The sequence below is a fragment of the Malus sylvestris genome, chromosome 3, assembly GCF_916048215.2.
Source record: "Malus sylvestris chromosome 3, drMalSylv7.2, whole genome shotgun sequence".
Lineage (NCBI taxonomy): Eukaryota > Viridiplantae > Streptophyta > Magnoliopsida > Rosales > Rosaceae > Malus > Malus sylvestris.
This window is the reverse complement of record NC_062262.1, coordinates 4,648,551-4,703,499: the sequence shown is the minus strand read 5'-3', so window position 1 is coordinate 4,703,499 and position 54,949 is coordinate 4,648,551. Positions and strand designations below refer to the sequence as shown.

Here is a 54,949-nt window from a genome sequence, read left to right as displayed (position 1 = left end):
GTGCACAAGGCTCCTGCTTTACGCAGGGTCTGGGAGAGGTGAATGTCGGCTAGCCTTTCCCCCATTTATGGAGAGGCTGCTCCCAAGTCTCGAACCCGAGACCTACCGCTCATGGGCGAAGGCACTTGTCATCGCACCAAGTGCGACCTCTTAAATAGTGGGATATGTGTGTTAAAAAATTAATAATATTAAATTTTCCACCACTTATATAATAACACGTGGTATACCACTCATGTTCTCGTCACAATGAAAAATTTATTACAAATTTAGTTTACAAATTTAATCTCTAACATTAACATTACCTAATCTAAAATATGGGTGGTAACCCCATACGTTTTTCTATTGGTGGTTTGCAAATCGGTGTTATTGGGTAAGACCGAACCGACCGGCTGTCCCTTGTGTGTTGTGTTATTCTTTGGCTGTTTGAAATTCGATCCGCCACAAAACCAAAGACAGAAAAATGTGGGTGAATTTTGTCAGACATTAGGGTTAGCTAGCTAGTGAGCAACCAATTCAAGATTAGTTAGCAATTTGTGGAAAGATTCAATATCCTTCTAACATTTACACTAAATTTCATCATTCTATGTGAGATTTTCTTAACATTTAGGAATTTCTAATCAATGCATTAGTTGTGGGAGGTCCTGGGTTCGATACTTCAAACTGGTGGATCTGCTTAACTGTGGCCAGAGGTAAGGTGAAATTTCTCATAGCCTCTCGGGACTTGAAAATGGTGGATAACTAAGACTTGCCACCAGTTGCCTTTCTTTAAAAAAAAAAAAAATCAATGCATTAGCTAGTTATATTCTAATATTTTGTCCAACAAAAGAAAACTAAAGGAATCTAATGATTTTCGTTCTTTTCTTTCAACAAATATTACCGTACTATGAAAATTCAAGTAATTCTCTTAAATGAGAACCTTCTCGTGCATCCACTTAAATCATCTGAGCCAAATATTTATATTGAACTGAATATTTGCACTTTTTCCTTTTGATACATCAGAGATTTAAACTTAAGATTCCAGACAGCGCTATGAACCAATTGAACTATAAATTTAAATAAACTATTAAAAAGAAAACACTAGTAAGATATATTTTAAGGAGAGCCGCTTTGTAAGCATAAGATACACTTTTGTATTGGTTTCTTAAATAAAAAAAGTTATATATGTGGGATGCCAATCATCCGCCTCTTATAAAATAAATAAATATAATAAAAGTTTAAAAGTTTAAAGTTAAGAATTAAAAAAGTTAATATAACAAGGCTCTTTTGTTTTTTTGTTTTTTTTTTTTGTACTTTCAGTGGACACTTTCTTTCACACAACTTTTTATCTTGATCCTATTGCTATTTTTTTTTCTGACTAATCCTATTGGTATTTTGTTTGTAACTTGTAATTAACACGGCAATGATTTCCACTAACACATGTTTAAATAGGTTTTATAGACTCTTCTGGTATATTATTGTATTATACTAAGACTCTTTGTATATTTTACGAGAAAAAATCAATTATATCCCTTGAATATTTTTATTTTTTAATACAATATAAAAAGGGTATGATTGGTATGATAATTTGTTTCTGTCCCATCTTCTTCGTTCTCCTCCGTCTCCTAGCTGCAGATGGATATGCCAAGTGCCCGGCTGCAGTTCCTGCCTTGTAAAATACTATCCAACTACCTTTCCATATTTCAGAAATTGAATAAAATTTGTTTTCATGTTCAGAAACTGCTGCTACGTGTTGTTCGTGCATGGCCAGCATGCTTTCATACATGTTATGCATGCAACTACGTGCTGCAAAAATATGCTTCCCATATGTTTCACATTTTTCCTCTTCTGCTCCCCATATGTTTGCTTTGATTTTCGGTCGGTTCCCATATGTTTCATGGGTATGGATGTGATTAAATATTGTTCACTGCTACGAAAATGAGCAGGAACCGCACATTTCTTGGATACAACGAAAAATATACACGCAGCTCCCATATGTTTCTTTTCTTTATGTGGTGTGGAATTAAACTGGTAAGTACATTCATCGTGCGCCAAGAAACAATTGTCTGGGAGAGCTGATTTAATTTATGGCGAACCGAAAAGAGAAAAACGATAATCATTTTCTTCAAAATCATGATAACAAATCCACTCATTCACATTATTGTGGCTCGTGAAACATATGGGAGAATGAAATGATGAACTAAATGTATACTAGGTTCATTGACTCACCATTCATCAAATTTAATATAATTGTTTTTTAATCAAGTATAACTTATTATATTCTACTCCGCGCCCTCAAGCAACTCCTAAGTCAGTGTAAACCAGAGAAGAAGGCCAACGCATATCATACAGATTGTCCACACAACTAATGCAATAATTAAATCAAGATTCACAGGTAGTCGTCCTATTAATGTAACCAAACTCCACTAGGCCATGTTGCCAAACAATCTAAACCCTTGGATTCACTTCAACAGAACACATTGTCTAGCTCAAGTATTAATTAAAGCTTCACAGATACACCCACAATGTGTCAAAACTGACCAAATTTACTGATAGTAGCAGAAGGGAATATGTTAATTTTACTGACTGGTTTAGAAACTTCAACTAATAATCTGATTAGAATGGTTGGTACCACAGACGGTTTACAAAATTTATGATAGCAATAATTCCACTGATATTCCCTCCTTTTTTTCCTTACTATATATCTTTAAATTTTCCCAGATTCAAGTAGCGAAGAATCATATATAATGCAGCCCGAGACACATGAGGCCAATAATCATAGCGTACCCGTGACACTACAATGGCCCATATGAAAGTCATGCAACGCTCAATTTCTACTAGTGTATGCATGTTCGTATACAAGTTGAAAATGGTTCTTTTATATTCCTTATCTTTCTCTTAATCCTCCACATACTTATTTGTGCGTAGCAAAGTTTTGAAAAATTTAAGATTTTATCGTAAAACCAATTGGCAATATAGGGAATAGTCTAACTTATTTATAAGTCCATACAAGGTCCCTCTTCCAATTATTGTGAGATTCATTCTTAACATGCTCCCTCACATATGTCGAATTTTAAGCATAACACGTGGACAACATAACGGGGTGACGTGGAGCCCATGTGGCCGTTTGACTTCACACGTGGGACAAATTGTTTTGATACCATGAATAAGTTGAGGTTTCATCATAAAACCAATTGGCAATATAGGAAATAACCGAACTTACTTATAAGTCCATATAAAGTCTATCTTCCTTTTAATGTGAGATTTATTCTTAACAAGTTTGACTCAACTAAATATTGAGAGTTTTTTTTTTTTTTCTAAGAGTAAGTTGTCAAAATATAGAGACAAGAAATCGTCACCCTACTGTACTAAGGGGCAACGACGGTTTTAAAACAATAAATTACCCTACATCGGCCAATTGATACACATTTTTTATGATCATTTTGGTTTCGGTCCCTAATTAAATTATTCTATCTACTTACCATGCATCAGCGAATTGATACACATTTTTTTTGTGGGTAATTTTGATTCCAGTCTCTTGTCATTTTAGGATAGGTTTTTTTTTTTGGTCAAACGATAGATTTTGTTAAATTAGTCACGAATGAGGTTTGAACCTACGTCGTCATGCACTGACTCAACACATTTCTACCACTTTGGTAAAAGGTCACTTGCTTTAGGGTAATTTTTTTAGGGTCCTTTCAGTATCAAATTTAAAAGAAAACATGGACAAACACAAATTTGAGGACAGTATATCCATGGGCTTGTAAAATTCCCACTGCAGAATTTCCAGCAGTTTTTAACTTATTTTCATTGCACTTTTTTTTTTTAACAAACGATATTATTTATACCAAGGGAGGTGGGGAGTGGGTTAAGCCTCGCGATGATCTAGCAATAATATGGTTCGAAATCGTCTTTGACGAGAATCGAACCTAAGACATCTCACTTACAAGTGAAGAGAAATACCATTAGACCGTACTAGTACTAAGTGGCTATTTTCATTGCACTTTGAAAACACTATATAATAGAAATTACTAACACGACTAAATGACATCTGATCAAAATGTGTCCGTATGTGACTCGTGATATCTTTCTCTACTTAAGAACGGGGATGCTTCAGATCGGATTTCAAAATACATATTATTGATCTCACATTTCCAAGCATTCACTTCGTTAAGGATAATAACAATCATCGATCGTTTCACATCACTTACATGTGGTACGGCTCTTCAAACCTCTCTGTCTACACAATCAATGTAGCGCTCACCGCAATTGGCTGCTGGCATGCAGTAAAGTCATTAGCTGGGTTGATAAATTATATATATAGTTAATCTTTGTGTGTGTGATGATGATGATGATATATAGCGTTGTATCTCCTCTCTCACAATTTAACAAATGCAGGAGAATTATATACTCTTCACTTCTCTATGTTTTTTCTAGTCCAATAGCTCGGTCTATGATCACGTACTATATATATTTATATCATTCTCTTAGCGTTTTCTATATCTGAGTCACTTCATGAGATACATGCAAATCCATGCATATATGATGTTCAGAAATATCATGATTGATACGGCGTCGATGATCTACTATTGTGCAGAAATGTGTTAGTAGTAATCAAAAGGTTTCATATAGAAACAGATATTAAACAAAAAAGTTTATTTGTGACTTTCTGAAGCTAAAGCAGGAAAGGATATTTTGTTTGCAGATGAACTCAGTCGCTGTACAACAATATTGCTACGTCAAATTTTATGCAACTGTCATAAATTTTTCTTCTGACAGTAATCTTCCTTTCTTCTCCTATTTTCTTCCCTTAATTAGATCCTTAGGAATATCAGATGCCTACATTGAAAAAAATTGCTTGCGGAAGTGCTTGTTATCCGGGATTTCAAATCGAAGTTTGCAGATGTAAGAGGTTGTGAAACAACCGTGAAAGAGGGGCTGGTTCTGAAGGTGAAGACTATACGTTTTTTCCACCACCATCATCAAATTCTTTATTCATATCATTTTCAGTGTTAGGTAACGATACTTGAAATTCGAGGATGCCGTGTGTCTCAACATTGGTGTTTTTCAGCCATTGGTAGCTAGGGCATGTCGGCAACTAGAAGTTCTGGGCTACTTTTGGAATCCATATTATGCAAGGAGAGACGTTGCATTTGCTTATAAAAATGAAGGGTGATAGAATGGGACTATTTCCGGCATTTCATAGTCAGCACATTTGTCCTGCTCCGTATCAAAATCAGTGCCACCACTACATGGAAGAATTGAAATCTTATATCAAAACAGTATGAAATACCTAAAATACAAGAATTCTTGAATAATGAACGACGAGAGCTATTACTCACTACATCCAAAAAGTCTCCTTTAATGAAAGACGTCAGTATTTGAGGCCATAAATACCTGGGTTTCAGTTCTTGTTGTTGCTATTGTTCAGTTACAGATAAGCTATCTCTTGCCAGTACTTAAGGAAATGGCCTTGTGCTGCTGCCCTATTGGCATGTGAAGGCGTAACAAAGTCAAGGTTCACACATTCTTGAAACCATTACTTCCGAAATATATTGTTGAGTGCATGGAAGCCCGTGATAGTGTGTTTCACTGGAGGGACAAAGCATTCCAGGTATTTTAATTATTTCTGTTCTAATATTGTAGCTCAATCCTGTTAAGCTATAATACTTCAGTTATTATATATGAGATCCATAAATTTCATCGACTGCCCTAATTTATATTCCCCCCACCATGTCCTTTTTCTTTCCTTTAAGTACATAAGAACAATGGAAGCCAAAATAACACCAGTCACGATTCTAGAAATTGTTCCACTAGCCCTCATATCAAACTCCGACTTTCCTCGTTATAAGTGAAGAAGAAGCAAAAGCTGATGATGAAGTTGAACTTGAGAATTCTCTAGAAGATGAAGAACAAGCTTTGTCTCAAAGAATCTATTTGAAAAAACAGATTTATGAGGAATATAATCAAGCCAACTAGGTGCAGTGACTATATCGCCTTTTCTATTTCTATGCTCACCGTTCAAATTTCATCTAAATTCTAGGAAGCCATGGAGAGTGAATAAAAAGAGAAGTGGGGAGTTAGCTCAATTGCACAACGGTACGTAAGAGAGCTATTGGTTGCAACTAGGATATATACCAAGAAGGAAAGTGTTGATGGGAAAATAATGTACGATTTAAAGCAAGATTAGTTGCTAAAGGGTACGCACAACAAGAGGGTATTAAATATTTTTCACTTCTAGTACTCATCAGTTTGTGTTGTGTTAACTTTTGTGACAGTTTGAACTTGAGCTTCTCCAACATGATGTTAAGACGTCTTTTCTACATAGTGATTTAGATGAAGAGATATACATGTCTCAGCTAGATGGATATAAGGTAAAGAGGAAAGAGAATTTGGTCTGCAATTTGAAGAACTATCTTCATGGCTTAAATTAACTCCAAGACAATTGTATTTGAGATTTGATGACTTTATGAAATGTCAAAATGAAGAAAGAGTGTGAGATGAAAGATCTTGGTGAAGCAAAGAACATCCTTGGCATGGAGATCAATTGAGAGAGAGGAAAGGGTATGGTGTCCTTTACTCATCATAAGCAATACCTGTAAAATTGCTGTTGAAATTAACAGTTAATGATTCAACCAAATTGGTAAGTACCTCTTTAGCTCATCATTTTAAATTTAGTTCTTTATTATATCCTAAAACTAGTGAAGAGGGGCCGCATATGGAAAATATGTCATATGCTAATTTGGTTGGTGTTTAATGTATGCAATACTATGCTCTAGACCATATATTTCTCATGATGATGTTGGTTCGGTGAGTTGTTATATGCATAATTCTGGTAAATAACATGGACAAATATTAAGGTATCTTCATTGTAGAGATGTTTGTTTGTGTTTGTGGAGTGTTAATTCTGACATTGAAATGTCTATGTCGATTTTGGTTATATCCGTTTTTTTTTTTTTAAATTAGGAGGTATTCTACAACCTATTGGGTAGACTAATCTCTCTTCCCATGCAGTGGCAATACAAGATGCGACAATGTACTTAATTTTGGCCTCAGGGTGAAACAATATACCAAAGCAGAGTTGGTGCCTTCAACGAGTGAATCCGTGAAAGTTCAAACTCGAGTTGAAAGTTCTAAACCTTTGTTCGTTTCCCACTATGTAAATATCTTAGAATTATTAGCTAGATAATTTAGATAAAAAGGAAGTCTACTACATATAATGTGTTTATTATAGATAGATGAACATATAAGTTATTTTGGGGTTGATGTAAACCAACAGGACGTTCATTAATTATGATAGCCAAATTTCTAGTATCTTGGGAGTTCATCATGATAGATATTGTAGCCAAAGTAGAGATAATTCTTTAAACGGTAATGCTCGAGAGATTGCCTTTTTAAGTCACATGATATGATTGTTGTCGGTTATTTCTTTTTTAATTTTAAATCATGAAATCTTACTTTGTCGTCACATTATGTAGTTTATAAAATGTGATCTAAAAAGATGGTCTCCTTAATATTTTTCTTCTTCAAAAACTGGTATCTGAGAACAACCCCGGTAATATGTTTGTTAACTACGATTCTTGGTGCTAAGTTTAAGCATTCCTTCTTGTGGTTCACATTTTGCACAAGTTTGGCTTCACGTTCATCTTGATATATTGTATTTTTCTTTTTTATGATAGTAATATTGGAGTGCCATTGACTTTGTAGTTTTAACGTAAAAAATTAACAAGCTTGTGAGATTGGCTTGGTTTGAGTTGTTCTCTTTTAAGAATTTAGAAATGTTTCAGATGATTTATTATCATTTTTTTATTTTTAAAAACGATAGAATAATTACACTATATTAATCAAAACTACGTAGAGAGAGGTTCAAACCTGAGTGCAAATACTGAAACACGTTGCTCTAACTAACTTAAGTACACCAAGTCTATAATTTTCTTATTATTTTAAAGATTGTTAAATATTGGTTTGCCTTTCTATTGGGCTTTCTAACTGAGTGAGTCCAATAGGAAGTGGAGCTTGTTAAATATCGTCTCTTTTTTGAATTGGCTATTGCCTTTTTAGGCTTGTGAAGGGCTCAAAATGGTGAAGTTTGCAGATCCTCATAATCCGTTAGTCTAATTTTGCATACATGGAAGCCTAAGGGCCTACTCGAAGGTGGGCAATGGTAAAGAGTTTTGGCTCCTCATGCCATAGGCTACAATGCAAAATGAAAAAGCTCTCCTTTCAAAAAGCGCTACAAGTTACTCTGGTTTCTTTTTCGCCCCGTAGGGCGGCACCTATTATTTATTCTTTGTTCCATCTTTTTTTTTTTATGGCTCTTCCATCCGTAGTAGTGATGGATTTTCCACCCTATGTGGTGGTTCCTTTCCCATCCATCTTCAATTTTCTCTTCTTTCATTTTTGGTGTAAATCTAGCCTCCTATTTCAGTCACCTCCTCCACTCATCTCTTCCTCCATCTAATTTCTATTTCCCACCTCTTATTTTAGCTTTTGTGCCCTCTATTTTTCCCAAATAGATAACCCAACGCATTATTACAAATACGGGGTGTGGTTAAGGTAGCCCCGAATCCTCTCAAAGTATAAGCCCAAAAAATAACCTGGGTGCAGTTATCTCATCTAGCTTATGTTGCACAGACACAGACACGAATACGGTGACGTGACAAATCTCAAATTATAAATAAAGAAATGTGACACAGCTAGGACACTGCAATTAAAATATAAAAATATTACATATATTAAAAACAAAGCTTCGAATTCATAATATAACAAAGTACTACTCATTTTTCCTAAACAAAATTAAGCAACAAATTCAAATTATGCGCACCCAATCAAATTAAGCAACATCTATTATCTATAAATTTTGGAGTCCAGGAGGAGTCATGTACTGCTCTATTGCAATGCCCAATCAACTAGTCGCTAGATGATGATGTACATAGAATGTGGAACCAAGTAGTTAAGGAACCGAAGAGGGAGGCATAGATTAGAGAGAAAGGACTGAAGTTAGGTTGCGTATGTGGCTCTTTAAGGTTTTAGTTTCGATATTTCCAAAAATGCCCCAAAATGTTTTTTTTTAAATTACAAAACGGCCCATGCCGTGTCTTGACTATGTCCAAGCTATGTCTTAACTGTGTCCAAGTTGTGTCTTGACCATGCCTAAATCGTATCTTGACTGTGCCCTAGTCGTAGACCATGTCTAACTTGTGTTCGAGGTGTGTCGGCTTGTTGGAGTGTTTTTTTTTTCTTTTCTTTTTTTTGACAAAGGATAAATTTATTACCAACAACAATAATTACAAACAAAAGGTCCAAATAGAAGATAAGTACAGAAAGAAGATGGACTATAAAACACAAAAGGGCCCAAAAATAGTTTTGGAGCCCCGCATACAGAAAAATGCAAACAGAAAAACCTTAACAGAGCTACAGTCCTTGTAGCCATTGTTGTCGTTGTATACTTCTCACTCCATGTCATGAGCAACCCGATCAGTTGCCCTCTTCGATTGCTTGCAATCACACCAATACAAACCCCAAATCCGATTAAGAGCAAGGTTGCAGCATCCTTCCGAGACCACCCCAACAACAATCGCCACCACATATTAAAGAAGCTAAAGTCTTTGTAGCTAAAGGAAGACCGCGGGAAGACAAATCTCACAGCTAACATTGCCAACGAGGGCGAACATGTGGAAAGACCAACAATGGCTACCCAAAGTGGTAGAACGAACGTCAGAGCTAAAGCTCTACACACCCTCCCAAGATTTCACGACAAATCGTGAAGAAAATAGACGACAATCGATCAAAATTGTAGATGGTTGGGAAGATGATTGAACCCATTAATGAAAATGATAGAGATGGATGTGGATGAAATGGGTTATGTGGAAATGGGGTTAAAGATGGTAAAATCAAAAAGAAAACCCGCATAGTGATGATGGTAAGAGGAAAAGAACTGGATGGCAACATGGAAGATAAGCAAGCAAACAACAAGAAGAAAAGGAAAAGAAAAAAATAGATAAGAGCCATGGGACTGCCACCGACCCTAGCCACAGCTAGAGCCGGCGATGACGTGAATCTTCAAAGACTGGGTGCACTCACACAAAGGTGAGAAGGACTCTCACAAACTGAGATAGAGGCTCTCACAAACGAAGAGAAAAGAACCTTGTTGGAGTGTTTTGGAGTATCTGTGCAACCTAGTAAAGAAAGTTGAGGTTCCACCATAAAACCAATTGGCAATATGAGGGGTTGCCCAACCTCTTATAAACCTATGCAAGGTTCATCCTCCCATCAATGTGAGACTCATTCTCAGCAGCATTTAGCCCACCCAGCCTAGCCCAAAGAAAAAAAGAAGAAGTAATTTATGTGAACTCATTAAATGTTTATTACTATTAGAATTTTATCAATCAACATTTTTGTACTTTTTAGGAGAGATCAATGAGGAAGGTTAACCTTAAGTTGGTGAGGAAATGAGAACTATTTAATTGACTTATGTTAGAGAATGAGATGTCCTTGCGGTAAAACGTCATGATTTGTAAAATGAGAGTTGGTGAAGATAAACCAGCATCAGGATGTATATGCATTATCATTTTCCACAACTGTGGTAAAACTTCATGATTTGCAAAAGAAGGAGAATGCAACGACTTACCAAAAACCTATTCGAGTGGAGTAAAACACATGAGAAATCTAAAAAGGATCTCACAATCATGAATGCGAATAACCAATCATAATCGTTCGTGCAAGTTACACACAGGTTTCATGTGCAAGTTGCTCCCGCCGTGCCTGAACCACTACTGGAATGGCGACAGTCGTCACCTTACACTGCTTAACGCCATCTTCTTCCATTCATTTTGGACATTATTCATGAATGAACCCTAAATCATGATTCATGGCAATTGGACGTTACTCAATTCGTAAAAGTGAGATGTTGATTTCATTAAGTTACTTTCTAAGAATATATTGTCCAAAAATATTATTTTGTTTTTAAATAAGGAGGGCATTTTTTTTTAATTCGTACAGGACCCACAAAATGTCAGAGACGACCCTGACACACCCCGACCGAAGTCGAGACGTGTTGGCTATCACGTAAGCGTGACATAGCCTTGTGCGCAAAGCGGAAGCGATACAGAGTAAGGAAATACGAACAATTTAAAACCAAGCAACTAGCAATCCTAGTTAAGAAAGGATGCTAGTGAGAGTCTAAGTGTATAAATACACCTTCAGAGCAATAAGAAAGTCTAGTTGCAGTCAAGTAGGACAATTACTAAGATACAACACCCGAAGGTGAATCTTACTTTTTCGGATTCTGTCAGAACACCGTTGGATTCCTCGTGGCCACCAAACTCTGCTACCTAAAACCTAGAGGGGCAAAAAACAAAGTTAAGTAGGTCAGTAAAAACAAAATTACATGAAAACCTTATTTTCCTTTGAATATACAAACATCTCGCCGTAAAACAAGTATATAAATATTTTCCCAGAAAATAGAATACATACATATGTATATATCTTAAATCATGCTCAATAAATCAAGATTCATATTTGTGTCTATATATATATACACACCATGCGTATACCATGCCCAATAACATAAAAATACCAAAAGTAAGCCAGGTGATGCAATTCACAATAACCATCTACTAGCCGAAGTCACCTGACGTGATCTACATGGCAGAATCTAAAGCTCATCTCAATCACATATCTCATCATATAAATCATCATGTATATACGTCACATATCTCATCAAATAAATCATCATGTATATACATATATGCACACGAGTTGGAACCACCTCACGTGGTCTGACCGACAAGACTGGGTGTAAAATAATAATACGCTCTAGTGCTACAATTACGTGAAGACTGTACGATAAATCGCAGGTCACCTACGAGTTGGATCCACTCAAAGTGGTTTATACGATATAACTGTGCACCTAACTTGGATCCAAGATGAGCGTGTGGTGCGATAGGTGAACATCATGTGAAGGACTATGCCCCTAACTCTGGGCGGGAGCACTAACACCAGGGTGCAGATTATGAGCTCTAATATACATCTCAACATCATCATCATATCTCATAACCATTATCAGCATAATATACTTACCTGTAGCCATGGAAGAAAATGCCGATAATATCGACGATATTTCGCCGATATTATCGGTTTTTCACGGTAACGATATTATAAGAGGTATCCAATTGGTTTTCGTTTAAATATCGCGATATTATCGATATTATCATGATATTTCCGAAACTATCGCGATATTTTCCATAATATCGCGAGATCAAAACCCAAAAATATTTAAAAACGCTCAGATGCCTCAACAGATAACTACACTTGATCTTAGCCAAAAGGGCCGAGCAAGGCATGCTTTCCTCAGCTTGGGAATGTGGCTTTTATAGGCATGTGTGCTTGCTCACTGCCCTTGCGTGGGCGATGTGGGACTACAGAGCTTGGGAATGTGGCTTTTATAAGCCTGTTTGCTTGCTCACTGCCCTTCACTGCCCTTGCGTGGGCAATGTGGGACTGTGGGACTACAGAGCTTTGGAATGTGGCTTTTATAAGCCTGTTTGCTTGCTCACTGCCCTTGCGTGGGCGATGTGGGACTACAGAGCTTGGGAATGGGATTCACTGGCGGAGGGAGTAAAGGTCATGGCTTTCTAAAACAAATATATATATTAGGGAATTATGCATCTTTCTATTGCTTGCTTTCTAAAACAAATATATATATATATATATATATATATATATATATATGGGAATTATGCATCTTTCTATTGCTTCAAGTCCTGCTTTCCAAGTTTCAAGCATAAACCCATCTCCCAATTAGCTTTAATATTTTATCTAGCTATCTCCTTAACACAAATTAATAGCATTTAAAATCAAAGCAATATTTCGCCTTTCTTTGAATAGAAAACATTCAATTTTAATTATGAAAATTAAAATAAAAATCCCCTTTTCTTTTTGAAATCTCATACATTTTATAATCCTAAATTCGAAATCTATTCAACAAATAAGTTTTAAATTTCTTTGTTTCTCTATCGTTTCTTCTCTATTCTACATATTACATGAGAGTTATGGTTCGTAAAGTTTTTATTTCTCTATTCTACATAATAGTATAGGCAACGGGATTATAATAAAACGATTTTAAAATATAAAAACTCGTCAAGAACAATTATAATTTTTGTGTGTATGTAATATTATATGTGCATATGTTGTTTTGAATATTTGATTTTGAGATATATATTAGCCTTGTAAATACCATCCGCTTAAAAAAATTAAAAAAAAAAAAAAACCCTTTATGAGAGGCCCCTCCTCACCAAAAATTCTAGCTCCGCCAATGGTGGGATTACAGAAACCAAAACGTTTTGCCGCGACTTGCGAGGGCTAGTACATGTAAACTTGTGACTCCAACTAGGTAAGACTTAAGAGCCATATCTAATTTGGGGCCTTCTATCCTATATTTGTGGACAACGATTAAATGCTAAAGATTAAACAAACATAATGTGTTCTACTGCTTAGCAAAAAAAGCTACAAACCCTTTGCTTATCAACAAAAAAAGACAAGTCCTTGCACTAGATATACTTTCAAATTACGTTGAGTAGCAACCTGTTATATGTATTCGGACGAATTATAAAACAATTGACACACTCCTGGCTTCTAAAATTCAATTCTTTTACTTTATATAAACTTGAAAAAACATAATCGGCATCCAAATTAAAGTTTAGTCTTATTCAACGTATTGATTTTCAATCGTTAATTGATATACTATAATTTGGAACTTCAACGCCTAGACGCATGCTTATGTGTAAGAAATTTAAAGTGTCAAATTCGGCACATTATTCTTCATCATTTTATTCACTTCCTTTTTTTTTTTTTAATATCCTAAATAAAACCTCCCAATATTGTACTAATTAATTATATATAAATGATTATGGTGTGTTTAAACTTCTTTCATTAATTACTACATATTTTCTACACTCACAATGTTTGTCAGCTCGCTATATAATCAACTTAAATCAGTTAAATCCATCATGCAATGCATTTTCTTCCAATTTTTTGTGATAAACTAATAGATAATTGACTAAATAAACATCCTGCAAAGTTTCATTAAAAATTTCCAAGTTTTTCTTACAATTTCCGCGGTTTCCATGTAATTTTTATCGATATCGATATTATCCCGATATTTCCGTGTTTTCGAACTACCGATATTTCCGATATTACCGATATTTTCTTCCTTGCCTGTAGCTTACCTGGGCCTCCACAACACCTTGCAACAATATGCATAATTAAGACAATGCATATACTAAAATATGAGGCATATATGACATGGCATTTAAATCACATTTCCTTTAAATACGTTTTCTGAGAAAAACGTCAAGCATATATATATATATATATATATATATATATATATATATATATATACTGAAAATAAATGCCCACTCACAGATATGCAACGGGGTCGTACCCCCATGCCTAGCTTGGCTACGCTCGTCCTCCGGATAGGTCTCGCTTATAGGAGAAGTACTAAAATAACGTTATTAAAGTACATAACCAACTATAGCTAATAACTTCTTATATAAAGCTCAAATTGGGTATATGGATATACCACAATGGCCTACACAACCTTAGGATCATCCCCAAATTTTCAAAATAATTTTCTGACCCCGCATGCATAGCCACGCGCCGGCGAGTGCACGGCAATATGCGCCGCCACGCGTAGGGAATCCTGACGGATTCTCTAACCCCGTTAGGAATATTCCGTTAAAAGCTGATGGATTCTGTTAAGTTTACCTGACGACGTCAAAATATTCCGTCAACTCTGACGGAATAATATCTCATCTTCTTCGATTCCTCGCCGGATTCCTCGTCGTCGTAGGAAAACTGGGAAATTGAAAAACCTTAATATCTTAGCCAATTCAACACCAATTTCCATGAAATTTTCACCAAAATGAAGCTCTAATCATGAAGAACACAACCTTACAATTTGAAGCTCCAAAAGTCACGGGATTTTGCCGGAGAAATTCCACAAAATCCTGCCAAGCTTGAAACTCACAGTCCCGACGTCCAAAACACGTCAACAAACTACTCCGAGCTTCGTGGTGACGTCTAGAAGCTCCCTATGATCTCCAAAATCACAGAAACCTTCGTTTTTACGTGTGCATGAACAATGCATATTTTTGGGTTCTCAGGGAAAATGAAGGTTCTAATCCCAGAAAATAGTACCATTCAACTCATAAGGTCACAAGGAACAAGATAGTGACCTTAAATCCCTCAATATGTGAAGATTTGGCTTGGTTTAGGTGTGGTCCGTACGGAGAAGAAAAAGAGATAGAGAGTGTGAGTCTGAGAGAGAGATAATGTACGGGAGTGAGAGAGAGAAAGTGAGGTGGATAATGTACGGGAGTGAGAGAGAGAAAGTGAGGTGTAGTGTGTGTGGTCCAAAAGTCACCAATCAATCACCACTAATTTCCTTTAGTTCCAATTGGTCCCAAAAACTTAGGAATTTAACAATATTAGTCCACTTCTAATAGCATATTACACACAACACATCTCAACGCTTAAGGGCATTTTAGTCTTTTCACATCAACGATAATTGTTTATCGAGACGGGCTCTCAACCCTAGATTAGTGATGGACACTCAGTCCATGCGAAAATTCTGCTTTGACTATATATAATTTTATTTGTTTTTATTTCTTCTTCTTTTTTATTTGTTTTGTCAAAAAGTATAATATTAAAACTTTTATAACGTTATAAAGTTGAGACCAAATCAATTTTAGAATTTTAAAGTGATTATTACTTTATAAAAGTGAAGTTAACAAGGGGCTATTTATTGACTTATTAAGTAGAATTCATGAGAATGTCATATAGGAATACCAAAAGTTTCATGCCAAGAAGCTATAAATATGCTTGAGAAGTTATAAATATTTTGGCTTTAACATGAAGGTATTCATGTTGACAAAGTATTATGTAACACAAGTTTAATGACATGACATCAACTCTAAAAATTAATGCGTTGTCCTAAACAACTGTAAAGAAATATTTTAATTCACAAACTTTTATATGTGACATTGCTTATTTTGTACTCATTAACAATTGTTACATGTGTTGAAAAAAAAAACAATTATTACATGGGGATTTTATTTCTATAAGCAACTGGTCTCAAGTTGAGATCATATTTTTTTTTGTAATTTTAAAGAAATTATTCTAATTATAAAATATTACTTTAGAGAGATTGTACTGTATCAAACGAATAATTAACCAAAAAAACACTTTCGAAGGAATCAATAAGCATGAGATACAAGACTGAAGACTTCATCTGATTCGGTTGAACTCAGAACTTCACATTTTCATATGGTTTAAGAGGTATAGAGGGTCAAAGATGAAGAAAGTTGAATTGTGTAAATAAGAAAAGTAATCCTAGAAAACCTTGCATATGAAAACCCACGAGGTGGATTACTATATTTGAAAGTACTCTCTTGTTTTTGTCTTTGCAAAAAATGACTAAAATTTTAGTATACCCACTTAGTAGAATCATATGATGTATCTTACTAATAAAAAAGCCAAACCAACAAAGAAGCCTTTATGTGATCAAAGCATACATGATGCTTTCCATTATGGAAGATGAAAATTTTATGGTCCTCCGGAATATTTTATGCTTTTAAGTTTTCAAATGTAACATTTCGGTCATTAATTTTTAATCAAAAATCTAATGAATATTAAAAATATTTGAGTTTTGAATACTCCAGAAAATATTCCCAAGTGGTTGCTTTAGACGGAGAAATTAGTAATTCGCTTGGGTGGTGATGGTGGTTCAATTTGATATGGGTGCTTGTGGTGGTGAGCTGGCATTGAATATGCTTCATTGGGTGGTTGTGGTGTTAAACTAGGCTATTGGTCTGGGTTTGAGGCGGCGGTGGTGGTTTGCAACATGACAATTGTGGTTGCAAATTTCTGCCTTCTCTTTCTTGGACAAAATTGCACTTACAAAACAAATAACACCTTACGTCAAGACCAAGAGCCTCAAACGCCCATGATGAGTTGGGGGGGGCTTTGGTCGAAGAACCTCCGATGCTAAAGTTAAAATTTTGAGAGAAAAATGTTTGGAGAATTTAGAGAATTTAGCAAGAGACTTGGAATTGAGTTTTGGAGAGAATGAGATGGTATTTATAGGGGTGTGGCCGGCCCCTTTAGGAGGAGGAGGACTAACCACTTGGTTGGTATTTTGAGTGACATTCATGATTTGTAGCTAATTAGGAATAATTGAATAATAAATCAATTAATTGGCTAATTAATAGAATAATTTCCTAATTGATTAGCTAATTAATATAATACAAGAGGAATGATTTGGGAGTTACCTTGTGGAAATGATTTGATGAGGATGGACGAAATAGATTTTGCATTGTTACCTATTTTGGGCACTTTTGACTTGGTTGAGGGATGATTGCCCAGTACTGCTCGCGCGTAGAAATCCCGGTGTGCCTTGAGAGTAATTTTGTCATTTTTACCCAAAAATTCACATGTCACCTTATGATTATTTTTGGCTCCACAACAAAATATCGAAGCAGGGCTGATGGTGGTGGTTTGTGACTAGTCTGCAAAAAGGGATTCAGAGAAGCAAAGAGAAAGTAAAGAGAGGGAGAGAGAGAGATGGATGAGGAGAATAATGAAAGTTGATGGGCACTAATATTTTTTTATTGATTAGTCAGACAAAGTGGCCCTTACAACTTCAGAAATTTTGTCAACCGTTAGAGCAGCTCTAACAGGAGCTCGTGCTCGAGGGACAAGCTACATAACAAGGCTTGATTGCCCGAGGGAGGAAGCCTAGTGTTGGCTGGCAAGACAACCCGAGCAGGTCCAAGTGCCAGGCCTGTCGATTCTTGCTGGCCCGAGCGCCCGAAGGCAATTTGACGTGGGCTGACGTTAGGGCGACGGTGACTTCAGCCACATGGTAGGACTTCCTTTTCTCTCTCAACCTTCATCGTTCTTGAACGACGTCATCGTCTCACAATGGATGGGCTACGGTGACGACGACTCTCCCCAATGTCTCCGCTTCGTGACCACCGTCGCCTTGGAGAGTGGATCACATGACCGCCAAGACCGCGACTTCGTTCTCTTGCTTATGTGGCGGTTTGAGTTCCTCAAGCTTGCGTATGAGTACCACTGCTTTGCAGAGGACGAGGCCAGCTCAAAGTTTTCGAATTGAGCAAGAGCTCTAGAACCCACAAACTTGCTGGAGTTTGCTTCGATGAGGTGACCAAAAACTGGGCAAGGTTTCAGAGAAATTGCATAGGGTTAAACCTCTGGTTTTGAACTGGAAAATCACCACAAATCTTGTCCCAAACAACATTAAGATGTAATGAAACAAGATTTGCATAGAGAACCTCACATGGGTTCAAGTTTCAGATCTTGAAGCTCTCGGCTTCAATGGTGGTTTACACAATGATGGTCCGATGACGCATGAAACGGTATAGCTAGGATCCTTTAGTCCCAGAGATTAAGGTTTCATGGTTTTGGAGTTTGATTAGTTTAATTTTCGAAGAGGAAAGTAGGTGAGAGCTCTCGGAGCTCTAGAGAGAGTGAAAGTGTCGAGAGCTTAAAGAGAGAGAGAGAGAGGAACTTCAAAAAAATGGAGAGAAGTGAGAAAGATGAGTGGAAAAAGAGGGAGTGACGCGAGCAAGTTGCAAAAAATACTATTATTTTATTTACCTATTGTCAGGGCTATTCAAGTGTAAGAGTACAAATGCAAAAGACAATTAATGTTCATTAAAGACAATTATTGTTCATTAGGTGGATTAAATAGTGGATAGTCCTGGGAGGCCTTTCCCACGGTGGAACTGCTCTTAGACAAATCAACATTAATCAATACAGGCTGTTTGATTTTTGTAGAATGCAATTATACGTAATTACTAAAGATTTTTCGTAAAAGGAGAATAAACTAGGTGTGTCGTTATAAGTTCTTTCCTAGCGGTTTCCCTTTTCACAGAGATTTGAGATGCTTTACTTCTAGATTGCATGGCCAGTGGACAATGCCCCTTTTGACACGGTAGGAGATGTATATGTCATGCATCTTCTAGATTGCACTTCTGGAAATATCTCACGTAGGATCCTTGCCACTTGCCAGCTTAAAAGATACAGCTCGAGTGAGGCACCACAAACTAGCTCAATTTACAGCTAAAATTAAATTTAGGCTTACACATTAGTTCATATAAGGCCATCTCCAACCGAAGGGTCCAGAGGGCCAGAGGGCCGAAAATAGCCCTAAAACCGTCTCCAACCGAGGGCTAGGCCAGAGGGCTCTGGAATCTGGGCCACGGGATCGGAGAGGGCTGGAGGCCTGGCTGCTTTCGGCCAGCCAGCCAGCCCGCTGGCTGGCTATTTTTTTTTTAATATTTCCTATTGCTGTCGGTTAAAACCGACAGCATTAAAAGGTTTGTTTTTTTTTTAATAGTTCTGCTATTAGTGTCGGTTATAACCGACACTAATAGTTTGAATGTTTTTGAATACAACGGCTAGTAGCCGTTGTATTATTAGGCCTTTTTTTTTTCTTTTTTTTTTTTGAACTTTTTTTTTTCCCTTTTTTTTTCCTTTTCATATTAATCAAATTTTTTTTCAATTCTATTTTACAAAATTTGTTTCAATTTTTTTTTAAATTCTATTTTTTTCCTATAACTTCTATTTTACAAAATTTGATTCATATTTTATTTCCTATAACTTCTATTTCACAAAATTTGTTTCATAATTTTTTTCAATTCTATTTTTTTCCTAGGCCATTTATACAACATTAAATTAAATTAAGTAACATGAAACAACATTAAACAATATGAAATAATATTAAATAACATTAACCAACATACAAATTATACAACATAAAACCAACATAAATTTGATTCATATTTTATTTCCTATAACTTCTATTTCACAAGATTTGAATTTAAATTGTAGTTTTTAAATAATAAATTATGTTTGGCCCTATGACCCTCGGTTGGAGACGGTTTTTTGTGACAGGGCTAAAACGAGCCCTCTGGCCCTCGGTTGGAGACGGAGGCAAATATGGCCCTGTACTGTTCATTAAAATATTAATATCTTGGAGAATCTTGGAGGGCCAGAGGGCTAAAACGAGCCCTCTGGCCAGCCATCGGTTGGAGATGGCCTAAGGGTCTCAAAATCATCACATCGTCAATTTCAATGAGTTATCATTTCAATATCTCAGGGTTCAATATGAGAAAATTGAAATTTCGTGGTGCATCTTAAAAATCACCCCAAACTGAAAGAATGTGCAATGTAGTCAACCTTATAATAATCACACATGTTTAATTGTTAATAGCTAATAGTCCATCTTAACCTTTTCAATTTGGAATTAAACAGTTCATATTAGGTGCATCTAATAAACAAGAAAGCACTATCTTATAGCTAATTGGTTGTGCTAATCCGCAAATCACATTGGTTTTTCCTGAATTTTAATATTCGGTCATGTTACTTTCAAGTTCTAATTGAAATCCCCTCATTTCCTTTTAGAGTATCATACAAGTTTCAAATTAATGGATTTCAAATATTATTTTATGCTCTTAATTAAGCATTAGCTTAATGTAGCTTATCTAACTCTTCTCTTAACATCTTTGATTTTTCGTAAACGTCCAAAAGCAATCATGGCCGGTAGATTAAGAAGAGTTGTTTTTAAACACATAGTTCAATATTTACATGAAGAAGAAAATATAAAGAAAAAGTTCTATGAAAAGGGTAAAAGTAATTGGGGAATACATGCTTTTAGATAAATTCGAAGACTATAATTAAGAAGAAACTAAAAGGAAGCAAGAAAGGCACCTAAAAGTATATTTTTAATGTTTCACGTGATGGTTTGAATCGAAAAATCACTGGACTAAACATGATTATGTCTTCATTACTCAAGGTTTGGTACGGTAGATAACAACTTAAGCGGGTGGATGAATCTTATTGAAAGTGTGAATCTCACGTTGGAAATTAGATAATCTCGTAGACTTAGAGTTTTTTTATTTTTTTTTATTTTTTATTTTTAAAGGCTTATAGTGAGTTGGATCACTCTTTGTATTACTATAATTCGTTTAAGAATGAAACCTCAATTTTCTTTCATAAATTAGGGAGTCAAAACAACCAATCATAGATTGGCTCCTAATAATTTCTTTATAATATAAACATAAAAATAAAAAAACAAATTGTACTAAAAATTATTACAAACTTTATCGTATGTTATAAAAAAAACATACAAAACAATCTTAAACCAAAGTATTGGACTTTACTCGTTGAATGAAAAATTAAGAATAATGTGAATCGTAATACTGAATAATTACAAAAAGTTCCAACAACAGACTTACAATATAAGTATATTCTAATAAGTTAATAACCCATATCAAATTCAAATTTATATAATTGGTAGCGAATAAGAGAAAATGAAAATTATAAAGAGAATGAGATTGATATATATTAGTTGATGACTTGAATTTGAACCATTAGATCAGATACATTATTCATAATGTATCTTATTCAGTTGCTATTAATTATTTTGGTTTACAAATTAAATCTCCAAATTGATATTTCTTAAAATAAATATATAAATACAATTAGTAAGGCCGCCAACCAGTCAAACCCACGAACTTTGACCACAAAAAATTCGAAATAAAAACGTTTTTTTTTTTTTTTTGGTAACGAAAAAAGTAACAAAAAATTATTCAACGGTCAAACATGCCCTGAGTTTCTCAGAAACCTCCCTAAAAGACAAAGAGAAGAAAGAACAGAGAGCCTTGTGCAATACGTGACCATCTTCTCTTCTTCCACAGTAATCTCTTAAAGTCAGTTTCCATTTTTCGACTCAAAACTGATCTCTCTGTCTCTCTGTCTCTCCTGTCTTTCTTTCTCTTGATTGATGGCCTCCTCTTCAGGGAGCTTAGAAACCTCAGCAAACTCACACTCAGCAGCCTTCACTTTCTCAACGCACCCATTCATGACCAACTCCTTCTCTGACCTCTTAGATGCCGGCACAGATGAGTACTCGAACCCACCTAGATACATCGGCCAGGGCGGGCTGTCGGATCGAATTGCAGAGCGTACTGGGTCCGGCGTACCCAAATTCAAGTCCCTACCGCCGCCCTCACTGCCCATTTCTCCTCCCTCTATATCTCCATCTTCCTACTTTGCTATCCCACCTGGGTTGAGCCCAGCTGAGCTTCTTGACTCTCCTGTTCTCTTAAATGCTTCAAACGTATGTATATGTATATGTATATGTGTGTGTGTATATATTATGTTTATATATTTTAGATTTCTGTTTTCTTGGGTTCTGCAGTTTTCCCAGTTGGGATTATGAAGAAATTAAGATATATTCAAAAAGAATAATTGAAAAGGAGGATATTTGTGTGATATTTTTCATTTCTGAAGTCAAAGTCTTCTGATTTTCTGAACTTTACTTTTCTGGGGTTTGTTAATTTTGCTGTTTAATTATTGGGTAATGTTTTGTTAGTTGTAATACTGTTTTGTTTTGATAATTTTACTAATTGTGTTTCTCTTGTTTTGTGTTATTTTTGACCAGACTCTTCCATCCCCAACTACTGGAAGCTTTGCAGCTCGTGGGGCCTTCAATTGGAAGAACAACCAACAGAATGTAAAACAGGAGAGCAAGAACCACTCAGACTTCTCCTTCCAAACCCAAGCAAGACCTCCCATTTCTTCATCATCGTCAATGTTTCAATCCTCAAACACCTCAATTCAAACTGTATGTAATCTGTTTTTTCACTTCCTTAATGTCGTATTTTGTCATACGGTCCGTCTCTGTGCAGGGCGTCCTGTCTTTATTAAAACCAAGAACTCAATTTTCTTCAAATTTGATATCATTTATCGACAAGATTGATTGTTTAGCAACTAATTGATTACTTTTTCTTTCTTTCAGACACAAGAGCAGGCATGCAACAACAATTACTTTCAGGCTCAAGAACTCCCAAAGCAAGAATATGGTTCTGTTCAGACCTTGTCATCTGAATTGACCACCAAGACTCTCCAGAGTAATGCTCCGGCGAATGGCGGTTTCCACCAGCAAGCTCAGACCTTGAGCAGGAAGTCGGATGATGGTTTCAATTGGAGAAAATATGGTCAAAAACAAGTGAAGGGAAGTGAAAATCCCAGAAGCTATTACAAGTGCACTTACCCTAATTGCCCAACTAAGAAAAAAGTAGAGAGGTCATTGGATGGACAAATCACTGAGATTGTTTACAAGGGCAATCACAACCATCCCAAGCCACAGAACCCTAGAAAATCATCATCAAATTCTCATGCAATTCATGCTTTGAATCCCACCAACACCAATGAAATCCCAGATCAAACTTATGCTAATCATGGCAATTCACAAATGGATTCCATTGGAACTCCTGAGCATTCATCGATATCGATCGGGGACGATGATTTTGAGCAGAGCTCTCAGAGGAGCAAGTCAGGAGGAGGGGAGGAGTTTGATGAAGATGAACCTAATGCAAAACGATGGTAAGTTTGATTACTTAAGGGTATCGGTTTTGACACTAGTTTTAACCATCTGCGCTACAAATTGGTTATTTTATAATTTTATATCGATCTCCGGAGAAGTGTCAAAATTTATAGCCTTGATTTATGTGTACATTATTTGTGTGTTTGGTGCCAGTATTTGTGAGATTAATTGGACTTTTTTTTTCCCATGGCCGTACAGGAAAAATGAAGCTGATCACAATGAAGGAATTTCAGCACCTGGGAATAGAACAGTGAGAGAGCCTAGAGTTGTAGTTCAGACAACGAGTGACATTGATATTCTAGATGATGGATACAGATGGAGGAAGTACGGTCAGAAAGTGGTAAAAGGCAACCCAAATCCGAGGTAAAAAGTTAAAACCCTCCCCTTAATCACGATTTTGATATTTACTTTTTCAAACTTTTGAAATATGAATTGCTTTTGATGGGAATGCATGTATTTTTGTATTCTTTTGGCAAAAGGTTTATTTATTTTTGTGAAATTGCAGGAGCTACTACAAGTGCACAAATCCAGGATGTCCAGTGAGAAAGCATGTTGAAAGAGCTTCTCACGATATTAGAGCAGTGATCACAACCTATGAAGGGAAGCACAACCACGACGTCCCTGCCGCTCGTGGCAGCGGCAGCCATGCTGCTGTCAATAGGCCTATACCAAACAACAACAACAATGTAGCTTCAGCAATGAGGCCTATAACTCACCACACTAACAATTCCGCTAATACCAACTCTGTTCAAAACTTGAGGCAGCCAACATCAGAAGGGCAAGCTCCCTTTAGCCTAGAGATGCTGCAGAGCCCGGGAAGTTACGGATTCGTGGGGTTCGACGGAAACTCCGTGGGATCATACATGAACCAAACACAGCTTAGTGACATATTTTCTAAAGCCAAGGAAGAGCCAAGGGATGATGCATTTTTTGAATCATTGCTGTGCTGATAGGGTTTTTTTTTTGAAGCCTCATATTTCGGGAAAGGGATTAAACCAATAGGATAATCACTCACACGCAGTCGGGTTCTTTCCATTCGTTTCTTATATTGTTTGTTTATTGTGTTGTGTATATTTTTTTTAGAATTACAGGGGTTGTTTAATGTATATTCATAATTGTATGGGCACGTAGGAAGAAAGTTTGTCAATGGTTTTTCATTTTTTTTCTTTCTTTATTGTTTTGAGGGTTTTCTTTGCTATCCCAGCTAAAGAGCCTCGAATCAATTTTTTGTATCCCACATATGTTTATTTTAGTTCAATATTATACCATTGAAATGAAGATTCTTTTCCCTCTCATTAACTTCAAAAATGTAGAAAATTTTACATGCAGTTTCAAATGATCCATCTGAAACTCATAATCGTTATATAAAAATAAATCATTCTTAATTACTTAAGTTACATACGCTTTTGTTCTCTATAAGCCAAAAACATCTAGAAGATGTGGGACTTATTAGGTGATATCTTTTAATTACGAGCAATGTTATTCATTCACATCTTTTTACTTCTTATACTTTTTTATTTGTTAATTTTTACCTTTCGATCATCTACAACCGTTTGATCCGATTGTTGAGATTTGAGATATATGTAAAAGTAAAAATGAGTATAAACAACACAACCGGTAGTCAGATTTGCAATCGTCATCAGTTACATCTTAAGCTGAGGTTTGAATTGGTCAAATATGTTGAGCTGGAGATTTTGCATTACTTAGTGCACAAGTTGGTCAAGGTCAATTTTGTATATTTCCTTTTATTTGTTACTTTCCCACATGGACACTTCTGGGATGGTCCCTTTGGTGGGTCCAGCTCATATTAAGCCGCATTCATAGTATTGGGTCATGAATGGTAATAGTCATTATGGTCCATCTTCTAACTATTTGTTTATTACGAATAAGCCCTCTGAATTGTGGGAATATCTCATTTCGTGTCCAAATATTTTTGTTGCGTTTCCGTCCTTAAAACACTATATAGACTTTGTAAGGAATTGTCCTGGTCATTAGAGTGTTCAGCCTATTGCTATTTTAGTTCAAACCCTTTATTTCTTTAATGTACTTTGAAATAATAGTATTGTTCGTGATAAAAAATAACAAATGACGAAAGATCTAAATTTCTTGATAATCTGAAAAAGCAACCTTGGGTTGGGACTTATTGTCTTTTGTGACCTTCCTGGTTGTATTAGAATTTTTAGATGACCATTTACTATGTGCTTTTAAGTCTTGTGCTATTTTGTAGTGTTATTTGGGAGTTGGTGTTGTGTCTCTTCACGAGTGTTTGGCGTTTCCTTCTTCGCATCCGCTCACACTTTACTGACCTATCGTGTAGTAAAGAGAAGAGAGTACAAAAGAATAGTAAACAGAGCACACCGCAAAACAATTCTAAATATGATTAAAAAAACACATCTTTCTGAAATCCAAGGATTAATTGAGATGAAATAAAATTTAGAAACCAAAGTGGGAAAACCAAAAGTTTGAGTGGAAAATTTGTAATTCCCCAAGAAATAAATAAAAAAAAGTTATTCTTAGTGGGTGGGGTGGATAAGATCATAAGAGAGACACCTGCGTGAGCCACACGGTGCGTCCACACACCCAATGGGATGCTGAGGCCTGTCCGATCAGTGTTCACACACGCACCGACAGACCAAGCAAATAGTTTATCTAATTAGATGGGTTGTTTTACTTAATCCATTTTTAAATTAATTCTTAATTCATTTACGGCTCTTTGTTCCCTTTTAATTATTCCTTATTCCTCTTTATCTATTGGTGAACCCGGTTTTATGCTGCGATTGTCAACTTGTCGTTTTGTGAGTTGTAGATGGCGCCAAAAGTTAGGGTTTCATGATCCGTTAAGAGTACAAGCAGCTCACGCATCCGATGTTTGTTGTTTACGTGTACGATACGTGGGAGTGTGGGTTATCCTTAAATGTTGTGCGATTTTTGACATGAATTGAATATGGAAAACCAGACAGGTTGGTATTACTTGTAGGTGAAAATGTTGGATATATAGAAACAAAGATATCCCAGAAATAGATACATGGAGTTTATTAACAGAGAAATGCTAGGAGATTCTTTTAAAAGTAGAGATTTTTAGGAACTTTCTGCAACCTCATATTTTTTTGTATAATGTTTTATAATGTTGGTAATAGAATTGACATTAAATTGTGAGGTGACAGAGAATTCATAGAGAATATCACTTTGAGAAATTTTCCTTGACATTTATCATAATCTAAGCATTATCAAACATATATGTAGTATCATTGGGAATTAATAGTGCACTTTTTGCAAGGAAATTGTTATTAGCACTTCAAAAATCTCATTCTACACTCCAAACTTTCTATATCAGAAAAGAAAAATACACTTGTAAGGAGTGTAGAATGAGATTTTTGGAATGTCAATAATAGTTCTCTTTTACAATCTACAAGTAACATATATCACCACCAGTTCTTTACGAGCCTCCTGCACTTCGTCGATGCCAGCATGGGAATTCTGATGTTTAGGGTTAAGAGACTTAGGCTGAGCTGGATTTTCCATGCTTTCTCGGCATAAGTTACGTCTCCAAATCCTCCATGCGCTCTAGCCTCCATCTCACTCCCCAACCTCTCCAAGCTATATGGGTTGACAAAACATAACACTAGAGGAAGGTTAGGACTTAGGAGCTCCGTTTGCGTTCCACTCCACTCCCCACTCCATCTCCCGGGTGTTGACAACGGTTGACTTAATAATGTGTGCAGAGTAATTATCAGACGTTGATGCATTGCCTTAGTCACTTGTATCAACGATTGACAGTTACTCACTTGCATCGACAATTACTCACTTGCATCGATCAATGTTCTTAACATCGCTGTACTTGTTACATGAGAATGGTCTATTAAATTTAAAATTTTAGATACTGAAATCAATTCTTCATTCTCTTACATGCAAGATTTCCCCGAGTGTTCAAAGAACATTTCTATTTTTATTGATACTATAGTATTGTATTTTGGATTTGTTGTATACTAGAATATTTATAGAACTTACTAGCAAACTCTAAGTGATGAAATTGTAAAATATATATGTAACCCTAGCTATTTGAAAACAACACTATTGTTATGGAGTTTAAGCTACCTAGTGTAAGTACAACACTTCAAGGACATGTAACCAAAACACTAAAAGAATTACATAAATCAGACATAATTAGGGGAAGCTTAATACATATTCTAGAAGAGTTAGTTCAAAGCAGAAAATATACTTGAGTAGGAAAAAATAATAAATCGTTTTATTTCCACTTAGCCTAAAAAAAAACCGGCAAACACCCTAAGGTAATGTTAGAGAGACAAAATATGACAAAATTTATAACCCTAACAAAATACAACGGCTACAACGATGCCCACTGACTCGTTCGCAAGGACCAGCCAATAATAACTCGACAAGTGTACACCATCGTTACTTTCCATAAATTGCCTTTCCCTCCCTGTTTTCAAAACCCTCCTCCTTCCCCTTTTCAAAACCCTAAAATAAAAAGTCTTCAAGCTTTTCACTTTTGATTTCTTAATTCGCTGGCGTAAAAATTCTCCATGGAGTCGCCCGCACCGAAACACACCCCTCTACGGAACATCCTGGTACGCCTCCTCACCTTCGGCAGCATAATCCTCGACCTCCGATCCGCCTGCATCATCACGCTCGCCGGCGAATCCTACGACTATAACAACAACTTCTGCTTCTTCCGCGACAACCTCAGACTCTGAGGCGGTGAAGAGGTGTGATTCGGTTTATGTGAAATTGCAATCCCTAGGATCTAAAACTCTTGCAACTCTGTCACCCGTAGTATGATTCGATTAATGTGCAATTCCAACCACCCTGATTTCCTCTATGAGGTGCATGTTTTGTACTAAGTTCAATCTAACACCATTGATCTTAGTGGACTCCTCTATCATTATCTTGCCCTTCATGGATTGAATCTTGCTAGAGTTTTATTGGTCTCTTTACATTTTCGCTCAATTTACATTTCAAGTTATGTAGCTTGGCCCATCTACTTAGATTTTACTTATGCGAAGGTTTGTAGTCATGACTCCATCATGAAATGATTACATTATGTTTCTCACTTTAGTTTCTATTTCGCTTTTATTTAATTTTTAGCCAAGCATACGCAAAGTTACACTAAATTTGAAGTCCTCGTTGGCTCAAGGCATATAAAAGAACTTAACCGAACTAGCATCCCACTCGGTACACAATCATTTTGTTAAGAAGTTAGATTTACGCGCAAATTTACACACATTGAAACATTGTTTATTGGCAGCCTCCAACAACAGCACTCCTATTCTCTCTTTCTCTCAAGTCATCCCGTGACACCAAGGCCGAACGCAACACTCGAAATATATACCTGTTGAACCTCGTGCCAAGCGCCATCGAGTTTTGGCACCAACAATTTCAATTTGCATGAACTTAACAAAGTCAAAGGTGTTATTTGCACAATCAATTTTATCTCAACTCTTGCACTAAGTAAGGTTTTATATGGTTTTACAAGGTGTCTCTTGTATAATTATAGAAATATGCTTCTTTCCTTAGATGATGATCTATCTTTCTTAGCCAACTCATACATTCTGTATGACCCACTTTCTATAGAAAAGTCAATGCCAGTCAAACTAACATGTTAGCAACCTTGATGAAGAATCCGACGTCACGGTGATTCGATCTTACCAAAGCCCCACAAAATATAAATACAAAAAAATTAAGAGAATTGTTATTGACACTTCAAAAATCTCATTTTGCACTCCAAATTTTCTATAATTAGAAAGAAAAATACACTTGTAAGGAGTGTAGAATGAGATTTGTGGACTGCTAATAACATTTTCCAAAATTAAACACAAATTGTCAACTACTTAACCACCAATATTTGCCACTAGTGGTTTTTATTAGTGAGATTATATTCACACATCTCAAATTACTTCTCTCACACCTTTTTAAATTTTTAATATTTTCTACACACCACTAACACTTGAAAGAAAAATATTAAAAAATTAAAAGGGTGTAGGTGTCACAGCCCGTTCCAAAATATTACATTCGTGGCTGTGAATGGACGAAATTGCCCTTAAGAAATACTAAGTATGTGAAGCTCACGTTGATAATTATCTAGGTTCCTAAGTTTTGAAAATAAAATGGAATTTAATAAGGATGGAACTTAGATTTTTAGGTTAAAATTTTGTGGTTTGGAGTTGGGGATTGGAAAAGGACCACGTGGGATCCCCACACCCCTCAATCCTCTCCCTATTTTCTGCATGTTGTCTCTCTCTCTCTTCCCTCACGACTCTCTCACTCTCTCTGTCACTCTTCTTCTCCGTTCGAACAAACCAACCACAAAACAACCTTAAACTTCCACCAACGACGGAGTTAAGACCACCATCAAACTCCTGGAACCTCCACGATCACGATGGTATCCATTTCAGGTAAGTTCTACTTCGGAAAACGTAGTTTTAAAAGTTCCCGTGAAGAGCACTGTTCATGATCTTTGAATATGTTTTGTTTTAGGGAAATCTAAGCTCACAGGGAGCTCTAGGAGGTTCCCACGAAGCTCGGAGTACTTCGTTGGGTAAGTTTTGACGTCGGGATCACGAGTTCCATGAAGGCCGGTTTTTGAGAATTTACCCTTTCGAATTTCAGGCGTTTTTACAAGTTTTTGAAGGTAAGGACTTCTTCCTCTCTTAATTTAGAGCATGTAGGAAGAAATTTGGGTGAAAATGGTGAAGAAATGGCTGAGAAAACTCAAGTTGCAGGTTTACCCAGTTTCCGGCGCCGGCGACGATCGCCGGAGCTGAAGGTTGAAGGTGACGGAATATTCCGTCAAGTTTGACGGAATATTCTGACGCCGTTAGTCAGTTTTAACGGTTACCGTTAGAAGTTAACAGAATATTCCGAGGAATATTCCTGACGCCGTTAAGATTTCCGTTAGGGTTACTGCGCTTGGGCCGCGCATAGACCCGTGGCCTTGCCGGCGCGTGGGGGCGCGTGCATGGTCCAAAATTATTTCTAAAAATATGTACGGGTTCGTGACGTCGTGTAGGTCACGGTGGTATATTCATATACCCAAACTGAGCAATATTTGAGGAGTTATTAGCTAAGAGTTGGGTTATGCGTTAAATAATGTCAATTTGGTTACTTCTCATATAGGCGAGGCTTATGCGGACGTTGGGCATGACCAGGGGAGGCTCAGGGACCTTCGACACGTCGATGTATTCTGTGAGTGGGCAGTTTTGTTTTTCCGTATACATATACACTTACCGTTTTCCCAGAAATTGAAAATGCATGAAATTATGCTTTAAATGAAAATGTATAAAAGTATATGAGATATATTATTTGAAACGCTATGCATGAAAGTATATGAAAAGTATATGGAAATGTAAATCGAATTGCCATGCATGAAATGATATGAATTGTTATATGATGCATATGTATGAATTGGTGCGGCGGACGCACAGGTGAGTATCAGGTGAGTATTTAATTACTGTTATGATGATGTTGATATATATTGAGCTCAAATCCTGCACCATGGTTTAGTGCTTATAGTATTCACCGCATCGCACGCTCGCCTTGGATCCAAGTAGATGCTGGTCGCACAGTCCACGCGGAGTGGGTGCGACGGGCCAGTCGTAGCGTGTTAGTGAGATTTCGACTGGTGGGTGACCTTAGATTATGTGCACAGATGATTGATGAGAGAAGCACTAGAGCGTAATATTAACCATTAAGTCGTACAGACTACATTAGGTGGTTCCGACTTATGTGCAGAAGGCCGGACAGGTCACAGAGGTGACTCCGGCAGAGTGAGAGTGATAGATTTTGAGCTCTAGGTTCAATCGTTCAGGGCCATTAGAGGGCCTCCGGTTGATTACTTCTTGCACCTGATATAATATTGTTGATGCATTCATACTTAACTGTTGAATTCCGACATGGCATGGCATATTTGTACTGAAAAAAGTTGAGTTAATGAATTGAAGTATTGAGAATATATATGTATATTTATATTTTACATTTCTGGGAAAGTATACAAGTTTTACGGAGAGGGGTTACAATGTTTTGAGAAAAGTTGGATTTGAAAAGATTTGTTTTACTGACCCACTCAATTTTGGTTTTGCGCCCCTCCAGGTTAAAGAATTGCAGAGGTGTGGTGACTACGAGGAATTCAGCGGGGTTCTGACAGAATGGATCAAATTAGGACTCACATTCGGGTGTATCAAATTATAAATTGTATCTTAAAGCTTCCGTACAATGCAAATGGTTACGTCACTCTCACGTGATGGCCAGCATGCCCTCCTTCGGGACGGGGTGTGTCAGTAGGAGAAGTAATTTGAGATGTGTGAATATAATAATAATAATTATTATTATTATGATTATTGTTATTATTATTATTATTATTATTATTATTATTATTATTATTATTATTATTATTATTATTATTATTATCTAACTTGCGAATAAACCCTAATATCAAGCCTGCATATAACTGACTTTTGTTGCCTTGGAATTCGTTCTTCTATTCATCTGTCCATCCATTATTATTATTATTATCTAACTTGCGAATAAACCCTAATATCAAGCCTGCATATAACTGACTTTTGTTGCCTTGGAATTCGTTCTTCTATTCATCTGTCCATCCAATAGCTTTGAATTTAAACAACTTTGGCTTCTAGACATTCAGAGTCTATGCTGGAAGGTTAATTAGTTTCATTACTGTTACTTATCCCTAGTATTATATATAACAACAGTATCGATCTTAAACTTTGCAGAAGGAAACCCAAACTTACATTCCTTCCTTTGCCTTTCTGATAAAAAAAGAGAGAACACGAGGGAGGCTTCAAGGCACGAAACAATGGCGACTCACACGGCGGCCAACCTAACCAGTTCGGAAACGAGAGTTACTGAGTGTACCGAGTTCCCTCCTAACGTGCATTCACCTGGCCTGTACTCGAGAAACTACACAGATAGTGATAATCAGCTGTATACCCTTCCAAATCTGGAGATACAGATGGTTTTAATTTTTATCATCACACAAGCCTTCTATTTCGTTTTTCGCTATTTTGGAGTTCCAAGGTTCACCTGCCAAATTATAGTAAGTGTTTTTTTCCCTCTCTTATTTTGATATAACTATTTATATCACATTGCTTTAATCATTAGCTAGGGATTCTCTATCCAAAAATAAATAAGGGTAGGGATTCCGCGTATATGTGAGAATGATTAGCAATGCGCATGCATATGGCTTTACTCTTCTAACATGTATTCATGTATATATTTAAGCCAACGATGATTTGGTTTAGTAACTTGGTTTTCGCTTTGCTGAAGAATATTTTAAGTTTAAAATTACGCATGAAAATTATTGAAAAAAGAAGAAGATATATATATGTACACATATCATCTTCCGTTGAGGGATCTCTAAAATAATTTTATTTGAGAGACACCTTGTGATGCTTATTTCGTAACTTTTTTCGACGATCCAAACCATCTATATTTAAGTAGATACCATCCTTACAAAAAATTGGACAAACCCAAAACCATTAAAACATCCAATTGTAGTGAAGAAAATAAACGATACCGTTTTTCAAAGAAACACTATTATGACTAAATTTAATGGAACGATCAAATAGTTTTGGATTGTGGTGATATATTTACACATATCATCTTCAGTTGAAGGATCTCTCATATAATTTTATTTGAGGGACACCTTCTTATGCTCATTTTGTAACTTTTTTCAACCATCCAAACCATCTATATTTAAGTATATCATTCATAAATCATCCTTACAAAAAATTAGACAAATTCAAAGAAACATTATTATGACTACCATTTAATGGAACGATCAAATGGTTTTGGATTGTGGTGATTTTTTGATAGGAATACTCTGAGTGAAAACTTAAAAGTTGGACGGTCAATTGTTTAAATACTTTGTGAAGCGGGCCCTATAAATGATCTCTCAGATTCACAGTATGGCCAAATAGAATGGCAAGAGAACATTGCTTTGTATGAATATTTTTTTGTGCTCTAATATATGAGGAGAGTTAGTACTCTCGAAGATTACTTGAATTGTTACTGATCCCTTAAGATGGTTTCTTGTGAAGTAGACCGGCATAATCCTCAGCCCTACACTCCTTGGGCACTACGAATTCTACAAGAACTTCTTGTTTAATGTAAACAGCCAAGAATCACTCGGTCTTCTGTCTGAGTTGGGTTATGGGCTCTTCATGTTTCTAATTGGAGTGAAAATGGATTTGGGAATGATAAAAAGGACAGGTAAAAAAGGCTTTTACACTGGTGTTGCATGCGTCGTGGCGCCTTTAGTAGTCACTATGGCTGTCCAAGCCACGCTCAACGCTAAAATGTTCAGCCTAACCAAACACGAACAGTTTGAACTTCCATTCATGACTCTGTTACATTCAATGACTCCATTTCCGGTTGTGGCTTGCCTTCTTGAGGAGCTGAAAATTCTGAATTCGGAGATTGGTCGATTAGGCATGTCTGCCGCATTAGTCAGTGACACAATCAGTGTGTTCCTTCAATTAGTGGGGCAAATTCCTAGAATGGGAAATGAGACTCATGATACAAGGGGTATGATAAAGGCACTAGCAGCAGCCGTTGGCTATATTATTGTTGTGATTATCATAGTTCGACCGGTAATGTTGCGGATTATCAGGCAGACCCCGGAAAATAGGCCTGTCAAGAAAGGCTATGTCAATATGACCATCATTCTTGTGCTCCTATCCGGCCTGCTTTCGCATCTTTACGGTCAGGGCTTTTATTTCGGCCCATTTATATTTGGTTTGGCTGTCCCAGCCGGACCACCATTAGGATCAGCTATTGAAGAAAAGCTCAACATATTCGTTTCTGATGTGATGCTTCCCATCTTTGTGACTACAAGTGCAATGAGGACAAATTTATGGTCCCTGGAACATATCTTAACTGACTCTTTTGCACAAATTAATGGAATCCTCATCCTCGTCGCTCTTGTGACCAAATTTATAGCCAGTCTGATTGTTCCCTTGTATTGCAACATGCCCTTCGTCGATGCCTTATCAATTGCTTTCATTTTGTGCTGCAAAGGCATTGTCAATCTTGCCTCCTATACCGATTTAAGAGACAGTCAGGTACGTATCCATCTCTCTCCCTACCCAGAACCCTTTTGTCTCTTAAGTTAAAAGTAAGATAAAGGGACATATTTTCACATTAGCTAACCACGTGATATCGTGACATTCAATTTCTATATCTGTTAATAATTAGACACGATAATTGATATGATGAGCTAATGCAGTAAAAAATAGGCCTAAAAAATATACGCGACTCCGATACTTTTTTTTTTCTCGCTCTGCCATTGTGAACAATTGTCTCTCATTTTCTTTCTGTGCAGACCATCAGTGAATCAGCATTCGCTTTGGCAATGACTAGCGTCATCGTGACTGCAACTCTTATGCCAATCCTGGTGAATTGCCTGTATGATCCTTCTAGAAAATATGCCGGCTACCAAAGAAGGAATATGATGCATTTGAAACCGAATTCTGAGCTCAGAATACTTGCTTGCATTCATAGGTCAGCTAACATGCCTGCACTCATCAATCTACTTGATGCAGCATGTCCATCTAGAGACAACCCGATTGCTGTTCATGTCCTTCACCTTATTGAATTAGTGGGCAGAGCCTCTCCTCTTTTCATCTCCCACCAAATGCAGAAAAAATCTACTTCCAGTACTTCATACTCAGACAATGTCATTCTTTACTTCAATCACTTTGTTAGAGAAAATCTTGGTGCTGTATCTTTAAGCATCTTCACAGCAATTTCTCCACCAAAATACATGCATGAAGACATATGCACCCTAGCATTGGACAAACTCTGTTCCCTAATTGTGCTCCCATTTCACCGAAGATGGTCGATGGACGGGTCAGTGGAATCAGAAGACAATAGCGTAAGGAACCTAAATTGCAGTGTCCTAGAAAGAGCCCCATGTTCGGTTGGAATCCTGGTAGACCGCGGCCATTTAGGACGGTCCACCTCCGCTGTAGCACCCGAGTCATCCTTCTCCGTGGCTATAATCTTCTTGGGAGGGAAAGACGATAGGGAAGCATTGTCATTTGCCAAGAGAATGGCAAACGACTCCACAATAAGCCTGACTGTGATCCGACTTGTTGCCGCAAACTCTGAAGCCTGTACGGATTGGGATAGTGTACTTGATGCCGAGGAAATGAAGGGTTTTAGATATAACGATGTGGGTGAGGGTTTTGTGATATACTTGGAGGAGGTTGTGATAGATGGCCCTCAGACGGCTTTAGTGCTTCGGTCTATGGTAGATGAGTATGACCTAATTATAGTTGGGAGAAGGCATATGGTGCAGTCCCAGCAGACTGCGGGGCTTTCGGAATGGAGTGAATTTCCGGAGCTAGGGACCGTAGGGGACTTGCTTGCATCACCGGACATCAATTGTAGAGCTTCAATTCTGGTGGTACAGCAGCAAAGGATGATGACATGACGCCTTCCCCTGGTTGGCCAAGCGGAAGAGTTATGCACGTATAATTTTTTTTTTTTTTTTTTTTTTTTTGTGAACAAAATGCACATATAAATGTTGAATGCAATATTTTTCATAATTGCAAATTTGGATTTAATCAAGTTGATTAGAACAATGTACTTTTTTTATGCATTCAAGTTTGAATTTTCCTCTCTTCGTAGTGTAGATGAATTTGATATAAAATATAATTTGATTAAAAAAATGCATTATTCAGCACTCGAATGCAATTTCATTATTGGAAAAGAAAGATTATATTCAATTTTGTTTTTCATGAGTTTAGCGTTCACATCCATCAATATTTTATTTTAGGTCAATCAATATTTTGACGATTAAGGAGAAGTCAAATAAGAGAAATATTAGAAAGGGGTATTTGATGAAGAGAGCAGCTAGCAGAAAGGATAGAAAAGCAACTAGAGCGTCGCAAAACAACAGTTTAAGTTTAAAGGACGATTTTGATAGTTTTGTTTTTTGTTTTCATTTCCTTTTTAGACGGGTTTGGTTTATTGTTGGACTATAAATACACCTTCTTGGTGTTCTATTTGGGGGACTTTTGATATTTGTTTCAATAGTTCTATCACGCTTGTGGTGTTCCAGATTCTACTCAAGGGTGACTGTTCGTAATCCATTTTCTTATAACATTCGCTGTGTCAGTACTGACCAAAAAAAATTGTTAATTTAGCTAGGGAAGAGAGTTGTTTCAATTAACTTATACTAAAAAATTAAATTATTATTGATCTATCCGAAATATGAAATTTGTTTATAATACTTGCATCTCCTATTGGAAAATGTACTGATAAATTTTTTAAGCCCAAAATAATTCACCATCAATATCACTTGTATTGTCCCAACTTGATTATCTATTGTCGAGTTTTATCATAAAATGTCTCGGTGATATTAGGGTGAAATCTCATATTCGAATGATTTTTTTTTTTTTTTGTGTGTGTAGAGATGATCTTGATATCACACTCATTTTTTCTGGAGCACTGTAGGAGTGTAATTCTTATATAAGTTCAATATATTGGTATCATAATCACTTTTTTTGGCAAATTGTGGAAGACATTATTTAAACGACCTATTAATAGAACACTCCTTGTCAACCAAAAGAGAGTGAAAAGACTATTTAGTCTTTTATCACAAAAAAAAATGATGGACAATAATGTAATTTCCTAGATCTAAATTTTATTATTTTTTATTGAAACATCAACTTCGTTAAGATATATCTAAATTAAAAAAAAAAAGGACAAAAACCTCCCACTCCCATTCCCACCCACGTTTTGTCTCTCCCCCTCTTCCCCTCTTCTTCCCATTTAAAATAAATGAGTTAATCTTAGTTTACTACCCTAAAGTATTTTAGTTTTCAACATTTGATACATCATGTTTTTTTCATCCCAGAGTGGTACCTAAAGTCATAATTCTGGGACACTTTCATACATCCGTTAAATTTTCTGTTAAAATCTCCATTAATTGATGACATGGCGCCCACATGGACAATGACTAGGCGCCATGTGGATATTAAAAGATTAAAAAGAATTAAAAAATAAAAAAAATTGGGGATTATTCTACGTACCCAACCCCACTCCCACCCAACCCTCCATCATTTCTCTCTTCTCTCCTTTGCGCCCAACCCAAACTCAGCCATATCGAATAAGAGCTTCCTCCTTGGCTCTCCCTCCCCTCACAACTCCCAGATCTGCAACTCCCTCTTAAAACCACCAGCCCTCATCGAAGGCAACCACACATTCGCCTGATTCTGCTCCCACTAAACCAAAATCGCAATACGATTTCTTCAATTTTATACAAATTCAATTTGTTTTTTCCATTTCGATTCCTAAAATAGATGGACAAAGATTTGCTTCTTCCTCAATTTTTTTTTTTGTAGAGAACAAGGTATATACTTTAAAGAGATAAAAGTCAGGGTTTGTGGTGGGTCACGAATACAGGATGATCGAGACAGATTGTGCTATCGTGCTCATGGAAGCCGGAATGGACCGGCAATGGAGCAGGCGAGGCTGAAAGTGAGGCAGGGAGTGATGACGATGGCAGAGGTAGATGTGGTGAATCAGGACGGTTGGAAATCTATAGTTTTGAGAAGCGGGTAGGTGATGCTCGGGTGGGGTGGGCAGCGGCCATAGAAAGAGAAATGAGGAAGGTTTAGGTGGGTGGGCACAGAGGAGGGAACAGAGAAGGGAGGGATGACTAGGTGGGTGCGGGGGTAGGTAAGAATAAGCCCAGATTTTTTAATTTTTTAATTTTTTTTAAGTTTTTAATTTTTTTTAATATCCACATGGCGCCTAATCATTGTCCATGTTGGCACTACGTCATCAGTTAACGGAGATTTTAACATAAAATTTAATGGATGTATGAAAGTGTCCCAGAATTATGACTTTAGGCACCACTCTGGGACGAAAAAAAAACATGATGTATCAAATGTTGAAAACCTAAAAACTTCAAGGTAGTAAACTGAGATTAACCAAAAATAAATAAATAAAAAGTGTTCATACACACAAAGAGTGGAGGCATATGTTTGTGCTTAATAAAAAGATCATGCTTTGAATATTTGTACATGATAAGTTTTAATAAGAATTAGAAAAAAGGTATTCAAGCAGACTTGGACCGTTCCCATTATAAAAATAAATAAATAAATAAATAAAAAGTGTTCATACACACAAAGAGTATGAAAAGACTATCTAGTCTTGTATTACAAAAAATAAAAATAAAAAATGATGGGCAATAAATGTAACTTCTCATATCTAAATTTTACTATTTTTATTGAAGCCTCAGCTACAGGTGATGTTAAGATACATTTAATATTAAGAAAAAAAAAAGACAAAAACCTCCCACTTCCACTCCCACCCACATTCTATCTCTCACTCTTTCCCCCTCTCCTTCCCATTTAAAAATAAATAAATAAAAAGTGTTCATAGAGTGGAGGCATATGCTTGTGCTTAATAAAAAGATTGTGCTTTCAATATTTGTACAAGATAAGTACTAATTGTTGCAGTCCTATTAGATTAGGAATGTGATTATGTAAATCCTAGTATATCTTGGAATATCTCTTATATTCCTATTAGGAGTAGATTATCTATTAAATGTTGTAATTATAAAGGGTAAGGAATTAACATTCCCTACTACTATAAATAAAGGCACAATAAGGTAGAATAGAACATACCCACAATTACACATCTCTTTCTTCTTTCTCTATGCCGCACCCTCTCTCTCTTTCTAGCCTCCATAATTGTTCAGTAAATTATACCTACAACACGTTATCAGCACGCTCTTGACTCTGCGCTAAAGAAAGTTTATTCTTCAATAAGGGGAGTATTACGTTTTAATCATTCTTTTTATGATTAATTTATTATTTTATTGAATTGATCTACATGATATTGATTCAATTTAATTTTTCTATGTTGAATGTGATACAACGCATTGGAGATGCAATTCCGACTTTATGAGAAGGATCTTCTACAAATTCAAAGGCTCTTGGTGTTTTCTGCCAATTATGTACGCTTAAAATAAAGGAAGATATTTGAAACGACCTTAAAGCATGAAAACATTCCCCATGATGCATGAACCCCTATGTTTATATTTTCCTTCCGATATATATATATATATATATATATATATATATATATATATATATATATATATATATATATATTGTATATGTTCATATATTTGTTTCATGCATTACGAAATTTTTTTTATGTGGAATTTGTGAGTCAAAGAATCGAAATAAATTAGAAGCAACTAGGGTTTTTCAAACCCTAGATGTCGAAAAAAAAAGAGAAAAAATCGTTGAGTCGCATCAAAAAACTGTGAGCCAAGCAAGCCGTGCCCAACTGGCCTAAAGCCAAGCCAGGACAGCAGCTTCTTCTTGGGCTTTACTGTGCGTGTAACAAATCAGGCCAAACGCTTGGGTTACCATCGCTGGGCCTGCAGCGCCTCCAGCCCACACTTAAGACTCCAATAGCTGACTGGACTCGTCCTTTTATTCTCCCTTGGCCCGCTCTAGCGCCTGAAGCTTTCTGGGCTTCCTTTTTCCTTTTAGCTCGAGCCTCTGTTGTAGTCTAAAGCTTACAGAAAGCTTGTTGGGTTTTGCTTTTCTCAGCCCGTGACTGCAGCAAGCTTGCAGCTTGCTTTCCAGGTTCCTAGGTTGCCTGCAGCAGCCTTTTCCAAGCCCAAAGCCTGCAGCCTTTACTGCAGGACGTCATTTTGGACAGCAGCTAGCATAAACTTGCTGGGCTGCCACTGTTCTTTCGGCCCAAATGCCAATTTTTGGCCCATTACTTTGTTGTCACACCCACTTATGTAGGGTGTCCTAGCCTAAAGCTAAATTCAGATTATATTTTCTAATCACATGATCCGAAGCCATCTAAAGTGAATATGACATGAACGTCATTATTTTTGCTTCTACGATCAACTCCGAATGGTCCTGATCTATTAAATTAATTAAAAGTGATTTGCAGTCCATTAATCTGATAATGCATCTAAAATTATTGACATGAAGATCACTTTTGAACATTAACGATTCAATAATTTATTTTTATACTTAGCACTCACACTTAAGTTCCTGAAGCAACCCAAATCCACTACACTTAGTTGTATATTGCATTCTGTGTTCTTGCATGAACCTCTCTTTTATGAACTAAGCGTTCATAAACTAAATTGAACCTGTAGTTTCAAATTTAGTGCCTTTAAAACCCAAAGTTTTCATAAAACAATACACCCATGAAAACCCGACGTTTTTCTTGAAAACCATGTCTTAGAACTCAAATATTCTAACTTTGATGCTCATGGATGATTCATTCTCATATCACCACTCACAATCTTGTTCCCTCCAATTCAGTGGATTGTCGAACCGTCACAAGTTCAATTTTCCTGATTTAGACGTTTCTAATAAAAGCCACTTTATGTGGGGTATAAGACGTGAATCTCCTCTTGATTAGCAAGAAGCTGAGAAACCATTGAAGCCAACAATATCATGGAAGAGCTGAATAAGCCTCCGCCATGATCTTCATTCAAAGACTTATGCTCAAAGCATTACAAATGGAAATACCTCCCAATCAAATATGTTAGGGCTCTTTGGTTTGGTTTTACGGATTTTCTAATCATGAAAGACATTGCTTGAAGCACACCATGATTACGTCCATGAATGAGTACAATTCTAAAGTTTATAAATTTGATCGAATTTTGACTGGAGAATACTTTTCTCGCCCTTCCTTGTTTCTAACTCGCCCCTGAAACAGCAGTGTAGATATCAGAAGGTTACCAAATTCTCGGATCTGATTACTACCACAAACATATGGTAAAATCAGGGCCTGCCAAAGTGTGGCATCATGCCCGAAGCATGATCCTTAGTACCTAAAACCTAAGACTTCAAGAATAAGGGATAATATTCCCAAACCTCAACCCTGCAGAATCTACTTCCATCTTGATGGAATAGATCAATGGTTATGCACCTATTCGTGCCCCTACCAATGTTGTTGAGGAGTACCATTCTCGTAGTCAATATGTGAGATTGATTTTGCTCCACCGAACTTCGTTAGAAGAGCAAAATTTTGACATGGATGACCTTGTTGGCCGAATCCCCTTAATAAACCATTTACTTTGTAAACATTTTTCTATGTTCTTGGTTCAAGTTTGGTGTATGTTTTACTTATGGCTAACCTTATTGATATTGTCTTCAAATATGAGTTAATTGAATCATGTTTCTTAATACATGTGACCGATTCAATTAAACACGTGATTAGGTAGGAATATGGGAAAGTTAGTTGTCTAGATGAATGCGTACTACGCACAGTAACTTTACACCTAAATCACATCTCTAACAACGACTTCAGGTCTATCCAACCTGATTAAGAGCATTTGGCACGCTCCTCGTTGTATGAATGGTATTGCATCACCATTTAAAGGATTTTAAATTCTCCCTGACGTTGAGTTTTTAAGGATATTCGAGATGACAATGATCATAAATGAACCACTGAAGAAAATAAAGTGGAATATCTTTGCACCACTTCCAAAAATGAACCTGAAGCTTTGATTTAAGGCCAATGGGTTGTCTCCCAACTGGGAACACACCACATGTGGCCGACCTGGAGCTAGGTGATTAAGCAGTTTACTTGTTTTGGCACGATCTTTTTGGGACACTTAGGTTGAACAATGATGCTACGACGCATCTCCTTACCCGAAGTAAGGATCTTGTGCCTACAAGCACACTTTGCTATAAACTGCTCGTTTTGGGAAATTTGATTTCTAAATCATCCCTAGTAAAGATACAAAATGACTCATTTTTCACAGTGGATTTAAGGGAATATACATGGACTAATCCAACCAAAATGCGGACCTTATAAATACTTATGGTTTTGGTTGATAAATCGACAAACTAGTCACATGTTTGTCCACACACATTGCTAATAAACCTCCTAGCCGATTAAGGGTTCACCACCCTACTTATCCCTTAAAGTCTGTGAGACTAGATAATGTCGGAGAGTTTATATCAACGGTTTTCGATAAAGTATTGCATGTATTTTCGGTTTATAATTGAACATCAAATTCTCATGTTCACCCCAAATAGCCTCGCCTAGCGATCATAAAGTGTAATTTAAATGATCGCCCGAATTTTGGTAAATGTACCAAGTTTTCGGTTTCTGCCTAGGGCTATGTAATCTTGAATGTAGTTATGTTAGTCTGCCTTGAGGCCCATTGCCACCCAACCTATATGACGTTACAGTTGGTTACTAGGTACGAACCTGACGATTTTCGTATTTACGCGATATGCATTCCATGTGCCAAGTTGCGCCGCCGCAACGTACCACCATAAGTCTTCAAAGAAGGATGTGTATCTTTTGTCGATCATAATTCTCCTTCACATTAGCTCTCTTTGAGCCATTGTACGAGATCTCTTTACCGCTCATTTGCAGGTTGTCACTTTAATAAGACAGTCTTCCCGCCGTTAAGGGGAGATAAGAACATCAACGTTCCTATAGAACGTCGCGAATTTACGTGGACATTGCCCACTATGTCTCATCTCGATCCCCATACCTCACAAGTGTGATAAGTAAGTGCGATGAATTCTAGTTTTCAGAATGTTGCTCTAGACGTATTCCTATGATCTAGCTAAAATGACGAGATCATATACCAGGTGCAAACATGCCTACAAGGATAGACGTACTTAACGGACGTCGAGTCAACATCCCTGGAAGGTGTGCCGCCCTTGTTGGATGATTTGGATACCCTTGTTGGATGGTGTGGTACACCGGCGGATAGCCAATCAATCTGTCTTGGCCTGGAACACGACAGATCATTCGGTTCGTAAGATTCACTTCCTTAGAATAGGAAGATACGACACAACAATGAATCTAAACTCGATCGCTGTCTCAAATCATTTCCATCTCAAGATTAATCTGGATTTCTCCCGAAACTTAAAGTTCTTGGTCCAGTATACTAGTTTGGATGAGCTAAATGGAATTGAAATGAGATTACCATCGATGATATTTTCACTTATATGGTAGCTATAGACATAAATGAAAAGAGACGATATTGAACCGTGTTCCGTTGATTAAGTGACAACGTAGAATTGATTAGACAACTTAAATTGCAATCCAGGTTAAATTCCTTACCAAAGTGTGTTTTAGACCTGTCGTTCCTACACTGCCCAAGGTAACCTTAATGTGTAATGGGAAATGAAGCGTTATGAGATGAATGAAATAGTGCGATATGATGCACGCCCTACGGTGCAAGGTTTCTCTCAAAATGTCATGTGATTGATAGCAGTATTATGAAATGTGGTTAGTGTTTTCTCCATGGGGATATAGATACGGAGATTTACATGTAAGTTCCCGAAGAATTACATGGACTGCTTCAAATAGTTCCAAAACCACGGAACACCCTCTTAACTTGTTTGAGGCATTTACTTACAATCCGACAGATATGGTATACCCGTCTAAGTGATTATTTGATCAGTCACGGATATGAATTATGCCCTTGCGTGTTAAACTATGAAGTCTTATTCCAAATTACTAGAGTTGCAGTTTATGTCGTTAACACGAACCTCACTAAGACTCCGGAAGAGCTTGAGAAAATTGTCTCGCACCTAAAGATGGAATTTAAGATAAAGGATCTTAGGAAAACTCATTTATGCCTTGACCTGAAGTTGAAGCATTATTCTGACAGTATTTTGGTCTACCAGTTGAACTACACCCCGAATGTGTTACCTTTGAGTATACATTTGATCGTTTATACGTTATATGCAAATGAGACCCTTGAAGAGGTTATAGAATTCGAAATTCCATATCTAAATTTCAACTTTGCGCTTCGTTGTACTTAGCTCATTGTATATAGACAGGACATCTTCTTCGCTTTTGATCTTGGTAAAGATACAGCACTGCGCCTACACGCATCCACTGAATTGGTATTAAAGACGTACCCTGAAGGTACTACGAGGGCAAATCCCATCGCATCTTAAGCAGATATAACCCCCTGATCCTTGAAATGATGTTTGCCTTGTTTATTATGCTGATGCAGGTTACTTATCAAACCCGCACAAGGCAAAATCCCAAATAGTTGTCTTTACTGTTAGGGATATCGCAATTTCTTGGAGGTCCATGAAATAACCTTAGTTACGAAATCTTCAAATCGTTCCAAGACTCACCTCACTTCACTACACCACAAGTGAGACATGGTTAGGAGTTCTTGTTGAGCAATTTCAAAGTACTTGCTGTGTTTTCATCCATCGTTGAGTCCCAACGACGATCCATGAAGATTATGTCGTATGTATCCACCTGACCAAGCCATGATACATCAACAAAGTCAACACCAAGACATATTGCGTCTACATCTACATCAGCAAGGCATCAGGAGATTGAAGTCATGCAAGCTGATCCCAGACAACCTTGCCGACCTCTACACGACGTCACTACCGAAGTCAACCTTCCAGAAGCTTGTCCAAGGAATTGGTATGCCTAACTATCCTATGCAATGCTTGTAGTCTCATTTGGAAGTTATGTCAAACTCATGGGAGTATCTAAAAGTATACTCACTTGATCTTAATGTACTCATTTTCCCTACGATTAGGAGCATTTTTCCCACTGGGTTTTTGCTATCTAACTAGGTTTTAACGAGGCACCCATCCTGAGCTAATCATACCCTTGTGAACTCTTCTACTTGCGTTCAAAACACATATAGTTTTGACTTAATGCAACTTCTCACTTTTCTCTTTAGAGTGTGGCTTTTTCTCCTACCTTGGGTTTTACCATAGCGAGGTTTTGTGAGTTTTACTTTTTATACATTCTTCCATTGATTTGAGACTCACATTCACTCATTGTGCCAACGACTTCATCAACTATACTTACTTCATCACTGAAGACCTGATGCGCCATTTACTTGAGTATTTACACACTCAAGAGGGAGTATTGCAGTCCTATTAGATTAAGGATGTGATTGTGTAAATCTTAGTATATCTTGGAATATCTCTTATATTCCTATTAGGAGTAGATTACCTATTAAATGTTGTAATCCTAAATGGTAAGGAATTAACCTTCCCTACTACTATAAATAAAAGCACAATAAGGTGGAATAGAACATACCCACAATTACACATCTCTCTCTTCTCTCTCTATGCCGCACCCTCTCTCTCTTTCTGGCCTCCATAATTGTTCAGTAATTATGCTTACAACACTAATAAGAATTAGAAAAAAAAAATGAGAAATTAGGTTCTCATCCTTCCTTTTGCTACTCCATTGATTAAAATCCTATTCCTTTTTAATTTTTGATCAAGGTCCTTGGGTATTAATAACATCATTAATTATTTCAATAATAAAATATTTTTTATTTCTAAATATATTCATTTAATGTTTAAAATGTTACAATTAGTATATTTATATTTATGACTAAATTTTTTATCATATATTTTTAGTTTTAGTTTGTACCCATTTTAATTTGCAACCCTTTTTTAATTTGTACCAATTTTCTTTTCAGTTTTAATTTGTACCCATATATTAATTTCTTTTTGTGCCCATATTTTTTAAAGTTTTATTTTATTTGTACCCATGTTTTTTTTTAAACTTATTTGTACCCATTTTTTATTTTGCCAAATGTACCCATGCTAATTATATGTACCCATTCATGTACTTTTTTCAAAATTTTGATCTTAAAATGTACTCATTCTTAAATATACCAATTTGTTATATGTAAAATGTACCTTTTTTTATATAAAATCTATTCAATTTTTCTAATCCGTTTTTAAACTTATATGGGTACATTCTTTTTGCTTTGATTTTAAAATGTATCCATGTCAAGTTTAATCGAAGAAATTTACTAATGTTATTAAGCCTAATATCTTCTTCTTTTTGTGATTTTGAAGAATGTACCCATGTTTTGATTCAATAATTTTTTGGTTAATTTTGATGAATGTACCCATGTTTATATATACACACAGACACAATAATATATTTATATTTTAATATTTTTAATCCCACAAAATATGGTTTTTTATTTAATATCTCATTTATATAAACAACTATAATTTTTAATTTTTAATTTAAAAAATATAGTAACGTACATAGAAATAAATTATCACATTAATTTCAGGGACTTCGATCAAAAATTGAAAACCAACAAGGTTTCAATAAAAGAATATTCATAGCTAGGGACCGCAACCAAAGTCTCCCCAGACTTAGGCTTTGTCAAGTTGACAAGAGCAGTATACTTCCCCAACACCCAAGTATGAATCCTTCCCCCATATTTTAGATAAATTTAGTTTACAATATCAATTGTGGTAAAAAAAAAAAAAAACAAGAGAGAGAGAGAGAGAGTTCAAACTTTGAAATTATATGATATTACAAAATAGATTATACTAGTGTCCACCCTATGTTGGAGCCTACTTGTCCAGCCACTGCGAATGACGTATTTTGACCATACAAATACCATAATTGAAATCGTTAAGTCTCTTTATTATCATGTATGGAAAAAACAATCATTCAATTGGGAGATCATTTAGTCATCTATATGTGTCAAACAAATCAACGAATTTGGTAACAAATAACATCCCTACGATGAATCGTCTATTTATTTGATTTATATGAATAGCTACGCGAACTCCAAATTTAAGAATTTTTGTGGAGATAATATTTAGGTGGTGATAAAGATAATGAATTGATTGTATAGTGAAGATACATTTATTAATCACAAGTGAGTGGACAAGTAGGTTTCCCTTGGGCTGTATTCATCCCCTATGGGAATTATCCCCTTTGAGAATACTGTCTCTTCACCATATAAATTTTATAGTTGAAACTGTTCAATTTGTTAATCTTCTTTTGAAAATATATTGAACTCATATATGAATTACAATCCAACAGCAGGACAAAAAAATTAAGTGTGAGAAAAATATATTGAACTCATGAGTCTAATAACCTATAAACTAGTGAGTTCTACAAGTGAAAACAGGGGCAGAGCTAGAAATTGTTGTTTGGGTGGGGGGGGGAGGGGGGTTTGTGGTGGTGGGGGCAAAATATTGAACACAAGGATAAAAAATTTAAAAAAAAAAAGAAAAGAAAAGTAAACTAGATATAAGTCCAATTTTGTAAATCAATATTGGGTTTATTACACTTTGTTGGGTCAGGTTCATTCGTTGATTATTCACGTAAGCTTATTTTTATTATCCTTTAATTAAATTGCGATATATGTTATATATTATTTATTAGATTATTTTTTACTTAATTTTAGTATTAAATATTCTTTCTCCTTCTTCCTGCTCCAAATTCGTATCTTAATGTTTTTCTACTTTTATCATAGATTAATTATGTTAACTATTTAATGTTATAAATACTATATACATATACATGCTCTTGAAGGGGAGGAATCCTCATTTCAGCCAAAAGATGTGGATGATTAGGGCAGTCGTCTGATTTCTTTTAATGAAGGAAATTTCTTTGAACTAAGGAGAGGGATCCCCATTTCAACAAAGTGTACTAAATAAGCTGACGTGTATGAAGATGACATTTCTTTTTACTATTTTCATGAATGATGGATAGATTAAGTTTTATTTATTTTCCTATATTCTTCCTCCATCATATGTTGGATGTATTTAATCAATATGTGGTGTAGGTATCATAAAGTTTCTTCTTATTTTTTTCAAGGAAAGTAGTTAGATCTTCAAACTTAAATATTCAAATTAAAAATGTATAAATCAAGAAATTCAATTAAAGGGATATGTTATTAAAGTAGAAAAATAGGGCATTGGACTAAATCTAATAACCGCTCAAATTTTTGGACCTAAATCAAAGTGCCCCTAAAAAAATTATCAATATTATTATAATTTTGAATTACTCCAAGAAAAAAGGTTTAGCATGTTTTTTCTACTATTTATTTGGCTTCTTATTTATGTAAATTGTTAGGGTAAGAGGGCTGGATAGTGGCAAAGTAAAACAGGGAGTTGGAAATTTTTGGGGGAGCCAGGGTCATTTTAGGGCCTTTAGTAGTTCTGTCGTTGAGAGAACAGGAGAAAAAAGAGAAGTCAAACTAAAGATGAAAGTAACTGAGACCCGCTGTTTTTGTTATGTTTTTCAAGAATCCAATGATTCGCTCCTTCAACTTGTTAAGGGATCAATTTTTTAAGTCAAATGGGCAACCTAAATTAATTAGTCAGATCAATGCAACTTTTTTAGTTTTTTCATCGTGTATTGATATGGTTCATGCTTGTGGTTTCCTTTAAGTACTAAAATAAAACTGGGTAAAGATAATCTGGACTATATTAAAGATCTTATTAAAATGAATTCAATGATATAATTTTCATGCATGGTAAACCAATAAAAATATGATTTAACACCACATAATAGAAATTATGCATTAAAGATATCATACTTAGGTTGCCTGATTCTCTTATGTATACGTATTACACTCACTCAAACTACTATAAGAGACCTAATAAGATAAGTATGCAGAGCCTTAATATATACTTTTAAGGGTCCAAATAAGAAAAAAAAAAGAACTATAGTTGTAGATTAAAAGAATATAGTGTTAACAAGTGTTGGATTATTCTGATGGATAAAACTTTCTTGTTCAATCTATCACCACCCATGTTTCATGTCACCCGATTTATGTTGGTCATGTGTTAAGTTTGAAAATTCGTCACATGAGATGGGCGTGTTGAGAATGAATTCCACATTAACAGAAGAAGGAAACTTACATTATATTATAAATAGTTAGGCTACTTCTTATATTGTCAATTAATTATGGTAGAATCTCAACTTTCTTATTGTGAAAGTCTCGAAAAACTCCGATCACATGTTGTAGAACTAACCCTTAGTCAGCCCATCCTTATTTACTTTGGCCCAAAGATAAAAACGAAGCATGCGGAAGAACTGAAACAATAGAAAGAGACCTGCACAACTCAATCAATATCCCAAGAAAGACAATAAAAAAATTTTAAAAAAAATTATACAAAACACCACAAACATATGGCTAGAAAATATGCTCCAACCTGCCTAAAACCTAGAGAAGACTCCACGCTCAAAACTTTTGAACATTAATTTTGTTATAATATGTAATCTGCAATATCTGATATAAAACCAATCTATGCAGTTGGTGTTACACCTAATATATTGGAATGTTTCCCACCTCTATAGCCGAATGGTGTTCTTGCCAAATTTTGTGGTGAACAGTCACTATGAAATATGGCCTTCAAATAAAGGCCAACGCTCAATAAAGAGCCAGCTTAAAGGTTTGACCAACCCGCATCATCCTCCTATCCATCACCTCCATACTTGCTTCCTTAAAGCTTTTTCTCCGTGTCTCCCATCCATGCAGGCATGCAACCCTACGTGCGTCTCTCTCTCTCTCTCTCTCTCTCTCTCTTAGTACAACATTTTGGTGAGGCTGCAAGCCTGAGCTTCTGGATGATTCGTCGCAATGCGTAAGGCAAATGCATTCAGTAATCAGACTTGGGTATGCCAGGATCAGAAATCATCAAGACCAAAAGGCTACTTTTTCGGTGATAGCCCTTTAAACTTTCCTACTCCCATCCTTCACGTACAGCTTTCCATATCTGCCCTACTCACCGCTTTCTTCCAGTTAATTCTCAACCCTCTTGGCCAGACTGCTTTCATATCACAAATGCTTGTACGTTTCTACCTACGCTTTTTGTCTCTCTTTTTCCTCTTTTTTCCATTTTCTGGGAGCCGCTATTCCCACTTCAAAAACACTATTTTGATCTCACAAAATAGTGCCTGATGACAAATTGAGGGTGGGAAAAACACGCGTTTCCCTTTTTCTCTGTTTTGATATTGTTAGCTTAAAAATGTAGAAGCGACCTGTACCCATTGATTACAGTGCTTGGTATTGTATATTGTGTATCAACACGATATTGACAAAGCACCGAATATTGTAAATTAGTACCCATTAAGCACTCTTTTTCTGTCAACCTAATTTGTATGTTATGCATCAGGTAGGTATTATATTGGGGCCATCAGTATTAGGATCAGGCAATGCCTTTGCAGATATAGTTTTCCCACTGAAAAGCTTTTACATCAGCGAAACCTATGCGTTATTTGGTGTCATGCTGTTTGTCTTCCTAGTCGGAGTGAAAATGGACATAAGTTTGGTGAAACAGTCAGGAAGGAAAGCCGTGGTCATAGGCCTCTCGGCTTTCTTCGTCCCTTTGATCCTCAACATCGGCTTCGCTTTAGTCCTACGGAAGACTGTCGCGATGGAAGCAAGCCTACACAAGTCGATCATCATCATCGCAGTGTTTCAATGCCTAAGCTCGTTCCACGTCATCTCGTGCCTCTTGGCTGATTTGAACCTCCTCAACTCGGAGATTGGGAGATTGGCTGTGTCTTCCTCAATAGTCAGTGGGGTGCTATCTTTGATTTGGGTCGGTTTGGCCTTTACAATAAGGCAAAGCAAGATTTCAAAAAAGGATCTTAGTCTACCCTTTATGGGGTTGAGCTTGTTTTGCATGTTCATACTCATAGTCTACATTTTGAGGCCTATGATGTTATGGATGGTTGCACAACTTACAGATAAAGAAAAATCGGTGAAAGAGAGCTACATTTTTTCAATATTTATCATGATCATGGTGTGTTCTCTTCTTGGTGAGGTTATGGGCCAGCATTGCATACTGGGGCCCATGATTTTAGGGTTGGCAGTGCCAGATGGCCCACCACTGGGATCAGCTTTGGTTGAGAAACTTGACTCCTACGTCTCATTGATTCTGTTGCCAAGCTACTTTGTGGTCACTGGTGCAAGGATTAATTTCTCTATGATAAAGATGAAGACTGTGTGGATTTTGGAGCTCTTGGTTATGAGTAGCTTTCGTGGTAAACTTATAGGAACTATGGTGCCTTCTCTCTATTGCAAAATGTCTCCTGTCGATTCATTTTCACTAGGGCTTATCATGAATGCTCAAGGCATTATTGACGTTCTAACTTTGAATCATGGATTGTTGCTCTTCGTAATTATCTCCACTTGCACCTTTTTAATTATTACTTATGCACTATGCTTCCCCATTCCTATTGCATGATATTTTATATAAAAAGAAAAACTGAAAATTGATCTTTTTAATCGGGGGAATGCAGAACACCTAAACAGATTTTGTGTGTGTCATTTGTTCATAGATAAGCACATACACTCTTAACCTTGTTTGTTTCGAACAGATGAGATACTTTCATACTCTCCTTCTCTCATTTGCAGCAATTTGGTAATTATGATGTAAACTTTTAAGTGAATTTTTCTTATGATCTAGTTCTCTGTATAAAATATTATGTGTCCTCTAAATTTTGTTCATTTGTGCTTATCTATTCCAGCTGATTGACGAAGAAGCCTATAGCATTATGGTTCTGTCAGCATTCGTCTTAACTGCAATAATCACCCCCATATTGAAATATCTGTACAATCCATCCAAGAGATACATGTCCACCAAGAGAAGAAGGACAATTGAGCATGCCTTGCCCAATGCTGAGCTTCGCATTCTTGCATGCATATACCAAGAAGACAGCACCCCTTCCATCATCAACCTTCTTGAGGTCACCAATCCAACCCCCCAAACCCCCATATGCTTTTATGTTGTCCACCTCGTGAGTCTATCAGGCAGAACTGCCCCAGTCTTCATAACACATCGACTCGGAAAAAGGAGTTTTAGGACATTTCAATCCGGTGACTCAGATCGGATGGTCAATGCCTTCAGATTATACGAAGAACATAGCTCTGGTGGCTTTATAATGAATGCATTCACAACCATTTCTCCCTATGCCACAATGCATGATGATGTTTGCACATTAGCATTGGAAAAAAGGACTTCCATGGTCCTAATCCCATTTCACAAGCAATTCAATTCACTAAGTTGCATGGAGGAATTATCCAAACGTATAAGGTCTGTGAATCGAAACATTCTTCGAAATTCCCCATGCTCAGTTGGGATTCTCCTAGATCGTGGTACCTTGAACACCAACGCATCTCTATCATGCAAAATTGTGTACAGTATTGGGATTATCTTTGTAGAAGGACCTGATGACCGTGAGGCATTAGCATATGCAATGCGCATGACAGAGCACCCTAATGTCAGCCTCACGGTCGTTAGATTGGTGGACAATAGGAAATTCAATGTGCATAAAGAACATGATTCGGAGCTACTCAGCAAGTGTAAGATAGCAATTGCTGGGAGAAAACAACATGTTTACAAGGAGGAACGTGTTAAGGATAGCGTGGACATGATCAATGTGATTAGGCCCATGCAAAATTTTTATGACCTAATTGTGGTGGGGAGACGCCATGATTGTGATTCACCATTGTTCATGGGACTCAAAGAATGGAATGAGTTTCCGGAACTTGGGTTCATTGGAGATATGTTGGCATCTTCAGATTCCAATTGTGAGGTCTCGGTGTTGGTGGTGCAGCAACAAATGCTTGGAAATGATCAACAGATGGTAGACCACAACAGCTTTAAGTCCAATGGAACCCCCTCATTTTCTGTCGTGGATATGCCTCGTGATGATAGAGTGCACCCACTTCGTTATTAGCAAAACAAACACATTAGAGAAATTTCTTTGTTTACTAATTTCTCACTTTTGCTTAATTAGAATAGCTTTGTACACGAATTCTGCTTATGCAGGGTGGGTGAATATGAGCTAGATAGAGACCATTTTTCTTGTAAACTATATTTATTTTTTCTATTTCTTAAATTGTATAAACTTTGTAAATTATATTAATTTTTATAGATACTAAGATGAGAACATGCTTTTAAGTACTGAAGTAGCTACAATAGTATGGTGATTGAAATCACCACTGGGGGTCAAGCCAATTTGGAAGACCCTCAAATAAGGAGGGAGAAATTAAAGAGAAATTAAAGACCATGGTTAATCAATCTAGTAAACTTCGAGTGCAAGAAGATGCAACCAATAAGAGGCTAGATTATCAAATTGCATGTTCTAATTTTTTGCTGTATGGTATCAGTTCCTCAGTGATTCCAATTGCATATCAAGAATATTGGCTTTTTTTATTGAAGAATTTATTTATTCATCAAGATTCACGTCAACTTTAGTTCTTTTCAATATTAACCCGAGGTCGATTTCTTTACAAGTGGAAGAGACTGATGTAAACCAAAAAATAAGTTATTCAAATGCAATAAAATTAAAAAATGATGCGACGTTCAATCAAGACCTTGGATGGCTGTGGATTGATGTGCGTTAGTCGTCTGAGCCATGGGATAGGATCCTGGATTGGGCTTAGAATTTGGTGGGTCAAAGTCGTGCAATTTTGTGTATATGAAAATATATTGGCCTCATAGCATGCCTTATTTTTATTTATAGCCTAAACACAATTTAACGCGACTTTAGTATGGTATGTCATTTTGCAACCCATAATTAAAATGGGTTTAAAGAATTTATCAGTTAATTTTATTCATATTATTTTTGAAACTTTACAGTTTAATCTATTTTCTGGTAAATTCTGAATTAATGATTCCATTTGGCTGCAATACTTACATGTATCTAATTAATACAATCACCATCTTGACAATCATATGATGATTGTATTAAATACATATTTTTACATGAATTATATATGACCGTCAGATATGGTGATTATACTAAATACATGTAAGTATTGTAGTTAATCCTGAATTTTCAATTCATATTCACGAATTGACGTATGTAATCCCTCTATCATTCATCCCGTTGTTTGAGTAATCGTTTACACAACATGTACAAATCGATGTTCTCTAGGACATGCATGCTGCACAACTAATACACACAATTGCTAGTTGGTGTATTTGTTGTCTTCATAAACATCGATTGTTCCATACTTATTCTAAGAAACCACATCCACAAAGTTGAGACAAAACTTTGAAACTAAATATAGGTATAAATAAAGTGTAAAAATACTTGTCAAAAAAAAAAAAAAAATATATATATATATATATATAATAAAGTTTAAAATTGTGATCTTACCCCTTTGGCTGTGTGTAAAGATGGACTACAGAAACTTTATACCAACGACAAGATCGAGCAAAATGCCAATTGAAAGATGATTGTCAAATTATATGTCGTGCAATGCAAGCACGAGTTGAGAACCAGAATCCCACAAATTCATACCGCCACCACCAAACAAGCAAATAAATGGGATATTGCTACCCACAAGGAGAAGAAAAGAAAAGAAAAAGGTGATATGGAAAACTCGAATATATATCATTCATGACAAAACAATAACTGATAACATTATGGGGTAATACATAAGAAAATAGGGACAAGCAAGCAATAAGCAAATAAACCACTGGCTTGACTTGATACCATTGGCCCATGAACATTTTGATGTCGAGGCCTTAACAACTCATGGGGACAGGACAGATAGGATGTGCTAGATTCCACAAAACCGTGTAAAATTGAGTTATGTTCCACAACAAAACAAGTTCAAAATTTGGGATCCCTAATCACTTTTATTTCATGTTGATATTTAAGTCTATTTACTTTCATTTATTCTAAATTTCTAAACAATAA

The 54,949-nt window shown here is 36.3% G+C and overlaps 3 protein-coding genes across 3 annotated transcripts; all 3 read left to right on the top strand.

Annotated features, from left to right (window-relative positions):
* Positions 1 to 21,738: 21,738 nt before the first annotated feature.
* On the top strand, positions 21,739 to 24,736 carry LOC126616219 (probable WRKY transcription factor 26). Its single transcript, XM_050284234.1, has 5 exons — positions 21,739 to 22,189; positions 22,514 to 22,696; positions 22,871 to 23,457; positions 23,657 to 23,821; positions 23,964 to 24,736. Exons 1-5 carry the CDS (start codon positions 21,854 to 21,856, stop codon positions 24,406 to 24,408), a joined length of 1,716 nt encoding a protein of 571 aa, XP_050140191.1. The 5' UTR covers positions 21,739 to 21,853; the 3' UTR covers positions 24,409 to 24,736.
* Positions 24,737 to 32,288: 7,552 nt separating this feature from the next.
* Positions 32,289 to 35,991, top strand: LOC126615468 (cation/H(+) antiporter 4-like). Its single transcript, XM_050283294.1, has 3 exons — positions 32,289 to 32,447; positions 33,535 to 34,554; positions 34,815 to 35,991. Exons 1-3 carry the CDS (start codon positions 32,289 to 32,291, stop codon positions 35,925 to 35,927), a joined length of 2,292 nt encoding a protein of 763 aa, XP_050139251.1. The 3' UTR covers positions 35,928 to 35,991.
* Positions 35,992 to 49,709: 13,718 nt separating this feature from the next.
* On the top strand, positions 49,710 to 53,088 carry LOC126616225 (cation/H(+) antiporter 15-like). The gene is made up of 3 exons (XM_050284240.1): positions 49,710 to 50,078; positions 50,404 to 51,411; positions 51,764 to 53,088. The coding sequence occupies exons 1-3, from the start codon at positions 49,869 to 49,871 to the stop codon at positions 52,973 to 52,975; spliced, it is 2,430 nt and encodes an 809-aa protein (XP_050140197.1). The 5' UTR covers positions 49,710 to 49,868; the 3' UTR covers positions 52,976 to 53,088.
* Positions 53,089 to 54,949: the final 1,861 nt, after the last annotated feature.

Coding starts and splice junctions, on each gene's coding strand:
- LOC126616219 (XM_050284234.1), top strand. CDS start 21,854: ATGGCCTCCTCTTCAGGGAGCTTAGAAACCTCAGCAAACTCACACTCA. Junction 22,190..22,513: donor TTCTCTTAAATGCTTCAAAC/GTATGTATATGT, acceptor ATTTTTGACCAG/ACTCTTCCATCCCCAACTAC. Junction 23,458..23,656: donor GAACCTAATGCAAAACGATG/GTAAGTTTGATT, acceptor ATGGCCGTACAG/GAAAAATGAAGCTGATCACA.
- LOC126615468 (XM_050283294.1), top strand. CDS start 32,289: ATGGCGACTCACACGGCGGCCAACCTAACCAGTTCGGAAACGAGAGTT. Junction 32,448..33,534: donor CAAATCTGGAGATACAGATG/GTTTTAATTTTT, acceptor CTTGTGAAGTAG/ACCGGCATAATCCTCAGCCC. Junction 34,555..34,814: donor CCGATTTAAGAGACAGTCAG/GTACGTATCCAT, acceptor CTTTCTGTGCAG/ACCATCAGTGAATCAGCATT.
- LOC126616225 (XM_050284240.1), top strand. CDS start 49,869: ATGCGTAAGGCAAATGCATTCAGTAATCAGACTTGGGTATGCCAGGAT. Junction 50,079..50,403: donor CTTTCATATCACAAATGCTT/GTACGTTTCTAC, acceptor GTTATGCATCAG/GTAGGTATTATATTGGGGCC. Junction 51,412..51,763: donor ATCATGGATTGTTGCTCTTC/GTAATTATCTCC, acceptor TATCTATTCCAG/CTGATTGACGAAGAAGCCTA.